The sequence below is a fragment of the Narcine bancroftii genome, unplaced genomic scaffold (genome assembly GCF_036971445.1).
Source record: "Narcine bancroftii isolate sNarBan1 unplaced genomic scaffold, sNarBan1.hap1 Scaffold_310, whole genome shotgun sequence".
Taxonomy (NCBI): domain Eukaryota; kingdom Metazoa; phylum Chordata; class Chondrichthyes; order Torpediniformes; family Narcinidae; genus Narcine; species Narcine bancroftii.
Window position 1 is genome coordinate 162,869 of NW_027212048.1, and position 72,089 is coordinate 234,957.

Genomic DNA, 72,089 nt, shown 5'->3' on the forward strand with positions numbered 1-72,089 from the left:
AGATGTTGATGGGGTTTGGTCTTCTTGTTTTCTGGTGCCCTGCGTTAGTCCTGCGCTTCCCTAGAGTTCGCGGTGCCGAGGAAATTTAACACATCTAAATTAAAATTTTACAACTTAGAGGAGAATCTCCCATGTCTAGAGGGATGGAAAGGGCATTATTACAAATTGAAGCCTAATATTGGAATTTTCATGTGCCAAATTTGGAAAAGCATAGAGTATATATTTCTCAAGCTATATGTAATTTTTTCCAAAAGAATACAACTTTGAATGTTTGCATGTCATCTTGGCATCCCTAAAAATATATCTGATTTCCAACTAATGAAATACATTTCCTCATCACCACTACGGCTAATTTAACAAATTTCAATTGATATATTAATAGTTTTAATTTGGGCCTTGTTCATTCAATATTTCCTAATAAAAATAAAGTTTGATTTTGCGGAAAAACATCTCCTGTAGCTTGTTCCAAAAAATTTATAATTCTCCCTAAAAAGATCTTACTTTAGGACAAAGATAAGTTGAATGCAAGAAAGTTGCTACATCTTCACCACACTTAAAACATTGATCTGATAATTCTGATTTTATTCTAATCAATTTCTCTAGTGTAAGAAGTAACTGTAGAAGAAAAACTAGTTGTGAATTCCTTCCTCACTGCTGTAGTGTGGAACTCTGGTCAATAGTTCCAGACTGCTGAGTTGAAGTGAATTAATACATCTCCCCTGGATCACGTGATCCCTATTGCCAAATCAGCTTCCTGCAGTGCTTTTCATATCCAACTGCGTGACTCACCTGATTCTTGGTGTAGCTTTCAGATAAAATCCTTGCTGACATCTGGTACATGACTAATGTAAAAACAATTATACTGAACTAATTTATATCATACATTACTACAACATTCAAATCCATTTCCCACATTTGTCTAGACTTATGAACTCCTCATTTAAAAATTCCTACTAGTAATAAAGAATACATTATCGAAGTAAACATTTTAACAATACCTCTTTATAAGGAATTTCTATTTCAGTACAACATGGTTGGTCCTAACATATCCTTCAAATATGTCCTTAGTTGGAAAGAGCAAAAAAGATTGCGATGAGTTATACAATATTTATTTCTCAGTTGCTCAAATGACATTATTTTACCCCTTTCATCACAATCTTCAAAATTTATAATCCCCTTACGAAACCAGCTATTCAGAAATTGATGATCCTTCGAAAAAGAGACGAGGATTTGTATATCCACTTACACCAATTTCATAATTTATTTTATTCCATATATTAATTAAATGTTTCAACAGTGGTTTATCTTTATCACCAACCATTAATTTCAATTCCCACTTGGATATAAATTCTTCTGCTTTTCCTCTCTCCTATTTTATTTGATTCAAATTTAACCCATGGCAATTTTTTCCCTTTCAAAAATAGAAGCAAGAAATCTCATTTGAGCTGCTCAATACTAATTTTCAAAATGAGGAAGCTGTAGTCCTGTCAATGTAGAATTTGCATTGAGAGAAACGCAGCTGTCTTTAGCTATCTTATTGAATTGGCTAAAATGGCATAACATGAGAGCAAATATCCTGGAGGAGTGTGGGTCACTTGTAGCATGCGATTCAATCGGAAATGTGTTCACATGACATAAACTCATGATGCAGACTGTTTTCTAAGAATGGAAAACAAGAGGAAGGTTGTCTAGGTCTCCAGCAGGATATAGATCACAAGATAAAGGAGTAGAAGTATGCCCTTTGAGTCTATTCCACTATTCTTGCACTCAGCCCCACTGCCCAGCTCTCTCCCCATTACCCTTGATTCCTTGACTAATCAAATACCTTCAATCTCTGCCTGAAATACGCCCAATGACCTCAATTCCACAGATTCACGATCCACTGACAAAATAATTTGTTCCACATTTGTTTTAAATTGACACCCTTTTATCCTGAAATTATGCTCTCCTGTCCTAGAATCCCCTACCATGGGAAACATCATTGCCATATGTACTCTGCCTAGGGCATCCAGCATTTGAAATCCTTCTGAGGTCCCCCGTATCCTTCTGTACTCCAACTAGTACAGTCAAAGAGTCGACAATTGTTCCTCATACACTAACCCTTTCATTCCTGATATCATTCCAGTAAATCATCTCTGACCTTCTCCAACACCAGCACATCTTTTCTCAAATACGGCACCCAAAACTCTAAACCTGATTGAATGGAAAGGGAATTCTCCAACAACACAGACACAACAGTTACATGATATTATGTCTTGTTGATATTTACAATAATTATTGAAAAGTCAATTAATAATTTGCAAAAGATGCCGGGTCTCTTTTTTGGACTATTATCATAACCGGAAGCTTGTTGCTGAGTTACGAGACCAGAGGATCCCAAAACACAGCAGCAATAGATATTCACCAAGACAAATGGTTGCTTAAATAAAAGTTGATTTTAATTATCTTTAAACATGAAAACAGAATTACTCTTTAACTTATCACCATTTTACTAACTTACTTTACCTAACTTACCCCCCTTCTAATTCTAAGTGCACGTGTGTGTAATGTGTGTGTAAGTTCAGAAAAGTTCCTTGATTCACAGTCCAATCTCACTTCTCATTCCTCCAAGTCCACTGTATGCAGGCCATTCTTATACTGTGCACAGAATTGAACATATCAAAAGTTCACCAGACTTTGGTGCTCAAAAGGTGAATGATTACCACTCGGGAAGGTTCTTGTTGGTTTTCAGAGAGAGGTGCGTTGTTCAGGGAAGCATTAGTGTTTATTTGTGCTCAACGAATCAGCATCTGAAAACCGTTTTATCATCAGAAAAGCTCTCATAGCTTTAGCATGGAGCAGAGCTGATCCAGGACTTTGCAGGTATTTAAGGGAGTGTGTGGGCAGGGTTTGTTCTGGACCAACAATCTCACCAAATGACACTGCTTGAAATCAAGATTCAAACCATTTTGAGGAATACAACAGGAATTGTTCAACAAGAGGCTGGTGTTCCCTGAGGAGTTTTCTTTCAATAGTGGAAATTATTTTTTTTTAAAAAAGCCCATTAATCTTCCTGATGCAAATCTTTGTATTTAACTTTCAGGTTGCTCTCTGTTGTTAACTTGGAGGCCTTTAATGTGGTGACAGGGTGGAATCTTTGCTTTAACCAAGCAGTTTTCTTGCAATTTTCCAGCTGTAGGATGCGGTGCAGTTGCTTGCAAATTTAGCAAGTGGGATTATGATGTGAAACTGCAAGTCACAGCGTGATTTTTGTTTTTGAAAATGCAGATGTGAAAATGTTAACTTTGGTCTCCTTGGTTTGATTAAGTTTACAGAGGAGACGTTGGGTCAAGCTGAGAAGACAGAGTTGGATGCCCATTAGGCGAATCTGCTGGGCAAAGCAGAAAGCACAAAACAAGGGACTGAAAAAATAATGAAGCAGACTGAAGTGACGTTGAACCAAACCCAGGTAAAGAATTTAATTTTGTGCAGTGTACTTAAGAGACCAAACAATTTGGGCTTTTAGTGGTGACCTATTAAAATGAACAAAATCTGATTAGAATAGAAGTTTATGGAATGTTTAGAAGTTGCCACAAAAAAATGGAGCATATAAATTAGATGTTGTAATTAAGATAAATGAACAATACAATGAGCCTGATGTCACAGCATCTGCCTCACTACCATACATCACCATTAAACCTTCTCCCCAATATGAACTTGATGACTGTAGAGCTTATTGAAAGAATCAAAGACTTGTTGATCCAAACCAAGGCTTTTATTAGCAAAAGACAGGAGCTCTTCACAGGTGGCCGACCAGTCCGGAATGATCTGACCTGGCTAGGGACACAACCCTTTAAGGCCCAGAGAGTAGGCGTGGCTAAGCTCTCAGCCAATCGCTGTAAGTGCAGTCTAGATACTGTAACTATATACACTATGTATATTGGTGATAGATCTGTACCATCACAATGTCAAAGTATATGCCAGAATTTATTGTACATCACTGTTAAACCTTCTCACTCCAGTGAATCTGGTGTCAGCATTATCTGTCTAAGCCTAAGTTAACCATTCAACATTCTTCCCACTCTGAACCTGGGGTTACAGTATCTAACAGAGTTTATCGTGCAACACTGATAAACCTTATTAACCCTGTGAACCTGGGGTCACAGTATATTGCACAATTTATCGTACATCACCGCTAAACCTGCTCCCCACTGTGAACCTGGGGTTACAGTATCTTTTACAGTTTAGCGTACATCACTGATAAACTTTCTCCCAATTGTGAATTCGGTGTCACAGTATCTGCCTCAGTTTTCCGTACATCACCATTAAACCTCTCCCCAATGTGAACCTGGTGTCACTTTATCTGCCACATTTTATTTTACATCACCGTTAAACCTTTTTCTTACTGTGAAACTTTCGTCACTTTATCTGCCACAGTTTATTTTTTTTTTATCACCGTTAAACCTTATTCCCGTAGTAAACCTGCTTTCACAGTATCTGCCACAGTTCATAGTATATCACTGTTAAACCTTCTCACAAATGTGAATCCTACTATAAAATAATACTCCCCTTCTAAGTCTCGCTGTATTTGAATCCCCACCTATTTTAAAAATTCCAAAAAAAGAGAAAAATCAATCCCAAAACAAACTAATCAAAAGTAGTAGCCCCCTAAAAATCTGGGTGTGGTAAAGTCCATAAGTGGGAGGTGACTAAAGGACTCAGTGTCACTCACCCCCAGTCAGACTTTCACAAAGTCCTGAAACAAAAACATTCAACCCAGTGATTCCAGTCCCAATGATTTTTCCGGATCTTCAATATCGAGAAGACTTTGCGTCAATTCAACTTTTTTTCCCATTCTTTCCATATTTTCCAATCTTCCCATTTCCATTCCCATTGACCCTTCCCTTCGATGACAATGGTGACGATCGCCCATTTCCTCGTACTTCTGGCAATGAATTAGCAAATATTAAAGCATCATGGTCATTTTCAAAAAACTGAGATTGAAAATTCCCATAAAAATCTTTCAATACTGCCGCATAACGAAAAGCAAATTTATATCCCTTTCACCACAATACTTCTTAGGCTGAATTAAATTCTCGGTCTCTTCTGATAATTTCTTGACTCAGATCTGCATTAAAAAAAACCCTATTATTTTGAACCATCAGTGGAGCTTGATCTTGCCGTGTTTTCTGCACCACCAATCGGAGGATCATCTCTCTGTCTTGATATTTAAAACAGCGAATCAAAACTGCTCGTGGTAATTGGCCTGGAAACAGTTTCTTCCTTAACGCTCTGTTTGCTCGATCTAATTCCAGTCCATCTGGAACGAATTACCTGCCCTACACTTCTGGGATCCATTTCTTCAAAACTTTTATCGGATCCGAACCTTCCATATCTTCCAGAAGACCCACTATCTTAACATTATTTCTACGACTTTGGTTTGCTAATAAGTCAAACTTCTTCAATAATTCCTTCTTCTGAATCCCCTAATCTACAAAAGGATCTTCCACTATTTCCATTTTTTCTCTATTACGCTCCACTTGACACTTGCATTCAAGAAAGCCTCCTCAATCTTTTTAACATGATCTTGCACAGTATCCACTGATCGTGTCCATCTCATAACATCACTCTTAACTACATTAATATCTTGCTTCATAAAAGTTATCTTTTCAAACACAGTGTTCATTTTAGTTTTCATTTCTGAAAATCCTTAACTCATCTGATGAGTCATCTGCATTGATATATTTGCCATATCTTCCATGAGCTGATCAATCCCTTCTAGAATTGGAAACACAGAATCCAGTCCAGGATCCATCACCTCCCTTTGAGGCCGAACATCTTTTGCCTTAGTCCCCAGTTCTTCAAACTCAAATGAAGTTGAGCAGTCTTCTTCCTCCAAAGCAGTAGGTCCTCTTCCAGTGCAGCTGCAGGTCTGGACACCCGACAACAGCATGCCTACCTCATCAGCTGGCATCACTCGGGCTCCCCCATAGCCCACACCTTCTCCAAAGTTTCGTGGACACTCGACGCATGGAGCATGCCTGGTAGGGCCACCCACCGTGCAGGTGCATCTTCCGACGCTATACTGTGCACCCCCGGACCACCAGGCAATGCTGCAAGCACGCAGGCCTGTCCTCACTCAGCTGGCCCGCCCTCACGCCCGAGTTAACGAGCGTATGAGTTGAAACCGGCCGAACTCATCGCTGAGCCTGCACCATCTTGCGATTCCACAAGATGGCGACGGTGTATTACTAAGTCGGGCAGGAGTCTTCTGAGGCTTGGGGACTCCAGTGAACAACTCCGTTGCTTCAACTTGAACTAGGCCTCGATTCTTCAACAATTTTGTAAGGTAATTTCTTCTGTAACTGTGTTTTCACTTTTTTTCACATTTGCAGCTATTTCGATCCTCCACTATTCCCAAGTCTATAAACAGTATTTTTAATCACTTTTACAACTTTTAAAATTGAGCATTTAATCGTCTAACTGGGGAAGGTTGGAACCACATGTCTACCCTCTGCGCCATCTTGTCACAGTATCTGACATAGTTTATAGTAAATCACTGTTAAACCTTCTCATTCCTCTGTTTCTGCCTCAGTCTACCTTTAATCAACATTAAATATTCTCCCCCTGTTAACTTGGTGTTAAAGTATCAGCCTAAGTTTACCACACATCACCATTAAACCTTCTTCCCAGTGTGAGACCGTTTTTACTGTATCTGCCATAGTTTATTGTAAATCACTGTTATACCTTCTCACTACTGTGAACTTGGTGTTACAGAGTCTGCCAAAGTCTACCTTACATCATCAGTAAACCTTCTCCCAAATGTGAGCCTGGTGTTATTGTATCTGCCACAATTTATTGTACATCACCGTTAAACATTCTCCACCATGTGAACCTGGTGTCACTGTGTTCACGAAAGGTTATCGTACAGCTCTGTTAAACATTTTCCCCACTATGAACCCAGTGTCACAGTAACTGCCTCAGTTTCCCATACATCACCAATAAAGCTTTTTTTTCCTACTCTGAGCCCAGTATCAACGTATCTACGTAGTCTCCCGTACATCACCATTAACCTCCTCCCCATTGTGCACCAGATTTCACAGTATCTGCCACAGTTTAAAACCTTCTCACTACTGTAATCCAGGAGTCATATAATCTGCCTTATTCTACCGCACATCTCTGTTAACCCTTCTCAATACTGTGAACACGGTGTCACAGTGTCTGCCAAAGTCGACTGTACATCACATTCACCCCATGTTGACCCATTTTTCACTGTTTTTCCCACCATTTATTGTACATCAGAGTTCAATCTTCTCCCCACTGTAAACTTGGAGTCACAGTATATTCCACAGTTTATTGTACATCACTGATATACCTTCTCCTCATTGTGAATGCAGTGTCATCGTATCTGCGTCAGTCTTCCGTACATCACCATAAACTTCTCCCCAATGTGAACTTGGTGTCACTTTATCTGCCACAGTTAATATTACATCACCATAAAACATTGTTCCAACTGTGTACCTGGTATCACGGTATCTACCACACCTTATCATGCATTACTGTTAAACCTTCTCACTACTGTGAAATTGATGTCACAGTATCTGCCAAACTCTACTGTATATCACTGTTAAATATTCTCCCCATTGTGAACCTCATGTCACAGTATCTGACACAGTTTATTGTACATTACTGTTAAACCTGCCGGATAAGCTCCAGATAGTGGAGCATCTGCAGCAACTGGGGCCTCGCCGCTCCACCTGGTCCAGAGCCTCTGGTGGCTGGCGCCCCTGCAGAGATTATCGATGGCTTAATGACATGACAGTATCTGACCGTTACCCCATCCCTCTCATTCAGGATTTTACGGCCAATCTGCATGGCGCGAGGTTATTCTCCAAGGTCGATCTGGTGCGCGTGTGTCATCAATCCCATTGTCGCCTGAGGACATCCCCAAAACAGCCATCATCACCCCCTTCGGCTTGTTCAAATTTCTACGCATGCCTTTGGAGCTCAAAATCATCACCCAGACATTCCAGCACCTCATAAATACGTGGCGCAGGGATTTGAATTTCATGTTCATTTATCTGGATGACATTCTTGTCGCCAGCAGAGACTGGGCACAAATCAAGTCTCACCTGCACACCCTCTTCTCCCTACTGGCCGAATCTGGCCTAACAATCAACCTGGCCAAATGCCAGTTCCGGAAAGAGTCCATGCAGTTTCTGGCCCACATCATCATGGCCGAAGGAGCTACACCAGCTGCTATGAAGGTCACTGCAATCAGAGATTTTCCATGCCCGGACAACCACAAGGGGCTACAAGAGTTTGCAGGTATGGTCACCTTCTATAACCGATTCATTCCAGGAGCTGCACACATCATGCAGCCACTCTTCACCAAGGACAAGATACTCGCCTGGACTCCAGAGGCCAACAGGGTATTCAAAGCCACGAAAGTTGCCTTCATGAAGGCTACCCTGCTCCTCCACCCACGCACCGACCTTCCTATGGTGCTCTCCATCGATGCCTCTGCCACTGCCATTGATGCAGGTTAATGGACAGTGGAAACCACTGGAATTCTTTAGCCAACTTCTTCATCCGCCAGACCGCAAGTATAGTGTTTTCAACCGTGAGTTGCTGGGCATGTACCTTGCTGTGCCTCATTTTCGCTATTTCTTGGAGGGGAGGCCTTTCACAATTTATACCGACCACAAACCCCTCACTCAAGCTCTCGCTATAGCTAGAGATCCCTGGTCGGCCCACTTACACCTTCACCTGTCCTTTGTATCGGAGTTCACCACCCACATTCAGCACAAGGCAGGGAAAGACAATGTGGTGACTGAAGCGCTCTCCCAACCGGCCATTTGCTCGCTGATACCCAGCCTAGACTATGACCAGCTTGTCCCAGATCAGAAGTCCGATGAGGAGATGCAGGCCTTCAGGACTGCCATCATGGGCCTGCGGTTCCAGATCCTCCTGAATCCTCTCAGTGTTGAGCACCCTGCGACCAATGGTTCCCTAGCAGTGGCGCAGGCAAGTCTTTACCATATCCACGAGCTTTTCCACCCTTCCATCAGGTCCAAGGTTCATATGGTGGCAGAACACTTCGTCTGGCACAGGCTTCGAAAGCAGATTGTGGACTGGGCCAGAACCTGCACCCATTGCCAGCTTTCCAAGGTACACAGGCACACCAGAATGCCCGTGCAGGATTTTGAACACGTCCGAGAACGTTTCAGCCACATACATGTGGACATTGCCAGCTCCTTACCCGTTTCCCGAAGTAACTGTTACCTTTTCACAGTGGTAGACTGCACCACTCGTTGGCCTGAGGTGATCCCGATGCCAGATGCCTCCACGGACTCATACTCCCAAGCACTTTTGACCGGTTAGGTTACCTGGTTTGGCGTCCTGGCCCTCCTCACCAGCGAATGTGGCACGCAGTTCACCTCTGCACTCTGGGCACAGCTCATCAACAGACTGGGAATTGAGCTGCATCACACAACGGTCTATCACCCACATACCAATGGACTGGTCGAACGATTGCATCGCCACCTTAAGTCGGCACTTGTGGCCTGCGTCACCGGCCCCAACTCAGTGGATAGGCTGCCTTGGGTAATCCTGGGAATCCGTTAGACACCCAAAGAAGACCTGCAGATGTCATCTGTTGATCTGGTCTACGGTAAACCACTAGCCCTACCTGGTGACTTTATCAATGCACCTCACAACCTGCAACAGTCACCGCACGATTTATTTCTCCGACTCCGGGCCCAGTTTGACTCATTCACACTCCCACCACCGCCCAGACATGGCACACAGGCCTCTTACATCCCCAGTGAGGCCCTTCCACAGCACTCCTTCAAAGACCATATGAAGAGCCGTACAGAGTCATCCATCATTCGGGATCAACCTTCACACCAGACATCAGTGGTAAGAGGGAACTGTTTACTGTGGACAGATTAAAGACAGCATACCTCGACCCCAACGAGCCAGTGGTCGCGGCTCAACCCAAGAAGTGAGGCTGCCCGGCAGAAAAGGCCATTGGTGCCGGTTCTGGGGGTCTGTGTGGCGGCAAGCCATGACGCAGGCAATCCAGCCCCTCATGTCACGCACGTGGCGGGGCAGCCAGCCAAAGTGGCGCTGTCGGGGGTTTCTCCCTGACCTCGGCACCAGACTCAGAAGCCCGCATCCTGCAGCCCACGTGACCACCCCAGCTACGTCCGGTCCCCCGGTGTGCTTCTCAGTCAGGTCCGGGCTGGGAGCATAAGACCAGCCAGGCAGACCTGAATAAAGGAGTTTTTGCTCACTGAACTCAACCCATCTGGTTGTGAGGTCATTCAGTAACAGAGTAGCCGCCGCTACAGTAGTATCTTAATTTCTTTTCCTTTCTTTTCTCTTTTATATGTTATCAACATATATTTGTAAACACTGTAACATTGTGATTTGATATTAATTGTTATAATATTTGATTTAAAGGAGGCTGGTCCAAAAAAGGCATGAAAAAGATTTTAATATGGGGACAGGAATAAAAGAAAAACAGAGGGTACTGGTGTGAGGGAGGGAAGGGTAATATTGTTATGGGGTAGGTTCAGATGGGTCAGCTGAAGGGACTCGACCGATCCATCCATGATTTGTCCAGCATCTTCCTGCCATATAGTGGTGAACCAGGGCTTTGCCTGATGGGGACACGGTCCTCTGAGCTCTGCACAGATAGATTGTGCTTTTCTCTAAAACACACTTCCTCAGGTAAAGCAGAGGAAGTGGAAAGGCCCTAGTGTGAAGGGGTAGGGAGGGGGGTGATGGGGAAGAGTTGGGACCCTCCAAAATCATTATGATCAGGCCTCGGAGACAGCATCTCTATCACTCGTATTTCTCTTCCCAGGAGAAGGAGCGATCTCAGAGACAAGACACGAGTCCAGAAGAACCTCGCATCCCAGCTGAACAGAGGTCGGACAACATCATGATGGCCTGAATCTCTCCCCTTCTTCTCCCTCTGGGCCTGCCAACCCCATTCCCTGCATCTTCCATGTCCCTTCACCAACGCCCCCTTTCTTCCCTACCCTTCCTCCACCCCAACACCCTCCTGCTTACCTTCCCCTTCCCTCACACCTATGCCCTAATCCCAGCCCTCCTCCCTTCACCTCCCCTTCCCCCTCCCCCTTTCCCCTTACTACCCTAACCTAGGGGAAGGAGTGGTAGGGGAAGGGGGTAGGAGAAAGGGGGTAATGGAAGTGGGGTGAGTAAGGGGTAGGCTTGGGGGTGTGGGTATGGGATAGGGGTAAGGGGTATGGTTTGGGGAAGGGATAGGTGAAGGGTATAGGGGTAGGGTTTAGGGTTGGGTTGGGTGAGAGTAAGGGTTAGGGCCGGGATAGAGGTAACATCATGGTTAGGGTTAGGAGACATGGGCTAGGATTAGGTCTAGGTTTAGGGTGAGGTTTAGAGTTTGGGGATGTGGGTTTGTGATGGGTTTAGGGGAAGGGTCAGAGCCAGCTCTTCAGCGCTTGACGTCCTGCTTTGCGGAAACTGCCAAAATGTTTGGCCTGGAAGTCAGCCTGAAGAAAACTGAGGTCCTCCATCAGCCAGCTCCCCACCATGACTACCAGCCCCCCCACATCTCCATCGGGCACACAAAACTCAAAACGGTCAACCAGTTTACCTATCTCGGCTGCACCATTTCATCAGATGCAAGGATCGACAATGAGATAGACAACAGACTCGCCAAGGCAAATAGCGCCTTTGGAAGACTACACAAAAGAGTCTGGAAAAACAACCAACTGAAAAACCTCACAAAGATAAGCGTATACAGAGCCGTTGTCATACCCACACTCCTGTTCGGCTCCGAATCATGGGTCCTCTACCGGCACCACCTACGGCTCCTAGAACGCTTCCACCAGCGTTGTCTCCGCTCCATCCTCAACATCCATTGGAGCGCTCACACCCCTAACGTCGAGGTACTCGAGATGGCAGAGGTCGACAGCATCGTGTCCACGCTGCTGAAGATCCAGCTGCGCTGGATGGGTCACGTCTCCAGAATGGAGGACCATCGCCTTCCCAAGATCGTATTATATGGCGAGCTCTCCACTGGCCACCGTGACAGAGGTGCACCAAAGAAAAGGTACAAGGACTGCCTAAAGAAATCTCTTGGTGCCTGCCACATTGACCACCGCCAGTGGGCTGATAACGCCTCAAACCGTGCATCTTGGCGCCTCACAGTTTGGCGGGCAGCAGCCTCCTTTGAAGAAGACCGCAGAGCCCACCTCACTGACAAAAGGCAAAGGAGGAAAAACCCAACACCCAACCCCAACCAACCAATTTTCCCTTGCAACCGCTGCAATCGTGTCTGCCTGTCCCGCTTCGGACTGGTCAGCCACAAACGAGCCTGCAGCTGACGTGGACTTTTTTACCCCCTCCATAAATCTTCGTCCGCGAAGCCAAGCCAAAGAGGGGAAGGGGGTAGGAGAAGGAGGTAGAGGTAGGGTGAGTGTTTGGGTTAGAGGAAGGTGGGTAGAATTAGGGTTGGGGTTAGGGGACAGCGTAGGGGTAGAGATAGAGTTAGGGGATGGGGTAGGGGTAGAGTTAGGGGACGTGGAATAGTGATGGGGGTATCGGTAGTGTTAAGGTTAGGGTTTGTTAGGGGTTAGAGTTAGGAGTAGGGGAATGGGAAGGGGGAGGGGAACTGGGAGGTGAAGGGGGAAGGAAATGGGGAGGGTAATGGGCAGGGGAATGGGGAGGGGAATGTAATGGAAGATTAAAACCGTTTTTTTTTACTTTTGCAACCTTTGCTTCTGCAAGGCTGAGAACCTGCTTGTTTTTTAGAATCTGCAGACTTAAGCTAAATTCCACCGAGGGGCCAGAGATGCAGTTATCTGACAAAAGGACATCTGTGTACCAAGAACATTTGATCTTCCTGCTTGTTTTGGTCACAGGCTGTCAGAGGCCTAGCCTTGATGCAAAATAACCATTGTATTCAAAGTGTTGGAAACAGAAGTACCTTCACAGAAATTGCTCGAGACAAAAATTGAGAACAAAGAACATTTATTATACAACAGTGCAAAGTTGGGTGTTTCCCCTTAGCCTGGGAATATACACACACACGGGGGCTCACCCAACTTTTATACAGTTGATTTCAGTATAGGAATACCCTCCCCCTTACATTCTTCTGCCTCCTGGATAGGTTTTGCATTAGGCAATCCTGCCTGCCTACATTCTGTTTCTGTGAACTTGAAGGACCAGGGGGTATCCTGTTGGTGTCTCATCATGTCATTATCCTCATTGCCCTTATTCACAAACCTGTCTTTGTTCTAATTTACACCTTCCCAACTCTCAGCGACAACCTCTTCATATGTAGAACTTGCTAATACTGTCTAGGCCTTACTAATTACATATGCAAAACCTGCTAATTCTATCTAGGGCTAGGAGACCCTTATCTTATTCAGACTAACTCTGCTTCCTACATTCTATTATCTATTGTCTATCCTTATCTCATTCATTCGGTGAACTTGCTGATTCTGTCTAAAGGCTAGAAGATTCTTATCTTATTCTGACTAACTCTGCTTCCTACATTCTAATATCCATTTCTTATCCTGTTCATACTGGCTTTATTCATTTACACATATATCTATATTAGTTTCCTCATCTTCATATATTTATATCAGTTTTACTCATCTCTCACAATCCTCACTTTTCTTTTAGCTACACTTCGTGAATTCTCAACTGAAATGTATTACTTGCAAACTTGGTCTTTTTCCCAGCTGGTCAGTAAACGAACTGCAGTCTCAGTATCATTAGACAGAATTAGAGAAACATACATCCTTTGGGTTATAGTGTTCTGATGAGGGGTTCGATTAATTAAATACTGCACACAAGTCTTTAGGCAGGGGAGCACCATAATGGCCAGAATAGCGAGTCCAGCTGCTATAAGGGCTGTGGGTATCAGACTCCAGTTACCAATAAAAAGTCTAGTCCATCCCACACCGGACCAATGTTGCCAAGTCTGAATCTGGGCATGGGAATATTTTCGAACTCCTGAAGAAGTGTCTTTAACCGCCTGACCGTTGTGAGCATCGTCATTAACCTGTCTTTCACAAACGTTGCCTTCAGCAGCCAACGAGTAATCGAGAGCCAGGCGGTTTTGTTGAACTGTGGCTCGTATCTGTCGTCTTTCTTCAGCCCATAAATGCAGGGCCATCGCTGTCTGTTCAGTGATGATCTCCAAGGCTGCCTGGAGTCTGATTAAACGATTTAAATGCCAAGCAGCTTTATTATTCTGGAGCAGCTTACGTCCTTTACAACTGGAACTCCCCTTACAGTGGTGGGTCTTAACATTCCGAATGTCTGTGTGACCCAAAAGATGATTTACAGGAGACCAAGTTGGGGAGGGGTGTTTCTTGTCACTTAACCTGTGAGTTGCAGCTTGTCTGTGAACATTAGCATATGTATTAACTCTATCTCTGCCACATGTACCATCCTGACTACCATTCTGCCTGTCTTTGTCCCACCATCTCCTTTGTGCTATCCCTTTAAAACTCCTCTCTTTAATACCTGTAGAGGCCAAAATACATATCAAATGTACTCCTCTAGAGCTGTTCTGTTCCCCTGGTCCATGTTGGGATCCTATATTAACCCATACCCCACTATGACTAGACTCTATACCTGCGCCCTGTCTACATTCTAAAGGTAAATAATTGTCACCTCTGCTGCCCCTGTTCCAGGAGGACTTAATACACTGTGAGCAATTTGGTGATTTCCCAAAAATTGGGAACCAACAAGTAAACAAAACAGCAAATGGTAAAAACAACATGACAGCACTTTTTCCCGGCGTAATGTAACTTTCAGATCAGAAGGATGAAGGTCAGCACGCCAGGTGGAGGGTAGATTATCAATGTCGTTAATCTGTGGTTCAGCAGCTCGTTTAATTTGTTGGATGTGGCTCCATCCCTTTTCTTTCGTTCGCTCGGCAGTGTCTGTAATCAAAAGTACACAATAGGGGCCATCCCAGACAGGTTTTAGTTGGTGATCTTGCCATGCTTTTACATATACCCAATCACCAGGTTTAATAGAATGAATAGGATACTCCAGGGGTGGGCAGTAACAGCTGCATGTCTATTTTCTCCGTGAGCGCAGCCTGTTTGGCAGCTGCATCTGCCTGTCTGTTCCCCTGTGCTTCAGGACTGTCACCACCTTGATGGCTCCGTACATGAACTACAGCTATTTCCTCAGGTAATGTAAGAGTATCTAGAGATTGGACAATTGAGTTTTCATGGATCAACTTTTGTCCTTTTCCAGTTATAATTCACCGCTCTTTTCAGTTCTTCCCAAAGGTGTGCACTACACCAAAAGCGTACTTTGAGTCTGTGTAGATCGTGCCCACCTTGTTCTCTAGACCCTGGAGATCTCTACAGAGGGTATACAATTCACAAGATTGTGCTGACCAATGGCCGGGAAGGTGACCGGCTTCAATCATCATTCCTTCTTTCCCATCCACTACACTATACCCGCTATAGCAAGTGCCATCAATGCAATGGGAAGATCCATCAATAAACCACCTTTCACCCTCCTGTAAAGGCTTGTGAGAGATGAGGAAACTTGACATAAAATATGAAAGATGGGGAAACTAGTGCAGACATGTGGAGTGATGGATTAAACCAGTATGAACAGGCTAAGCATGGAAATTAGAATGCAGGAAGCAGAGTCAGCCTATGTAAGATAAGAATCTTCTAGTCTTTTCGACAGGATCAGTGAGCCCACCGTATGAATAAGATAAGGAGAGGTAAGGAATAGAATGTAGGAAGTTGAGATAGTCTGGATGAGATAAGGGTCTCCTAGCCCTAGACAGAAGTACCAAGTTCTACATATATAATTAGTAAGCCTTACACAGATTTATCAAGTTATGCATATTAAATTAGTAAACCCTAGACAGGATTAGCGAACTCTGCATATGAAGAGACTGTAGCTCTGAGAGTTGGAAAGGTTTGAATGGGGACAAGGGCAAGGTTGTGATGATAATGACATGATGAGACACCGACAGGATACCCCCTGGTCCTCCAAGTTCACAGAAACTGCACGTAGGCAGGAAGGATTGCCTAATGCCACACCCATCCAGGAGGCAGAAGAATGTAAGGGGGAGGGTATTCCTATACTGAAATCAACTGTATAAAAGTTGGGTGAGCCCCAGTGTATGTGTGTATTCCCAGGGTAAGGGGAAGCACCCAACTTTGCATTGTTGTTTAATAAATGTTCTTTGTTCTCAATTTTTGTCTCGAGCAATTTCTGTGAAGGTACATCTATTTCTAACAAATGGGACCTCGTCCGGGATCACACTCCCTCCACTGACAGAGTGCCCAAAGACAGGGGTAGCTGCACCCCAGCTGATTCAGCTGGACTCATGGACAGAGGGTGACTGGTCAGTGGATGAAGCGATTGATATCTGAAAAGAGGCATTGAGAACAAACAACGGGAGGACGTTAAGGAAGCACGCTAGGATTAGCTACTGGATCCCGGTGTTAGGAATTAAAGTACCTTTAAAGAAATTGCTCGAGACAAAAATTGAGAACAAAGAACATTTATTACTACAACAATGCAAAGTTGGGTGCTTCCCCTTACCCTGGGAATACACACACACACTGGGGCTCACCCAACTTTTATACAGTTGATTTCAGTGTAGGAATACCCTCCCCCTTACATTCTTCTGCCTCCTGCTGGAGAGGTTTGGCATTAGGCAATCCTGCCTGCCTACGTGCAATTTCAGTATACTTGGAGAACCAGGGGGGGGGTATCCTGTCGGTGTCCCTTCATGTCATTGTCCTTATTCACACCTTCCTGATTCTCGGGGCTACAGTCTCTTGATATGCAGAGTTGACTCATTCTATCTAGGGTTGGCTAATTTCATATGTATAAATCTGTGTATGGTTAGCTAATTAGAAATGTATGACTTGGTACTTCTGTCCAGGGCTAGGAGACCCTTATCTGATCCAGACTACCTCAACTTCCTACATTCTATTGTACCTTACCATTCCTTATCTTAGTCCTATGGTCTTGTCACAAAGACTAGAAGATTCTTATGTTAATCGTGCTGACTCTGCTTTCCTGCATCCTAAGCCCCAAGCTTATCCTGTTTGAACTGGTTTCAGCCATTTTACTGATGAACTTTAGTTTCTTCCATGTTCATAATTTTAGGTCAATTTTCCCATCTCTCACAATCCTCACTTTTCTTTTAGATCAGTAATACTGATCTTTCACCATGATCAGTGTTACTGATCTTTGGTTACTAGTGTCAGTGTGACTGATCCCCCCCCCCTCTCCTCACTTTTCTTTTAGATCAGTAACACTGATCTTTCAAGTGTAAGGTGTAGTTTTACCCAGCTGGTCAATAACCGAATGGTAATGTCTGTGTAAAGTCTTTAGGTAGGGGAGCACCACGAAGGTCAGGGGAGTGAGTCCAGCTGCTTATTAGGGTTGCGAGTATCAGGCTCCAGCTCTCAGTAAAGAGTCTAGTCCATCCCACACGTTGAAACATTGAAGCAGTGTCTTTGAACCACCCGACTTTTGTAAGCGTTGTCCTGACGAAGTCTGTGAGAGACGCTGCCTTCAGCAGCGAACGAGTAGCAGTCTGTGAGAAGCGCTGCCTTCAGCAGCGAACGAGTAGCAGTAGTCAGGCGGTTCCGTTGAATTGTGGCTAGTATCTGATGTCCTCTTCAGCCCCGAACCCTAGGGCCACCGATCTCTGAAGGCTGTTTGGAGCCTGATATTAAAGTGTCAAGCAGCTCACGTTGTTGGAAACTGGTGCTCCCCTTCATGGGGTGATGAAAAGTGACCAAGCTGGGGGGGGTTGTTTCTTGTGATTTAACTGTGTGTTGCAGCTTGTCTGCTAACATTAGCATATGTATCATTGAACTTGTGAGTTGCAGCCTGTCTGTGTACATTAGCATATGTATTAACTCTCTCTCTCTCTGTTACATGTACAATGCTGACTACCATTCTGTCTGTCTTTGTCCCACCATGTCCTTTGTGCTATCGCTTCAAAACTCCTGTCTTTAATACCTGTGTAGGCTAAGATACAAATTAGATGTACTCCACTAAAGCTGTTCAGTTCCCCTGGTCCGTATTGGAATCCCTTGTTAACCCATATTCCACTATGACTATACATTAAATCTATGCCCTGTCTACATTCTAAAGGAGCACAATTGTAACCTCTGCTGCCCCTATTCCAGGGGGACTTAAAACATTAACGAACAATATTCCAAAAAATGAGTAAAACAACAATGAAAGTAAAACCCATTGAAAGCAGCAATAAAATATAACAATAACTGAATAAACAACAATAAATGTAAAGCTCATTGAAAACAGCAATAAAATACACAAAAACTGAATAAACCACGATAAATGTAAAGCTCATTGAAAACAGCAATAAAATACACAAAACTGAATAAACCACGATAAATGTAAAGCTCATTGAAAACAGCAATAAAATACACAAAACTGAATAAACCATTAAAAAAAACGAATAAAATTGTAACATTATGGCACTTTGTCATTAATTCTTTGAATGTGGGTCCAGCCTTTCTCTCTTGTTCTTACTGCGGTGTCTGTAATTAAAAGTACACAGAAGGGACCATCCCAGGCAGGTTTTAGTTGATCCTCTTGCCATGCTTTTACATATAACCAATCACTAGATTTTAATAAAATGAATAACAATCTGACTTTCCTTTGTGTTAGTGTAAAAATTGTAAAATGAAACACAAACCATATTTGCATGGGTTTTGAATATGTTAGACCTTATTAAAATGCAGTTGGAGCTGCTTGTCTGTATGGGGCACAACCCTCCAATTTGTTAGAGTGAGTACATAACAGACATTGCAGCACAAGAGCCCCTGCAAGAGAACTTGAAACATATTCAACCTTTAGTTCTGCCTTAAGTAAAATGCCTTGTGCCACAGCTCACAGGAGCTGGCCTTATTTAAAACAGTCTGTAAAACAGGCACCAAAAAAAAGTTAAAAGATGTTCTTATGAAGATTGCACACACAATAATTTAAGTACAGGCTAGTTTCTATTATATTCCACTTAAAAGTTCTGCTGCATGAATCCTGGAGCTTGTGGAGTCATTATTGAATCAAGAAATATTGGTACCATGCCAATCTCATTCTAACATGCCAATTTCTCCAGTCCTTAAGTCAAGATGTACTGAATAGCATCTGGTACAAGATCTGTGAGTTCTTAATGATATTATTATTCTTATGCACCCAATTGTTCTGAACAATGCCACCAATTTAAATCATATTCCACCTATTGCAGTACTCACACAGCACCATAGACCAGTTCGCAGGTTTATTTCTCCATTAAGCTGAATCCAGTTGCGCAGGATTTACCTCCGTGATTATTTACAATGTAACGTCCGCACTACCGGATTTAAATATAAACCTGATGAATGGGGGAAAGTTATCATGAATTAAATAACAGCGGCAATACAGAGAAATTGTGCTGAGGCATTAATTTCACTCCGGAGGAAAATGCACCAGAGAAATGAATGATTAAACTTATAGGAATCCCCATAGGAATCCCCAGAGGTATCTTTATTCTCCAGAGGTGGGTGATCTTTAAACTCACGGACCTTGACTGCTGAATGTGTAGAAGAAATGTATTAAATGTGTTGATAGGGCTCCATACCTCTAACTGCAAGACAAGAGCCTGAAGCCTCAATTTCAAGTGCCACAGTGCACTTAAAGGGACATGCACACTCCCCCTTCAACTGGCTGATCCAGCCACTTTACACATCAGATCCTTTCTTTATCTCACATACACTTAAAGTTAAGATGTATAGAACTCATCCTATTTGTGCAAACATTTCTCCCTGCAAATGTTATAACATCACTCAACTCTCAGGTACTCCCTGTGCAAAATCACATTTAAATACAATTTATTTCATAAATTGGAATTAACTGGTAGTTAAATTCGCTCATTCTATAGTATTGATAAACGATCCTTTATGACATTTAATTTTTAGCATGAATTTTAATCAATAATGGTCAGTGACTGAAGTGGGAAGTCGTGATTTATGAAATTATCTCTGGTCTCTGCTCTCCCACTCCCGACGCTTCTCCCAACATTCAGGAGCTGGCACACAGTCCCTGCCTTTTTCATGTTACTCATCTACTATTCCTTTAACTGCTTGCATCAAAATGTTAGCCTTTGCTTTCTGCTTATCCTCAGATGTCTGGACAAATGCTTTTTGTGTGATCTGTAGAAGCTGGGTTATTCCCTGCTCATGCCAATTTTCTGTCTTTTGTAATTTTCTCTTAATGTCTGGGGCTGAGTTGGTAACAAAACCTGTTAGTACCAATTGTTCCCCTGCTGGGGATTCTATGTCGAGACCCCCATATTGTATATATATTTGGTCCCAAAAATTGGTCTAACTGTTCGGCACATCCCTGGGGATCTTCTATCAGGGAGGTCAGTTCTTTCTTAAAGTTATACACTTCAGTACTGGTCAGGGGCACATTTACGAAACCGAGACCCTCTCCCATGGGAACTTCCCGCAGTGGTCTCATCCAATTGGTTTCTGGCTTATTAGGTCTGGGTTCCTGCTCCCTGGGAAATGAATCAAAGGGTTCTGCCCTTTCTTCCTGAAGAGTCTCACGCTGTTCTGAATTAAAGTTACCTCTCTCTCCTGCCAACAGAGGTGGTAATCGAGTGCTTTGTGAGCAAGTTATCATACCACTCCTGCTCTCTTCTCTCTTCTCTCGTGGTGGGGGATTTGGGGAAGGTGCAGAAGGGTAGGTCATAGGAGGGGAAGGAAAGATAGGAGCTGGCATAGGAGGAACATAAGGTGGAGGGAGGGAATGTAACACATCCCAACCCTGTGGTTCAGGGACAAGAGGTTCCTCCTCTCTCTTATTCCAGAATTCTTTCTCATTCAAAACCAGCTGTTCAATGGATCCCTTGAGCCAGCAGGCTGCACATTCCCTGCTCTCAACATTGTCTTTCTGGTTTTGATAGAGCCATAGGTTCAAAGCTTTACACATCCATTCATCCTCGGATCCGAATTTTGGCCAGTACACGGAGCTCCCTTTAACCGGGTATCCCACCCATTCATTACAACAATACCTGACCGTCGTCAGTTTGTCTTTACCGCGGGTCTTTCCTGTGCCCCACTCAGATAACATCATCCCAAGCGGGCTGTACGTAGCTATCTGGTGGTCACGTCCTGTGTCAGGACTCTCATCTCTACTGCCCGCTATTCCCATACTTAGGAACAAGTAAAATACTCTTACCGAGTTCTGGCAGTACTGCTCTAGCGCGCGTCCTTCCGCCGTTTGTTCTCAATGCCTCTTCTCGGATATCACTCGCTTCTTCCACTGACCAGCCACCCGTCACCCGTGAGTCCAGCTGAATCAGCCGGGGTGCACCTACTCTCGTCGTCGGGGTACTCTGTCAGTGGAGGGAGTGTGATCCCGGACGATCCCCCATTTGTTAGGAATTAAAGTACCTTTAAAGAAATTGCTCGAGACAAAAATTGAGAACAAAGAACATTTATTACTACAACAATGCAAAGTTGGGTGCTTCCCCTTACCCTGGGAATACACACACACACTGGGGCTCACCCAACTTTTATACAGTTGATTTCAGTGTAGGAATACCCTCCCCCTTACATTCTTCTGCCTCCTGCTGGAGAGGTTTGGCATTAGGCAATCCTGCCTGCCTACGTGCAATTTCAGTATACTTGGAGAACCAGGGGGGGGTATCCTGTCGGTGTCCCTTCATGTCATTGTCCTTATTCACACCTTCCTGATTCTCGGGGCTACAGTCTCTTGATATGCAGAGTTGACTCATTCTATCTAGGGTTGGCTAATTTCATATGTATAAATCTGTGTATGGTTAGCTAATTAGAAATGTATGACTTGGTACTTCTGTCCAGGGCTAGGAGACCCTTATCTGATCCAGACTACCTCAACTTCCTACATTCTATTGTACCTTACCATTCCTTATCTTAGTCCTATGGTCTTGTCACAAAGACTAGAAGATTCTTATGTTAATCGTGCTGACTCTGCTTTCCTGCATCCTAAGCCCCAAGCTTATCCTGTTTGAACTGGTTTCAGCCATTTTACTGATGAACTTTAGTTTCTTCCATGTTCATAATTTTAGGTCAATTTTCCCATCTCTCACACCGGTAAGAGGAATTTAAGGTACTTCTATTTCTAACAGGCTCATCACTTAAATCCTCTCTAATTTTAGTCTGTAAATCTATTACCTCTAAACATACATGCTCTAACTCATTTATGGTATTGTTAGAATTTGGAGAAACCAAGAAAGCTGCTGGATTGTGTTCTTTATTCGTAATCAGGGTCAAATCATCCCTATCCATTAGGATCGCTTCATATTTTAAAATTCTAGAGTCTGTGAGCCACCTTCCAGCATGTTGTAAGAGAATATTGCGGACTGTGTGAGGGGTGTGAACTATCATCGGGGCACCAAACATAATCTTTCGTCCTTCCTCAACTAAAATAGCAGTGGCTGCGATGGCTTGTACACACTCTGGCCAACCACGACAAATAGGGTCTAAAACTTTTGACAGAAAAGCAACTGGCTGTCTATAGCCTGCCCTCTCTTGTGTTAGTATTCCGGTGGCTACACCTCCTTTCGCATTGGTATATATGTCAAATGGCTTATTTAGGTTGGGTAAAGCCAACACTGGGGCACTAATAAGGCACTGTTTCACCAAGTTAAAATCTTTAATCTCTTCCTCTGTCCAGACAACAGCTTCGCCCCCTAGAATCGTGAGTTTATCATAGAGAAATCTGACCAGGCTAGAATAATTTTCAATCCAGATTCTACAGTATCCCACTAAACCAAGGAATTTCCTAAGTTCTTGGGCATTCTTGGGAGGGGGGATCTGTAGAATACCACGTATCCTCTCTGGACTTATTTTCCTAGTCCCCTGACTTACCAGATGACCTAAGTATTTAACTTCTGATTGAACAAATTGTAATTTGGATTCGCTCACTCTGAGACCCTTATTCTCCAGAAAATTCAAAAGTTCAACAGTATACTGTTTAACTAATTCGTAAGTTTTTCCCATAATTAACAAATCATCAACATATTGTATCAACTGACAATTCTCTCTCCGAGGAGCCTCATCTAGTATTTGTTCTAAGACCTGACCGAATAAATTTGGTGATTCTGTAAAGCCCTGGGGAAGGACTGTCCACCGGTATTGATTCTTGCGTCCAGTAAAAGATTTTCCCATTCAAAGGCAAACATGTCTCTGCTCTCTGTTGCTAACAGGCAGGTCCAGAAAGCATCTTTGAGGTCAATCACACTAAACCATTTACTATGGGGATTGATTTTACCCATTATTGTATAGGGATTAGGTACAACTGGGTGACGGGTGAGAATAATTTTGTTCAGCTCCCTCAAGTCCTGCACTAATCGATAGGTACCATCTGGTTTTTGGACAGGTAAAATTGGGGTATTAAAAGGTGACATACAAGGTTCGAGTATACCATCTTTCACCAACTGGTCAATTACTGGCTGCAGCCCCTTTCGGCCAGTTATAGGAATTGGATACTGTTTTCGTCTAATTACTTGTTCAGAATCTTTTAAAGTAACTTGCAGGGGAGGAATATCTAACACTCCTCTATTGCCTCTTTCTGCTCATACGCCAGGATTTATTACTTCTCAATCTTCCTCGCTTAATACATACAATTGAACCCCGATACCCTATTCCTGTGGTCTGGTGCCGATAGCCAATTGGTCCTGTAAATCTCGTCCTAATAAACAAACTCCAGCTTGGGGAACTAGTAAAATATCCTCTGTTATTACCTTTTCTCCCATTTGTATTCTTACATCTCTTAATACAGGGACTGTAAAGTCCCTTCCTCCAAATCCCGAAATCATCACGGTCCCCTCTATCTTAACACCCTCGGGTGGTTATAAAATACTAGACTGGGCTGCCCCAGAATCTACTAAAAAGGTCATCGTGTCACTGTGGGGTTCTATGCTTAAATTTACCAGTGGTTCTCTGTGCAGCCCCACGGTGTGTATTGACTGAGAACCGTGACCCCCCCCCCGCCCCCCCATTCATAATCTGCTTCCATCTGTCGGACTCTGGCTTTACCCTACCCTTAATTTAGTCTATGTGTCGTCTGAGTCCAGCATGCTCGTTAAATGAAGTGATAGGAGAATCAGTTTATTACACAGCATAAGAATAAAGCTTAACCGAGCTCTGGTTCAGTCGTTAGTTCATAGTAGGGAGAGGAGAGGAGAGGAGAGAAGAGAAAAGGAGAGAAAAGGAGAGAGGAGAAGGACAGAAAAGAAAAGAGTCTGCGGCAGGTAAGAAAACTTTTTTAAAAGTCTCTTACCAGGGTCTGCGGGGAGGAGTCGGCGTCGGAGGCGGCCATTGGTTGAGCGAGCGTACAGGAGAGTGTGACGGGAAGATAAGGTCTTTTTAAAGACTCGTACTGGGGACAGAGCCTAGCAGTAGGGAGGGGAGAGGAGAGGAGAGAAGAGAAAAGGAGAGAAAAGGAGAGAGGAGAAGGACAGAAAAGAAAAGAGTCCGGGGCAGGTAAGAAAACTTTTTTAAAAGTCTCTTACCAGGGTCTGCGGGGAGGAGTCGGCGTCGGAGGCGGCCATTGGTCGAGCGAGCGTACAGGAGAGTGTGTAGGGGTTAATTGGTAAAAGGCCAATAAATAAGAGGGACAGCGAGCGGCCCAGCGAGTGAGTGGCACAGTGAAGGAGTGGGACTTCCAGGCTTTGGCTCCTCAGGCTTCGGCGAAAGCAGGCGGAGAGAAAGCTAAGATAGTCTTTATTACTACTTCATTGGGGTAAGGGATGAGTGTTAAGGCTGTGTGTTGTCGGGAGTGCCGGATGTGGGAGGTCCTGGAGTCTTCCAGACTCCCGGATGTCCATATCTGCACTAGGTGTGTCGAGCTGCAGATTCTCAGGGACCGTGTTAGGGAACTAGAGCTACAGCTCGATGACCTCAGGCTGGTTAGGGAAACAGAGGAAGTCATAGACAGGAGTTACAGCCAGGTGGTCACGCCAGGGCCACGGGAGGATGAAAGGTGGGTAACTGTTAGGAGAGGGACAAAAGAACGTAAGGTGCCAGAGAGGAGCCCTGTGAATGTAACCCTCAGCAATAAGTATGCCTCTTTGAGCACTGTTGAGGGGGACATCAAGGTTGGGGGGAGTGACAGTGGCTGTGCCTCCGGCACGAGGTCAGCCCCTGTAGCTCAGAAAGGGAGGGAAAGGAAGAGGAGGGCAATTGTGGTAGGAGACTCCATAGTTAAGAGGACGGATAGGGGATTCTGCGGACGCAGCAAGGAGAACCAGATGGTGGTTTGCCTCCCTGGTGCCAGGGTCCGAGATGTTGCTGCTCGTGTCCCAGATATCCTAAAGTGGGAGGGACAGGAGCCAGAGGTCGTGGTACATGTAGGTACCAATGACATAGGGAGAATTAGAGAAGAGGTCCTAAAAAGTGAGTACAGGCAGTTAGGTAAGGAGTTAAAAAGAAGGACCGCAAAGGGGGTAATCTCTGGATTACTCCCTGTGCCACGTGACAGTGTGAATAGAAATAGAATGAGGTGGAGGATTAACACGTGGCTGAAGGGGTGGAGTAAGGGGCAGGGTTTTAAGTTTCTGGATAACTGGGACCTTTTTTGGGGGAGATGTGACCTGTACAGTAAGGACGGGTTACACTTAAATCCCAGGGGGACCAGAATCCTGGCAGAGGTATTTGCTAGGGCTACTCAGGATCCTTTAAACTAGAATGATTGGGGGGAGGGAGCAAAATAGTACAGAGCAGTAAGGAGAAGGTTAGAATGCAAACAAAGAAAGTTTGTAGTAAGTATTTGAATATGGATGGGCAGGTGATAGAGAAGGGAAATGCTCTGGAAGAAGATGAAGGGCAATTGGCAGGAAAAGTAAATAATGTTGTTCTTAAAGATGAGGGAAAACAGGGATTAAAAATTGGGAAATCCCTGAAATTCATATATTTTAATGCCAGGAGTATTGTAAAAAAGGTGGATGAGCTGAAGGTGTGGATTGATACTTGAAAGTATGATGTGGTAGCGATTAGTGAGACATGGTTGCAGGAGGGATGTGATTGGCAACTGAATATCCCTGGGTTTCGTTTTTTTAGGTGTGATAGAGTCGGAGGGGCAAGAGGAGGTGGGGTTGCATTGCTTGTCAGGGAAAATATTACAGCGGTGCCTAGGAAGGATAGATTAGAGGGCACATCCACGGAGGCTATTTGGGTGGAACTGAGGAGTAGGAAAGGAGAGGTTACACTTGTAGGGGTGTATTATAGACCACCCGGAGGGGACCGAGACCTAGAGGAGCAAATTTGTAGGGAGATAGTAGATATTTGTGATAAGCACAGGGTTGTAATTATGGGAGATTTTAATTTTCCACATATAGATTGGGAAACACATTCTGTGAAAGGAATGGATGGGTTAGAGTTTGTGAAATGTGTGCAAGATAGTTTTTTACAACAATATGTAGAGGTGCCGACCAGAGAAGGAGCAGTGTTAGATCTACTGTTGGCAAATGGGATGGGTCAAGTGACGGAGGTTAGTGTTGGCGAGCACTTCGGGTCCAGTGATCATAATGCCATCAGCTTCAATGTCATTATGGAAAGAGAGAAATCAGGGTCAAGGATTGAGGTTTTTGATTGGGGAAAAGCTAGATTTGAGGAGATGCGAAAGGACTTGCAGGGTGTGCATTGGGACAATTTGTTTTATGGGCAGGATGTAGTAGAGAGATGGAAGTCTTTTAAAGATCAGATTTTGAGAGTGCAAAAGCTTTATGTTCCTGTTAGGTTAAAAGGAGGGGCAAAAGGTTTGAGAGAGCCGTGGTTTTCAAGGAATATTGGAAACTTGGTTCGAAGAAAAAGGGAGGCGTACATTAGATATAAGAAGCATGGAGTTAAGGAGATGTTTGAAAGATACATTGAATGTAAGAGGAATCTTAAGAGAGGAATTAGGAAAGCTAAAAGAAGGTACGAGAAAACTATGGCAAGCAGGGTGAAAACTAATCCAAAAGAGTTCTACAAATATGTTAATGGTAAGAGGAAAGCTAGAGACAAAATTGGTCCCTTAGAAAATCAGAGTGGAAAACTGTGTGTGGAGCCTAGAGAAATGGGGGAGATATTGAACAGTTTCTTTTCTTCGGTATTCACTAAGGAGAAGGATATTGGGAGATGTGGGATAAAAAAAGCAAATTGGGTAAATATGGGGAATATAGAGATTACAAAAGGTGTAGTTTTAAGGCTTTTGAAGAATATAAAGGTGGATAAGTCTCCGGGACCAGACGGGATCTTCCCCAGGACATTGAGAGAAGTGAAGGAGGAAATAGCAGAGGCTCTGGCGGTAATTTTCCAAATGTCATTAGATATGGGGATAGTGCCGGAGGATTGGCGCATTGCGCATGTGGTTCCGTTATTTAAAAAGGGTTCAAGGAGGAAGCCTGGCAACTATCGGCCTGTAAGTTTGATGTCTGTGGTAGGTAAATTAATGGAGAAAATTCTTAGAGATAGTACTTATAAACATCTGGATAGACAGGGTCTGATCAGGAGCACTCAACATGGATTTGTGGGAGGAAGGTCATGTTTGACCAATCTGATTGAATTTTTTGAAGAGGTGACTAGGAATGTGGATGAGGGTAGCGTAGTGGATGTTGTCTATATGGACTTCAGTAAGGCCTTCGATAAGGTACCACATGGAAGGTTAGTTAGGAAGGTGCAGTCTTTAGGTATAAATTTTAAGATAGTCAAATGGATTGAACATTGGCTGAAAGGGAGAGGCCAGAGAGTGGTAGTGGATAATTGTCTGTCAGGTTGGAGGCCGGTGACCAGTGGTGTGCCTCAAGGATCTGTATTGGGCCCATTGTTGTTCGTTATATACATTAATGATCTAAATGATGGGGTGGTGAATTGGATTAGTAAATATGCAGACGATACTAAGATAGGTGGAATAGTGGATAATGAAGAAGGTTTTCAAGGATTGCAGAGGGATTTGGGCTGCTTAGAAAAGTGGGCTGAAAAATGGCAGATGGAATTTAATGCTGATAAGTGTGAGGTGCTTCATTTTGGTAAGAAGAATCAGAATAGGACATATGTGGTAAATGGGAGAGCATTGAGGAATACAGAAGAGCAGAAAGATTTAGGAGTAACGGTACATCGTTCCCTGAAGGTAGAAACTCACGTGAATAGGGTGGTGAAGAAGGCTTTTAGTATGCTGGCCTTTATCAATCATTGCATTGAATATAGGAGTTGGGAGGTGATGTTGAGATTGTATAAGACGTTGGTGCGGCCTAATTTGGAGTTCACTGTGCAGTTCTGGTCGCCTAATTATAGGAAGGATATAAACAGAGAGGAGAGAGTGCAGAGAAGTTTTACCAGAATGTTGCCTGGGTTTAAGCATCTGGAGTATGGGGAGAGATTGGACAGATTGGGTCTTTATTCTTTGGAGCATAGAAGGTTGAGAGGGGATTTGATAGAAGTATTTAAGATTATGAAAGGGATAGACTATTTCCGTTAAGAGGAGGAAAGATTAAAACAAGAGGACATGAGTTAAGAATTAAGGGGCAGAGGTTTAGAGGTAACATGAGGGGGAACTTCTTTACTCAGAGAGTGGTAGCTGTGTGGAATGATCTTCCGGGAGAAATAGTGGCGACGGAGTCAATTGTATTATTTAAGAAAAGGTTGGACAGGTATATGGATGAGAAGAAGATGGAGGGTTATGGGCATTGTGCAGGGAGGTGGGACTAGAAAGGGGTGTTTGGTTCGGTGCGGACTAGAAGGGCCTAATGGCCTGTTTCCGTGCTGTAATTGTTATGTTATGTTATGTTAACTGATAATTAACTAATAGTTTAATGAATAATTCTGAACATGAGGCCATTGTCGTCTCAAAGCATATTTCCCTGTCAATGTTTGCAATAATACTCTAGTCAATATACTTTTCTATAAAAATATTCTGATTGCTGCATAACTCTTTAAAAAAATATGTTTGGAAGTGAATATGGAATTGATTGAAAAAGATATTGAATACCAGGAAAAATATTCATTTTAACACACTTCACATGTGTCATTTATGTCAAAGGAAGACCTTTCCTTTTAATTAAATCAGCTTTAATTTTTGTCTTTAGTAAAACATAATTCAACGTACACAAATATTGATAAGCTGCATCAACCAATACCCATAAATATTTAATTTTCTTAGTCCATCTAAGCTGTGTAATCTGTTTACCAGCAGTATAATCTTCCTCTGTAATTGATAATATGTTCCTCTTATCCCAATTAACCTTATAAGCAGACATTTCTCCATATTGTACCAAACAGGTTTGCAGATGTCATAATGATTGCTGAGGATTTGTTAAATATATTAGTACGTCATCTGCAAACAAATGAATCTTACATTCCTCTTCATTTATTTTAATCCCACTAATTTTATCATTTTATCTTTTAGCCTGGGCTACCGGTTCTATCACCAATGGCGACAAAGGACAGCATTGCCTTGTGGAGCGTGTTAAATTAAACGTATCTGAAATTTGTCCATTCGTCACCATACTCGCCAAAGGATTTTTATACAAGGCTTTAGCCCAAAAAAGGTAAAAAAGGTCCAAACTTAAACCTTTCAAGTATTTTAAATAAAAAATACCTTTCAACTCGATCAAAGGCTTTTTCCGCATCTAATGCCACTATCACTGATTGATACAAACAATGTCTTGACACATTAATCAACGTCAAAAGTCAAACAATATTTTCAGAAGAAAATCTATTCTTAATGAAACCTGCTTGATCAACGTATTAAACGTGTCAAATACTTTGCAAGTCTATTAGCTACTATCTTATAATCTACATTTAAAAAAGAAATTGGTCGATATGAGACAACTTTCAATGGGGCTCTTTCTTTTTCCCGAACCAACACCAGCCTATTCCTGTTGGGCATCTCAGCTACTTCATTGCACATTTGCTCTTCTAGTTCCCTCTTCCCATTTGGCGGCCTATAATATACCCTTATAATAATAACCTCACCCTTCTTATTTTTTAGTTTTACCCACACTGCCTCCCTCGAAAAACATTTCTGTCAAAGAAGGATGAACACGCTGTCGGGCGGCAAGAATGGTGTTTTTACCATCGCCATTGGGGAGAAAATGCCCATAAATGTGTCCTGCCATGTACCTATTACAGAATAAAGGCAGGAAATGAAAAACCAGCTTCTATTATTGGCTTCGGCAGCTGGTACAAGAATGGGCCTATTTTATCTTCAAGATGACATTTTTCTTGTAGACACAAGTGCTGAGGTCCGTTTGCTCCCACCCAACCTATTTTGAAATATAAACCACATCAATAACAACACCTGGCTCTTCAAACAGCAAATGGGACGATAAGTCCCTGCTTTGGCACATGACGGGTCATGTTTGGGATAGGAGGTGTGACATTCCATTGGAAGTGCGTATTGGCTTCCATTGCACAACCCATTATGGGTGCAGATTTTTTAAGGTCCCATGACTTGCTAGTAGACGTGAAGTGGAGGAAATTAGTTCACGCTACCACTTTTCAAACATACCCACTGGTCTGCAGCAAAGGGAGAGTTTCCATCTCGGGGTCCAGACCCTGCACAAAGATGCCTACGCTGCCCTGCACAATGAATTTCCCGGTATTATCTCTCCGAATTTCAATACCTCCAAAACAGTACATCGAGGGCCATTGCCAACATCTCACATTCTTTAGCCGTCCTTTATGGCCATTGGAGATGAAATATCGTGCATTGTATCGAGCCACACGGCACTTCCAATTTGTTTTGGAGGGTCGGCATTTCACTGTGTTCACAGACCACCAGCCACTCATTTTTGCCTTCAGCAAAATAACGGATCCATGGTCAGCAAGACAGCGGGTGTTTTAGTTTCTGGTGACGGTTCTGTGGGGGGGATGTAGCAGTTGTCTTGTGGGCCGAGTGGGCAAGGTTCTTTGGCATGCGCGTGAAGTCATAAGACAGATAGCTTGGAACTAATTCATTTAATTCACTACCCTAACTGCCCACGCGTGGTGCTGTGTGCTGAGGAATGGCACATTGATCTGTGGATTCTCCTGCCGAAAGGCGTGGGACACTCTCAGGGCTTAATTTAAACCTGTGGTCCTGTGGATTGGCAGCAAACTCATAATGCCTTGAGCCCTATTTGAACAACACTCCCAGTAAATGTCATCTACAGAAGGAAGGGACACCCCAGTGATCCTCACAACTCTTTGCATCATTCCTGACTGATGCTTTACAGCTACTAGACCATCCAAAGGTTTAGCCAGACAGGAGACTCAACTGCGCTCCTGTAAAATCTCAGGATGAGAGGCGTTGGCCTTGACCTCCTCAGCCTCCTTGGGAAGTGTAGGCCCTTCCTGACCAATAAGGAGGAGTGATTGTTTGGTGTAGTAATACGTGTGCTGTGTGGATAAGAATTTTATGTGATTGTATTGACTATTCTTGCTCTTTAACAATCTTTAGTGGATAGAAGTAGTCATTGTACTTTAGGATGTACAATCATGTACAGATTGTCCTAAAACAGCCATTTGGCCCAGATGTCTATTCAGTCCAAGAATACTTTCGACCACAGGCAGATTTTGAACAATAACACCATTCATTCTGCAACAACTGCCACTTAATTTTGCCAGTTGTTCAATGGTAAACTATATGGGGAAAACACCACTTTCAACTCTTCTGCCTTAAAGGAGTAATTATATTCAAATGGGCAGTAGATCAAGAGGTGGAAACAGTGAAATCAGACAGAGGTGAGTGGCTGCTTAAATTAGAAACATTTGTGTTCATGCTATAGAGTTTAAGGCTGCCCAGGAGGAATATAATGTGTTTTCTTTAAGATTGTTTGCCCTCACCCTGGTGAGGGATGGGGCTAACGGACATGTTGCTGGAAGGGTTCGAGAATTGATATGGTAGGTCACAGGAAGCTCAAGTTTAGATCCACAGAGCGCATGTGTTTAGCAGAATGGCCACCCAGTCTGTATTTGGTCTTGCTGATATCGAGGTCAACTGAGTCATCCAAATGTAGGAGATTAGGATGGATGGGGTTCATGTGAAACTCTGCCTCAACTGGAAGGTCTGATTGTGGCCTTGGATGGAGGTGAGAGGAGATGTAGGGACAAGTTTGGCAATTTCTACAGTTCCAATGGGGAGTGCATGAGATGGTGGTGGTTGGAGAGGGTAGTGCCGTCGAGGGAGTCACAGAAAGATGTGCCCCTGTGAAAAGTTGATATGAGTGGAGCGGGTTAGATGTTGCAGGTTAGAGGATGGTGCTGAAGTTGGAAGTTTCCAAGGATAACGTGTCAGATGTGGCAGCTGATGGGTGGTAAGTGAGAAACCTGTGTGATTCTGTCCTTGTTGTGCCGGAGAGGAGGTGAGGTAAGGGCAGAAAGAGAATTGGAGATATAGGTGCAGGCTTTTTCAATGACAGTATGGGGGAATTTGCATTTATTGAAGAAATAAGACATTTTGTGTGTTCTGGAGTAGAAGACTTCATCTTGGGACTGTTACAGGCCCAGGGGACCCCAAAACCTAGCAGCAATAGAAAATCACCAAGACAAATGGATACTTAAGCAAACGTAATTTTTAATTTTCTTTAAACAAAAAAAACAATCAACCTTTAACTTATCACTATTAATGTAACTGCCTAACATTAACCCCTCCTAATTCTGAACGCAGGTGTATTTAAAGTGTATAAAGTTCTTTGACACTCCTACAAGTTCACCGGTATCTATTAATTCTTATACTGTGCACAGAATTCAACATTTATGACTTTTCACCAAGATCTGGTGCTTAAAAGTAAATGGTTACCCTCCAGGAAGGCTCTTGTTGGTTTCAGAAAGGGATTTCTTGCTCATTGGACACACAAAACTGATTCCCTCTGATCAGCCACTTTGGTGTCTTGCCAAAGAAACTTGCCCCATCAGGGTTTTCCAAATGATAACCTCTTCTGCAGGTCACCATTGAGTTCTTTTTGTTTCCCTTATTTCAAGTGAAACACCATTTCTAGCCAGCCATTTCCTCTTGTATGTAAAACAAGGTTTTTCAACAGGCTGAACTGAGAACTCACAACCCATCTTCAAAATGGGGTTTCAACAAGATGCCAGCTTGCCATCTCACTCTCTCTCTCTTTTAGAAAAAAAGCCTATTTGGTGTCTCCTCTCTGCTTGCAAAAGCACATGACCTTAGAACAGAAAACTTCTGAGTCCATGTATTTGTTGCTTTAAAAACAATAATCCATTTACACCTACTTTTGAAATTATTTAGCAAAACACACAGTCATGCTCTCCTGCCCCCCCCCCCCCCCCACCACCACTACCCCAAACCCTGGGCCAAGTCACTGAGGGTCTGTGGATTCTCTTTCAATGCTCACAGACCAATCCAAGTCATTGGCAATGTGAGCTCCAATTTTGATATTCTGACATGATTAGGAACCCATTAGGACCCACTCTTATCCCAGGTCTGATACCTGACACCCTTTTAGCCAATTTCCAACCAGTATTTAGCAATCCACAGTGTAGTGTAGGTTCTTTGTCCAGAAGCCCACAGCCTCAAGTTACCAACAGCCTGTCACCTATGTTGGTCCTTCAGTTGAAGAACCCCTCACTGGTCTGCTTCCATGGTCACTGACCCGTGTATTGAATCCTTTGCTTCTCAAATGTTGATGGGGTGTGGTCTTCATGTTTTCTTGTGCCCTGTGCTAGTCCTCTACTTCCCCAAAGTTCGCGGTGGCAAGGAAATCTAACACACCTAATTAAAAAATTTACATCTTAGAGGAGAATCTCACATGTGTGGAGGGATGGAAAGGGCATTATTACAAATTGAAGCCTAATATTTGAATATTCATGTGCCAAATTTGCAAAAGCATAGAGTATATATTTCTTAAGCTCTATGTAATTTTTTCTAAAGGAAGACAATTTTGAAATTTTGCATGTCATCTTGGCATCCCTAAAAATTTATCTGATTTCCGAGTAAGTTCAATACATTTCCACATCCCTGCTAATGCTAATTTAACAAATTTCAATTGATATATTACTAGTTTTAATTTGGGCCTTATTCCCTCAATATTACTAATAAAAATAATGTTGGATTTTGCAGATAAATAACTGTAACTTTTTCCAAAAAATTTGTAATTCTCACCAAAAAGATCTTGCATTAGGACAAAGCTAAGTTGAATGCAAGAAAGTTGCTACATCTTCACCACACTTCAAACATCGATCTGATAATTCTGATTTTATTCTATTCAATTTCTCTGGTGTAAGAAGTAACTGTAGAAGAAAAACGAGTTGTGAATTCCTTCCTCACTGCTGCAGTGTGGAACTCTGGTCAATAGTTCCAGACTGCTGAGTTGAAGTGAATTAATACAACTCCCCTGGATCAAGTGATCTCTGTTGCCAAATCAGCTTCCTGTCGAGCTTTTCAAATCCAACTGCCTGAGTCAACTGACTCCAGATGCAGCTTTCAGATAAATCCTTGCTGACATTTGCTACATTACTAATATAAAAACAATTATGCTGAACTAATTTGTGTCAAACATTGAGAAACTTATATGGATCTGCCCATATTTGCCAATCAACTACAATATTCAGATCCATTTCCCACATTTGTCTATACTTATGAACTCCTCATTTAAAAGTTCCTACTTGTAATCAAGAGGACATCATAGAAGTAAACTTTTTAACAATTCCTCTTTATAAGGAATTTCTATTTCAATACAACATGGTTGGTCCCAACTTATCCTTCAAATATGCTCTAAGTTGGAAATAGCAAAAATGATTGCAATGAGTTATACGATATTTATTTCTCAGTTGCTCAAATAACATTAATTGACTCCTTTCATAACAATCTTCAACATTTATAATCCTCTTACGAAACCAGCTGTCCAGAAATTGATGATCCTTTGAAAAAGATACGAGGATTTTGAATCAAAGCCATTCTGGGTGATGTACATCCACTTACACCAATTTCATCATTTATTTTAATCCATATATTAATCAAATGTTTCAACAATGGTGTATCTTTTTCAATTCCCACTTGTATATAAATTCTTCTGCCTTTCTCTCTCCTATTTTATACATTTTAAAGGCAATTTTTCCCTTTCACAAAAAGAAGCAAGAAATCTCATTTGAGCTGCTCGATAACAATGTTTAAAATGAGGAAGCTGCAATCCTCTGAATGCAGAATTTGGTTTGGGTCACATGTAACATGGAATTCAATCAGAAATGGGTTCACGTGACGTAAACTCATGATGCAGACTTTTTTCTGAAAATGGAATACAAGAGGAGGGTTGTCTAGGTCTTTCACAGGATATAGATCACAAGATAAAGGGGAAAAGTAGGCATATTGAGTCTGCTCCACCATTCTTCCACTCACCCCCACTCCCCAGCTCTCTCCCCATTACCTTTGGTTCCTTGACTAATCAACTACCTGTCAATCTCTGCTTTAAATACACCCAATGACCTCAGTTCCACAGATTCACAACCAAATGACAAAATCAATTTTGCCATATCTGTTTTAAATTGACACCCTTTTATCCTGAAATTATTCTCTCCTGTCCTAGAATCTCCTACCATGGGAAACATCTTTGTCATATGTACTCTGTCCAGGCCTTCCAGCATTTGAAATGCCTCTGAGGTCCCCCTTATCCTTCTGTATTCCAACTAGTACAGTCGAAGAGTCGACAATTTTTCCTCATGCACTAACCCTTTCATTCCTGATATCGTTCCAGTAAATCATCTCTGACCTTCTCCAACACCAGCACATCTTTTCTCAAATACGGCACCCAAAACTCTAAACCTGATTGAATGGGAAGGCAATTCTCTAACGACACAAACACAACAGTGAAATGATATTATGTCTTGTTGATATTTACAAAAATTATTGAAGAGTCAATTCACAGTGATGTACAATAAATTCTGGCCTATAATTCTAGCCCATTAATGGACTATTATCATAACCTAAAGAATGAGGGTTGTTCTGAAGCTTGGTTCTGTGTTACGAGACCAGAGGATCCCAAAACCCAGCAGCAATAGATATTCACCAAGACAAATGGTTACTTAAACAAAAGCTGATTTTAATTATCTTTAAACATGAAAACAGATAACACTTTAACTTATCACTATTTTACTATTTTAACTTACTTTATCTAACTTACCCCCCTTCTAATTCTAAGTGGACGTGTGTGTAATGTGTGTGTAAGTTCAGAAAAGTTCTTTGGTTCACAGTCCAATCTCACTTCTCATTCCTCCAAGTCCACTGTTTGCAGGCCATTCTTATACTGTGCACAGAATTTAACATTTATCAAGTTCACCAGATTTTGGTGCTCAAAATGTGAATGATTACCACTGGGAAGTTTTTTGTTGGTTTTCAGAGAGAGGTGTGTTGTTCAGGGAAGCATTAGTGTTTTTGTGACTCAATGTACCAGCATCTGAAGTCCGCTATCTCTTCAGAAAAGCTCTGATAGCTTTAGCATGGAACAGAGCTGAACCAGGACTTTGCAGGTATTTAAGGGAGTGTGTGTGCAGGGTTTGTTCTAGACCAAAAATCTCACCAAATGACTCTGCTTGAAATCAAGATTCAAAGCATTTTGAGGAATACAACAGGAATTGTTCAACAAGAGCCTGGTTTTCCCTGAGGAGTTTTCTTTCAATAGTGGAAATGATTTTTTTTTTTAAAGCCCATTAATCTTCCTGATACAAATCTTTGCATTTAACTTTCAGGTTGCTATCTGTTGTTAACTTGGAGGCCTTTAATGGGGTGTCTGGGTGGAATCTTTGCTTTAACCAAGCAGTTCGCTTGCAATTTTCCAGCTGTAGGATGCGGTGCAGTTGCTTGCAAGTTTAGCAAGTGGGATTATGATGTGAAACTGCAAATCACAGCGTCATTTTTGTTTTTGAAAATGCAAGTGTGAAAATGTTAACTTTGGTCTCCTTGGTTTCCTTAAGTTTACAGAGGAGACGTTGGGTCAAGCTGAGAAGACAGAGTTGGATGCCCATTTGGCGTATCGGCTGGGCAAAGCAGAAAGCACAAAACAAGGGACTGAAAAAATAATGAAGCAGACTGAAGTGCCGTTGAACCAAACCCAGGTAAAGAATTTAATTTTGTGCAGTGTACTTAAGAGACCAAACGATTTGGGCTTTTAGTGGTGACCTATTTAAATGAACAAAATCTGATTAGAATAGAAGTTTATGGAATGTTTGGGAGTTGCCACAACAAAATGGAGCATATAAATTAGATGTTGTAATTAAGATAAATGAACAATGCAATGAGCCTGGTGTCACAGTATCTGCCTCCCTCTACCGTATATCACCATTAATCCTTCTCCCCAGTATGAACCTGATATCACAGTATAGACGAGAATTTATTGTACATCACTGTTAAACCTTCTCACGACAGTGAATCCGGTGTCAGAAGTATCTGTCAAAGTTAACTGTACACCACCTTCAGCATTCTTCCCACTCTGAACCCCGTTTCACAGTATCTGCCACAGTTTATCGTACATCACTTTTAAACCTTCTCAGTACTGTAAACCTGGTGTCACAGTACCTGCCACAGTTCATTGAACCTGACTGTTAAACCTTCTCATGAATCTAAATCCTGTCTCATAGATTCTGTCTCTGTCTATCGGACATCAACGTTAAACTTTCTCCCCCCTGTGAACCTGGTGTAATAGTATTTGTCTCAGTCTACCGTCCATCACCGTTTAACATTCTCCCCACTGTAAACCTGGTGTCACAGCATCTACCTCAGTCTCCCATACATCACCCTTAAATCTCCTCCCTACTGTGAACCTGGTGTAAATGTATCTGCAATAGTGTTATATGCATCACTTTTAAACCTTCTTCCCACTGTGAGCCTGGTTTCACAATATCTGCCACAGTTTATCGTATATCACTTTAAAACCTTCTCAGTACTGTAAACCGGGTGTCACAGTACCTGCCACAGTTCATTGAACCTGACTGTTAAACCTTCTCACTAATGTAAAATGGTGTCACATTATCCTTGTCACACCTCCATACATCACCGTTAAAGCTTCAACCCACTGTGAACCCGGTGTCCACAGTATCTACCACAGTTTATCGTACATCACTGACACAACTCCCTACTGTGAACACAGTGTCACAGTATATGCCTCAGTCTACCGAACATCACCATAAAACCTTCTCTCAACTGAGAAACTGGTGTCACCCGATCTGCCACAATTTATCCTCCATCAATGTTAAACATTCTCCCCACTTTGAACGCAGTGTCACAGTATCTGCCTCAGTCTCCCATACAGGACACTTAAACCTTCTCCCCACTGTGAACCTGGAGTCACAATATCCGCCTCAATATACCTTACATCACCCATAGACTTTCTCTCCACTGTGAACCTGATGTAACAGTATCTGCCTCAGTCTCCCATCTATCACCATTAAACATTCTCCCCACTGTGATCCTGTATATGCCAGAGTTTATTTATACATCACTGTTAAACCTTTTCACTGCTCTGAAACCGGTGTCACAGTTTCTGTCCCAGTCTACTGGACATCAGCATTAAACGTTCTCCACACTGTGAACTCAGTGTCACATTATATGCCACAGTTTATTGTACATCTCGTTAAACATTCTCCTCACTGTGAACCTGGTGTCACAGTATCTGACACAGTTTATCGTACATTAATGTTAAACATTTTCACTCCCGTGAACCCATTGTCTCAGTATCTATCTCAGTCCACCGTACATCACCGATAAAATTCTCCCCCCAGTGAAGCTGGTGTCAGAGTATCTGCGTACGTCTATCGTACATCACCATTAAACATTCTCCCAACAGTGAAAACAGTGTCACTTTCTCTGCCACAGTTTATCATACATAACTGTTAAACGTTCTCCCCAACGTCAACCCCGTCAGTGTCATAGCATCTGCCTCAGTTTCTCGTAAATCACCAGTAAACCTTTTCCCCACTGTGAGGCTGGTTTTACTGTACCTACCACAGTTTATCGTACATCACCATTAAACCTTCTCCGCACTGTGCACCTAGAGTCATGGTATCTACCTCAATTCACCATATATCATCATTAAATCTTCTCCCCACTGTGAACACAGTGTCACAGTATCTGTCTCAGTCTACCGTACATCACTGTTAAACCTTATTCCCCACTGTGCACCTGGTGTCACAGTATCTATCTCAATTTACCATACATCACCATTAAACCTTATCCCCAATGTGAACCATTTGTCAAAGTTTCTGCCAGTGTTTATCGTACATCACCGTTAAACCTTCTCCTCACTGTGAACACGGTGTCACAGTATCTGCCTCAGTCTACCATATATCTCCCGTATATCTCAATTAACCCTTTTCCCATTGTGAACCTGGTTTCACAGTATCTGACACAATTTATCGTACACTGTTAAACATTCTCAAAACTGTTAACCTGGCATCAAAGAATCTGCCTTACTCTATCGAACATCACTGACAAAACTTCTGCCCACTACAAACCCAGTGTCACCGTATCTGCATCAGTCTACAGTATATCACCATTAGAACTTCTTTCCACTGTTAACCTAGTGCCACAGCATCTGCTATATTGTTCATCAATGTTAAACTTTCTCACTACTGCTGGAAACCAGGTGTCACAGTATCTGCCTCAGTCTGCTGTACCTCACCGTTAAACCATCTCATTACTGTGATCTCGGTGTCTGATTACCTGCCTCAATCTACTGTACATCACTGTTAAACATTCTCCCCACTGTGAACCTGGTGTCACATTATCCACCACAGTTTATTGTACATCATTGATAAACTTTCTCATTGCTGTGAACCTGGTGTTACAGTATCTGCCACAGTTTATCGTACATCTCTGATGAACCTCCTCTCCAGTGTGAACCTAGTGTCACAGTATCTGTCTCAGTCTACCGTACATCACTGTTGATCTATCTCTCAACTGTTAATCCAGTGTCACAGTATTTACCACATTATATTGTACATCACCGTTAAACCTTTTCCCCACTGATGACCTGATGCCACAGCATCTGCTGTAGTTTATTGTACATCACTGTTAAACCTACTAATTACTGCTGTGAAACCAGTCACACAGTATCTTCCTCATTCTTCTGTATAGCACCGTTCGCACATCTGTTTTAAACCTTCTCTCTTCTGTGAACTAATTTTCATGGTATCTGGCAAAGTTTACCATACATCACTGTTAATCCTTCTCACTACTGTGAATGTGGTGTCACTTTATCTGACCCAGTTTAATGTACATCACTTTTAAACCTTCTCCACACTGTGAACCCAGTGTCACAGTATCTGCCTTAGTCTCCCGTGTATCACCATTAAACCTTCTCACCTCTGTGAACCTGTGTCACATTTTGTGCCAGAGTTCGTTGTACATCACTGTTAAACCTTCTCCCCACTGTGAACCTGGTGTCACAGTATCTACCTCAGTCAACCATACATCACCATTAAACCTCCCTTCTGTGAACCCAGTGAAATAATATCTGCCTCAGTCTCGAGAAAACACCATTAAAATTTCTCCCCACTGTTTACTCTATGTCTCTGTATCTGCAACATTGTATAGCGTGTCACCTTTACACCTCTTCCGCACTGTGAACCTGGTGTCACAGTACCAGCCACAGTTAATTGAACCTGACTGTTAAACCTTCTCACTAATGTGAACCCGGTTTCACAGCATCCGTCTCAGTCTCCCATACATCACACTTAAACCTTCTCCCCTCTGTGAATTCATTAAAACAGTATATGCCCGAGTTTATTATACATCACTGATAAACCTCCCCACTGTGATCTGGTTGTCATAAATCTGTCTCCATGCACTGTACATCAGCATTAAAGCTTCCCCCCACTGTGAACCTCATGAAACATTATCTGACACATTTTATCATACAACACTGTTAAACCTCTCATTGCTATATAACCATATAAAGCACACAAAAGGCCAGTGTGGCCCTACTAATCCATGCCGGAACAAAATCTCCACCCTCCTAGTTCCACTGACCAGCAACTGGTCCATACCCTCCAAGTCATCATCCAGTCTTTCCTTAAATGTAAATAATGTCCCTGCTTCAACCACCTCCGCCGAAAGCTTATTCCACATCCCAACCACCCTTTGCATGAAGAAATTTCCCTCTCATATTCCCCATATAATTTTCCCCATTCAACTCAAACCATGGCCTCTGGTTTGAATATCTCCCACTCTTAATTGAAAAAGCCTATCCATGTTGACTCTGTCCCTTTTAAAATCTTGAACACCTCCATCAATCCCCCCTTCAATCTTCTATGCTCCAGAGAAAAAAGCCTCAGGCTGCTCAACCTTTCTCTGTAACTCAAACCCTGACATCCTGTCAACATTCTCGTGAACCTTCTCTGCACTCTCTCTATTTTGTTTATATCCTTCCTATAATTTGGTGACCAAAACTGCACACAGTATTCCAAACTTGGCCTCACCAATGCTTTGTACAATTTCATCATAACTTCCTAACTCTTGAATTCAATACTCCAATTTATGAAGGCCAACATTCCAAATGCCTTCTTCACCACTCTATCTACCCGAGTATCAACTTTGAGGGTACTATTTACCATAACTCCTAAATCCCTTTGTTGCTCTGCTCTCCTCAATTGTCTACCATTCAATGTATATGACCTATTTAGATTTGCCTTTCCAAAATGCAACACTTCACACTTATCTGTATTAAATTTCATCAGCCATTTCTCAGCTCATTCCTCTAGCTTTCCTACATCTCTTTTTAAGCTATGGTAATCTTCCTCACTGTCCACAATACCACTAATCTTTATATCATCTGCAAACTTACTTATCCAATTCACCACCCCTTCTTCCAGATCTTTAATATATATAACAAACAATAGTGGACCCAGGACCGATGCCTGAGGAACTCCACTAGTCACCGGCCTCCAATTTGACAAACAATTTTCTACCACTACTCTATGACACTTCCCATCCAACCATTGCTGAATCCATTTCACTACCTCCTTATTTATACCTAATGCCTCTACCTTTTTTCCTAACCTCCCGTGGGGAACTTTGTCAAAAGCATTACTAAAGTCTAAGTAGACAACATCCACAGCTTTCCCTTCATCAACCTTTTTTGTAAGCCCCTAGAAAAACTCTATAAGGTTTGTTAAGCATGATCTACCCCTGTCAAAACCATGCTGACTACTACCTATCAATCCCTGTTTTTCCAAATATTTGTAAATGCCATCCCTCAGAACACTTACCATTAACTTACCCACCACAGACGTCAGAACTAAGTGGGAAGGAGGATGCAGGGCATTCGATAGCAGGACATTGTGAGAGAATGGATTCCTCGAACTCTTGAGGGGAGAAGGTGCGGATCGATCCATCGGTTTAGGTGGGGCAGGGTATAGACATGGCAGCTGACTGGAATTGTCAGCGGGTTACTGAGACCTGGGAGAGGAGGGGAAGGAGGGTGCAGTAGTATTCTGACGAGAAAGTGCTGAGGGAGAGGCAACATGGGTGGAACCTCAAGGCAAGGGACCCTTGATTGTTTGCAAGGATGGGATTTGTAAATAGATATCCAGCACAGAGCCTCTTTGTCCCCCTGCCATCAGGAAGGAGATATGGAGGAATAAAATCGGGACAGCCAGGCAGCTTCCTCCCACAGGCCATGAGATTGACAAGGCAACATGAGCTGGCTGGGAGCAAAGAATGAAAAGGGGGAGAGGAATATGGACTGATTACAACAGCTCAGCCAGCAGGAGAGAGGGGCTGAAGGGCCTGTTTCTGTGTTGTCTATCTGGACCAGCATTTTGAGTTCAAGCTTAAAAAACCCAACCATTTTTTTAATTTAATAATAATGGTACAGAATGAATCAAGAGACAAGATGTCTGTCCAGCAGCAAGCATCGAAGGCACTTTCTGAAACGGAGGCTCTGAAACCACAGGGAGATTCTGGCTGGAATGAGGCCCGACTTCTGCTAGAAGGAGGAGAGGAGAAACAGGGATAATGTAGGGGAAGGGGTGGGGAAGGGAGGGGGTAGAGATACCTTCCTCCATTCACCTCCCCTTTCCTCCACCCTGTTCCCTGTCCTGGGTAAACTTGTACCTCTCACTTTGTTCGTTTGAGATTGGTCACAGTGTTTGAGCTACCATAAGAAAATAGACACCCACACTGAGAGCAGTTCAGTTTAAACAAATGTTTATTACAAATTCAAAAGCTGATTTCAAACTAAATTATGCAAGCCCTTCCCAATTATACTTATCAACGCCTGGACTGGTCCCAACTGCCGAAGCAAGGCAATGACTGCACACGTGTCATAGGTTGTCGGGGAACCGATAGCAGCTTCTCCACCTCCCTCGACCGGGACGTTAGCTGGACTCTAGAAGTTCTTCTTGCTGAAAGATGTTGCCACCTCTCGGAGAGTCTCTCTCTTCAGCAGCGGGACCATGGCTTATATTACCCAAAAACTGCTTACCCAAGCACCTATTCCCAGCACAGTAAGAAAGATAAGCGAGCAAGCTAGCATGCTAGGCTTCTAGCAAATAACATAATTTTCAGTTTATCACTTTGAATACAATGGTTATTTTGCATCAAGGCTAGGCCTCTGACAGTCTGTGACCAAAACAAGCAGGAAGATTAAATGTTCTTGGTCTACAGATGTCCTTTTGTCAGATAACTGCATCTCTGGCCCCTCGGTGGAATTTAGCTTAAGTCTGCTGATTCTAAAAAACAAGCAGGTTCTCAGTCTTGCAGAAGCAAAGGTTGCAAAAGTAATAAAAAAAACACGGTTTAAATCTTCCATTACATTCCCCTCCCAATTCCCCTCCCCATTTCCTTCCCCCGCTCACCTCCCGGTTCCTCTCCCTCTTCCCATTCTCCTACTCCTAACTCTAACCCCTAACAAACCCTAACCTTAACACTACCGATACCCCCTATCACTACTCCACGTCCCTTAACTCTACCCCTACCCCGTCCCCTAACTCTATCTCTACCCCTACTCCGTCCCCTAACCCCAACCCTAATACTACCCACCTTCCTCTACCCCAAACACTCACCCCACCTCTACCTCCTACTCCTACCCCCTTCCCCTAAACCTAATACAAACCCACTTCCCTGAACTCTAAACCTAACCCTAAACCTAGACCTAATCCTAGCCCATGTCTCCTAACCCTAACCATGATGTTGTTAGAAATAGAAGTACCTTAACAGAAATTGCTCGAGACAAAAATTGAGAACAAAGAACATTTATTATAACAACAATGCAAAGTTGTGTGCTTCCCCTTATCCTGGGAATACACACACACACTGGGGCTCACCCAACTTTTATACAGTGAATTTCAGTATAGGAATACCCTCCCCCTTACATTCTTCTGCTCCCTGGATGGGTTTGGCATAAGGCAATCCTGCCTGCCTACGTGCTGTTTCTGTGCACTTGGAGTATCCTGTCAGTGTCTCATCATGTTATTGTCCTTATTCACACCTTCCTGATTCTCGGAGCTACAGTCCCTTCATATGCAGAGTTCGCTAATCCTGTCTAGGGTTGACTAATATAATATGTATAACTTTGTAAATCTATGTAAGGTTAACTAATTATATATGTAGAACTTGGTACTTTGTCTAGGGCTAGGAGACCCTTATCTCATCCAGACGACCTCTACTTCCTACATTCTATTATTCCTTACCTCTCCTTATCTTATTCATACGGTGGGCTCACTGATCCTGTCGAAAAGACTAGAAGATTCTTATCTGACAGAGGCTGACTCTGCTTCCTGCATTCTAATTTCCATGCTTAGCCTGTTCATACTGGTTTAATCCATCACTCCACATGTCTGCACTAGTTTCCCCATCTTTCATATTTTATGTCAAGTTTCCTCATCTCTCACAATGTTACCTCTATCCCGGTCCTTGCCCTTACTCTCATCCAACCCAAGCCTAAACCCTACCCCTATCCCCTACACCTAACTCCTTCCTCAAAACATACCCCTTACCCCTATCCCATACCCACACCCCCAAGCCTACCCCTTACTCACCCCACTTCCATTACCCCCTTTCTCCTACCCCCATTCCCCTACCACTCCTTCCCCTAGGTTAGGGTAGTGTGAGAGATGGGAAAATTGATCTAAAATTATGAACATGGAAGAAACTAAAATTCATCAGTTAATGGCTGTAACCAGTACAAACAGGATAAGCTTGGGGGTTAGGATGCAGGAAAGCAGAGTCAGCACGATTAACATAAGAATCTTCTAGTCTTTGTGACAAGAGCCACCATAAGACTAAGAAAAGGAGTGGTAAGGAACAATAGAATGTAGGAAGTTGAGGTAGTCTGGATCAGATAAAGGTCTCCTAGCCCTGGACAGAAGTACCAAGTCCTACATATCTAATTAGCTAACCATACACAGATTTATACATATGAAATTAGCCAACCCTAGATAGAATGAGTCAACTCCGCATACCAAGAGATTGTAGCCCCGAGAATCAGGAAGGTGTGAATAAGGACAATGACATGATGGGGCACCCACAGGATACCCCCTGGTCCTCCAAGTGTACTGAAACTGCACGTAGGCAGGAAGGATTACCTATGCCAAATCCATCCAGGGGGCAGAAGAATGTAAGGGGGAGGGCACTCTGATACTGAAATTGACTGTATAAAAGTTGGGTGAGCACCAGTATGTGTGTGTATTCCCAGGGTAAGGGGAAGCACCCAACTTTGCATTGTTGTTGTAATAAATGTTCTTTGTTCTCAATTTTTGTCTCGAGCAATTTCTTTAAAGGTACTTTAATTTCTAACAAATGGGGGCTCGTCCGGGATCACACTCCCTCCACTGACAGAGTACCCCGACGACGAGAGTAGGTGCACCCCGGCTGATTCAGCTGGACTCACGGGCAACGGGTGGCTGGTCAGTGGAAGAAGCGAGTGATATCCGAGAAGAGGCATTGAGAACAAACGACGGAAGGAAGCGCGCTAGAGCATTGCTACTGGAACACGGTAAGAGTAATTTTACTTGTTTATAAGTATGGGAATAATGAGTAGCAAGGAAGAGAGTCCTGGTTCAGGATGTGAACACCAGATAGCTACGTATAGCCCGCTTGGGTTGATGTTATCTGAGTGGGGCACGGGAAAGACCCGTGGGAAAGACAAACTGACAATGGTCGGGTATTGTTGTATTGAATGGGTTAAATACCCGGTTAAAGGGAGCTCCGTGTACTGGCCAACGTTCGGATCCGAGGATGAATGGATGTGTCAAGCTTTGAACATCTGGCTCTATCAAAACCAGAAAGACAATGTTGAGAGCAGGGAATATGCAGCCTGCTGGCTCAAGGGACCCATTGAACAACTGGTTTTGAATGAGAAAGAATTCATGGATAAGAGAGAGGAGGAACCTTTTGTCCCTGAATCACAGGGTTGGGATGTGTTACATTCCCTCCCTCCACCTTATGTTCCTCCTATGCCGGCTCCTATCTTTCCTTCCCCTCCTATGACCTACCCTTCTGCACCTCCCCCTCCTCCCCCACCACTAGAGAAGAAAGAGGAGAACCGGAGTGGTATGGTGACTCGCTCACAAAGCGCTCGATTACCACCTCCGTTGACAGTAGAGGTAGAACATTGTAATTCAGAACAGCGTGAGATCCCTCAGGAAGAAGTGGCAGAACCCTGCGATTCACTTCTCAGGGAACAGGAACACAAATCTAAGAAACCAGAAATTAGCTGGATGCGACCCCTGCGGGAGGTTCCCGTGGGAGAAGGTCTGGGGTTCGTAAATGTGCCCCTGACCAGCACTGAAGTACGTAATTTCAAGAAAGAATTAATCTCCCTGATAGAAGATCCCCAGGGATGTGCCGAACAGTTAGACCAATTTTTGGGACCAAATATATATATAATATGGGGGTCTCGACATAGAATCCCCAGCAGGGGAACAATTGGTACTAACAGGTTTTGTTACCAACTCAGCCCCAGACATTAGGAGAAAATTACAAAAGACAGAAAATTGGCATGAGCAGGGAATAACCCAGCTTCTACAGATCACACAAAAAGCATTTGTCCAGACATCTGAGGATAAGCAGAAAGCAAAGGCTAACATTTTGATGCAAGCAGTTAAAGGAATAGTAGATGAGTAACATGAAAAAGGCAGGGACTGTGTGCCAGCTCCTCAATGTTGGGAGAAGCGTCGGGAGTGGGAGAGTAGAGACCAGAGATAATTTCATAAATCACGACTTCCCACTTCAGTCACTGACCAATATTGATTAAAATTCATGCTAAAAATTAAATGTCATAAATGATCGTTTTTCAATAGTGTAGAATTAGCGAATTTAACTACCAGTTAATTCCAATTTATGAAATAAATTGTATTCAAATGTGATTTTGCACAGGGAGTACCTGAGAGTTGAGTGATGTTATAACATTTGCAGGGAGAAATGTTTGCACAAATAGGATGAGTTCTATACATCTTAACTTTAAGTGTATGTGAGATAAAGAAAGGATCTGATGTGTAAAGTGGCTGGATCAGCCAGTTGAAGGGGGAGTGTGCATGTCCCTTTAAGTGCACTGTGGCACTTGAAACTGAGGCTCCAGGCTCTTGTCTTGCAGTTAGAGGTATTTCTTCTACACATTCAGCAGTCAAGGTCCGTGAGTTTAAAGATCACCCACCTCTGGAGAATAAAGATACCTCTGGGGATTCCTATGGGGATTCCTATAAGTTTAATCATTCATTTCTCTGGTGCATTTTCCTCCGGAGTGAAATTAATGCCTCAGCACAATTTCTCTGTATTGCCGCTGTTATTTAATTCATGATAACTTTCCCCATTCATCAGGTTTATATTTAAATCCGGTAGTGCGGAAGTTACATTGTAAATAATCACGGAGGTAAACCCTGCGCGACTGGATTCAGCTTAATGGAGAAATAAACCTGCGAACTGGTCTATGGTGGTGTGTGAGTACTGCCATAGGTGGAATATGATTTACATTGGTGGCATCGTTCAGAACAATTGGGCGCATAGGAATAATAATAGCATTAATTACTCACAGATCTTGTACCTGATACTATTCACTACGTCCCGGCTTCAGGACTGGGAAATTGGCATGGTACAGAGAAATTGGCATGGCACCAATATTTCTTGATTCACTAATGACTCCACAAGCTCCAGGATTCATGCAGCTAAACTTTAAGTGCAATATTATAGAAACTAGCCGGTACTTAAATGATTGTGTGTGCAATCAACATTGGAAAAATATGAAAGGTAATACAGGTGCTCCCCTACTTATGATTTTACGATGACACAATAGCATGACTGTCATTTACTTTCATATAATGTGTTAAAGGTCATCACAAGCATCATTGATTTTTCCAATAAACTTTGATAATTTCTCTAAGGTGAATTTTTTGTAGCCTCGTTGGTTAATCACATTTTCGGAAAGCTTACAGGGACTGTTGGGAGAGAGCAGGGTAGTGAGATCAGTATGAGGACTGATACAGTGCTGTTAATGTTAGACAAGGTACCTCTCCAATTAAGATTTTTTTTCAACTTAAGCTGGGTCTGCTGGAACGCAACCCTATCGTAAATTGAGGAGCACCTGTGATGTTCTTCTATCTACAGCCAGCTTTAGATAAACTCTTATCATTCTGACAAATCCAGGTCTAAGTCTAATTTTCCTCCAGCCTTTGAGCAAGCGCTTCCACTGCTGCATCTTACTGATCACCTCCTCACCAATGAATCAGGAGACCATGGTGTATGGCACTCACTGCACAAGCAGTCTGAAAATGTGTACAAGCCTGTTCAACTTCATTTTACAAAATCAACAATCGGTTCCAGGCTCCCCAATGCTCTCTGTGGAGAGAAAATTGCCAGATTTTTACCCTTTTAATGCCCTTGGTTATGTTTGCCTCTTCTCAAAGATTACATGGCTGCACAGAGGAGCAAGGCTGAAAATGCCTTGAAGTAATCTGTTGGCTGCACTTGTGACCTTTAGTCAGAAAATGCATGGGCTCTTGTCTCACTTTGGGTAGTGCAGCGGTTAGTTCAACTATATTACAGTGGCAGTGATGAGTAGATGGATGTGAGGGGGTTGGAGGGTTATGGTCAGGGAGTAGGTAGGTGGAACTAGTTGGAGTTTCATGTAAATCGGTGCGGACTAGAAGGGCCAATATGGCCTGTTTCCGTACTGTTATTGCTATATGGTTATTATATGGAATATGGTTGTGAGCTGTGGCACAAGGCATTTTACTTAAGGCAGAACTGAAGGTTGAATATGTTTCAAGTTCTCTTGCAGAGGCTCTTGTGCTACAATGTCTGTTATGTACTCTAACAAATTGGAGGGTTGTGCCCCATACAGACAAGCAGCTCCAACTGCATTTTAATAAGGTCTAACATATTCAAAACCCATGCAAATATGGTTTGTGTTTCATTTTACAATTTTTACACTAACACAAAGGAAAGTCAGATTGTTATTCATTTTATTAAAATCTAGTGATTGGTTATATGTAAAAGCATGGCAAGAGGATCAACTAAAACCTGCCTGGGATGGTCCCTTCTGTGTACTTTTAATTACAGACACCGCAGTACGAACAAGAGAAAAAGGCTGGACCCACATTCAAAGAATTAAACCAGCTTCTGAACCACAACATCACGACACACAGATTCAACCCTCAACCTGGCGTGCAGTTCCTCATCCTTCAGACCTGAAACTTACACTGCGCCGTGACAACGTGCCGTAATGTTACATTTATTGTTGTATTTTTTAACTGTTTATACATTTATTGTTGTATTTTTAACTGTTTATTTTTTTAACTGTTTATTCATTTATTGGGGTATTGTTTGTTAACTGTTTATGTCACTTCATTACTCGCTATGTTTTAAGTCCTCCTGGAATAGGGGCAGCAGAGGTTACAATTGTGCTCCTTTAGAATGTAGACAGGGCATAGATTTAATGTATAGTCATAGTGGGATATGGGTTAACAAGGGATTCCAATACGGACCAGGGGAACTGAACAGCTTTAGTGGAGTACATCTAATTTGTTTCTTAGCCTACACAGGTATTAAAGACAGAAGTTTTGAGGCGATAGCACAAAGGACATGGTGGGACAAAGACAGACAGAATGGTAGTCAGGATTGTACATGTAGCAGAGAGAGAGAGTTAATACATATGCTAATGTACACAGACAGGCTGCAACTCACAAGTTCAATGATACCCATGCTAATGTTAGCAGACAAGCTGCAACACACAGTTAAATCACAAGAAACAATCCCCCCCCAGCTTGGTCTCTTTTCATCACCCTGTGAAGGGGAGCACCAGTTACCAACAACGTGAGCTGCTTGACACTTTAATATCAGGCTCCAGACAGCCTTCGGAGATCGGTGGCCCTAGGGTTCGGGGCTGAAGAGGACATCAGATACTAGCCACAATTCAACGGAACCGCCTGACTACTGCTACTCGTTCGCTGCTGAAGGCAGCGTCTCTCACAGACTTCGTCAGGACAACGCTTACAAAAGTCGGGTGGTTCAAAGACACTGCTTCAATGTTTCAACGTGAATCTGCCCATGCCCATGTCCAGACGTGGCAACTTCGGACTGATGTGGGATGGACTAGACTCTTTACTGAGAACTGGAGCCTGATACTCACAACCCTAATAAGCAGCTGGACTCGCTACTCTGGCTTTCATGGTGCTCCCCTACCTAAAGACTTTACACAGGTGTTACATTTCGGTTATTGACCAGCTGGGTAAAACTACACCTTACACTTGAAAGATCAGTATTACTGATCTAAAAGAAAAGTGAGGAAGGGGGGGGGGGGGGATCAGTCACACTGACACTAGTAACCAAAGATCAGTAACACTGATCATGGTGAAAGATCAGTATTACTGATCTAAAAGAAAAGTGAGGAAGGGGGGGGGGGGGGGATCAGTCACACTGACACTAGTAACCAAAGATCAGTAACACTGATCATGGTGAAAGATCAGTATTACTGATCTAAAAGAAAAGTGAGGATTGTGAGAGATGGGAAAATTGATCTAAAATTATGAACATGGAAGAAACTAAAGTTCATCAGTAAATGGCTGTAACCAGTACAAACAGGATGAACTTGGGGATTAGGATGCAGGAAAGCAGAGTCAGCACGATTAACATAAGAATCTTCTAGTCTTTGTGACAAGACCATAAGACTAAGATAAGGAGTGGTAAGGAACAATAGAATGTAGGAAGTTGAGGTAGTCTGGATCAGATAAGGGTCTCCTAGCCCTGGACAGAAGTACCAAGTCATACATTTCTAATTAGCTAACCATACACAGATTTATACATATGAAATTAGCCAACCCTAGATAGAATGAGTCAACTCTGCATACCAAGAGATTGTAGCCCCGAGAATCAGGAAGGTGTGAATAAGGACAATAACATGAAGGGACACCGACAGGATACCCCCTGGTCCTCCAAGTGTACTGAAACTGCACGTAGGCAGGAAGGATTACCTATGCCCAACCCATCCAGGGGGCAGAAGAATGTAAGGGGGGAGGGCACTCTGATACTGAAATTGACTGTATAAAAGTTGGGTGAGCCCCAGTGTGTGTGTGTATTCCCAGGGTAAGGGGAAGCACCCAACTTTGCATTGTTGTAGTAATAAATGTTCTTTGTTCTCAATTTTTGTCTCGAGCAATTTCTTTAAAGGTACTTTAATTTCTAACACCATCATCTTATACAACCTCACCATAACTTCCCAACTCCTATTTTCTTTTTGTTAATTAATGAAGGCCAAGATGACAAAAGCTGTCTTTAGAACCCTGTCTTCCTGTGACACCACTTTCATGGAATTATGTAACTGTGTTTTATCTCTTGCTGCCGATTTCTATAACTTGGCTGTTCAATTTCATAATGTTGGCTTCTGGACTATTTTATTGTGCCCCTTGATCTAGAGAGTTCTGGCAGAACAAAGCAATTTTGTTTTCTTTTGTCAGGTCAAATTTTGTCACATTGATCCAAAAACAAATATTTTCACCATTCCTTCATTTCAGATTCTCTGCAGCTGTCGTATTGAACCTCATCATGACGGCATCATGTTTGTCTTGTTTATCCTTTACCCCTCCATCCAGATATATGTGCTGATCAACGAGTCGACTCCACTCATCCAGCACCACTGCCATTTCTGCTGCTCGGGCTTTTCATCCCACGTATTCAGTTTGTTATTTCTCCTCTTCTTTTTCTCAGCAAAGAGAATCAGGTTTGTTTGAATATCTTTCAGAATCCCAGTGAAAGGTTATCGACCTGAATGTTTTAACTCCGATTATTTTTCCAGTAGATGACCTGCTGAGTATTTCCAGCATTGAGATTTTATTTTACTTTCTTGGTGTATTACTGAGTGCTTTGAATGGGAGAAGAAATGTGGGTTGGGTTAAGTTGAGATGTCTCGATCATGGAGTGAATTTAGAAAAATAGACGTAAAAGTGGAGGGTGCATGGAAATTGTTCATTAATCTTTTCAAATTGATTTTGGAGCTATGATTGTTTTCTGATGTATGCACAGTGTTCAGAATTAAATTTTTTTGTGATGAACATGTCTCAAAATTTGTCATATTGTGGCAACAAAACAGGTGCAAATATTGTTCTAAATTACATTTTAAAAAAAGAAATTCATTTGTGCAAAATGAAGAGTAAGTGAGAGTGACTGTGTTTCCTTGTCCATTCGGAAATCTGATGGCAGTGGGGGAGAAGCTATGTTTGTACCTTTGGGTGTTCATCTTCAGGCTCCTGGACCTGTTTTCCTGGTGATCACAGTGTGAAGAAGGCCTGGTCTGGGTGGTGAGGGTCCCTGAGGATAGAGGTTGTTTTCTTGAGACTCCGCCTCTCGGAGAAGTCCTTGATACATGGGCCAGAAAGCGCGGGATACTCACATGGCTTAATTTAAACCTGCTGGCAGCAAACTCTTAATGATGTCCCACCTTGTCCCGTGGAGCCCGGCACACTATACCCATATGACAGTTTACAGCACGGTAGCAGGCCATATCGGCCCTTCGAGTCCGTGCCAGTTCACATGAACAACTCCACTAGTTTCCCCCTCCCACACTCTGCCCATATCCCTCCAACCCCTTCATATACATGTACACATCCAACCTTCTCTTAAGTCACAGAATGGACACTGCTGCAATTATCTCTTCTGGAAGATCATTCCATTCTGCCACCACTCTCTGAGTGAAGAAGCATCCTCCAACATTTCTCCTAAAGCTTTACTCCTTACCCTTAACTCATGCCCTCTTGTTCCAACCTCCCCTGCCCTCAGGGGAAAGACTCTACTCATATCTAGTCTATCTATTCCCTTCAAAATTTTAAATACCTCTATCATAACCCCCTTCAACCATCTACATTCTAATGAATAAAGTCGCAATCTCCTTAATCCTTCTCTGTGCTCTTGATGTTGTTAGTCAGGCAACATTTTTGTAAATCTTCTCTGCACCCTTTCCACCTTATCTATATCCTTCCAATAAATGGAGATCAGAACTGAACACAATTCTCCAAACTTGGCCTCACCAATGCCTTAAACAGCTATACTCTAGACTATGCTAGGATTTATGAAGGCCAGCATGCCCTGTCTACATGGGAATCCAACCTCAGTGAACCATGTACCATAACTCCAAGATCCCCCTGTTCCTCTTCATTCCCCTTAACTGTATTTGTCAACATTAAAATCCATCTGGCATCTTTCAGTCTACTATTCCAAACAAACCAAGAAAACCTTCCTCACTATTTTCGTATCTTCGGCATATTTTCTCACCCAATTAACCACCCCCGCATCCAAATCATGAATATAAATGATAAACAACAGGGGACTCAGCACCGATCCCTGAGGCACACTGCTCGTCACAGGCTTCCATCCTGACAGACAGTTGTCCACCATGACTTTCTGCTGTCTGTTTCACAGCCACCTCTGAACCCATCTCACTATCTATTAATCCCTAGTGACTGAACCTTCCTAACTAACTTTACATGCGGAACATTATCAAAAGCCTTACTAAAATTCAAATAGATCTCATCACCTGATCTACTTTTCTCATCAAAAAATTCAACAAGATTCGTCGAACATGATTTTCCCTTCACAAACCCATGCTGGGTGCCCCTGATCCCTCCCTGCCTATCCAGATATTTGTACATACTATCTCGAAGAATACCCTCCATAACTTTTGCCACCACCAAACTCAAACTTATTGGCCGATAATTATTTGGCCTACACCTTGAGCTCTTTTTAAAACAGCGGAACTACATTTGCAACCCTCCAATCCCGCAACACCACACCCACTTCCAGTGATCTTTGTAAAATCACCATCAGAGCCCCGGCTATTTGCTCCCTGACCTCCTTTAACGTCCTGAGAAAAGTACCATTAGGACCAGGAGACTTATCCACCTCCATTGACCCTGGAAGATCCAAAACCCTCTCTTTAATAATCCTTATCCTTTCCATAACTAAAGCATTCATCTCATTTATCTCACATAGTCCAGTGTCCCTTTCCCTCGTGAATAGAGAAGAGAAAAAAAAATGTTCAATATCTTCCCCATCTCATACAGCTCTTGACATACACATCGCCCACCGTTACCATTTTCCAGTGGACCTACTCTATCCTTCAACCTCCTTTTACTGTTCATGTATCTTTAAAAACCCTCATGATTCACGTTCACCTTATTAGCTATTGACACCTTATACCATCTTTTTGCCTTTCTAATTTCCCTTTTGAGGTTCTTTCTGCAATCTAAGTAAGGATCAATCTTTTGTTTCTTATATTTAGCATGGGCCTCCATCTTATCCTGAACCGTTCCTAATTTTTCTAGAAAACCACGGCTTCCTTGGAGTCTTGCCTTTCGGCCGATCTGGAACATGAAGATCCCTTACTCTCAAAATCTCACTTTTAAATACCCTCCAATTTTCTTCTAGATCATTTTCGACTAAAAGATCAGCCCACACAACTCTCTGCAAATCTCTTCTCATTTCTTCAAATCTGGCCTACCCCCACTCGACGATCTTCAACTTTGAACCCAACCTATCCCCTTCCATAATTAAGCTAAATCTAAAGGACCCATGATCACTGGATCTGAAGTTCTCCCTAACGCTCACCTCCGCCACCTGCCCCATTTCATTCTCTTCCCACAGATCGAACACTGACCCCATCTCGTGGACATCTCCACATGCTGCTGCAAAATGCAGTCCTGAACACGTTATCTAAACTCTAAGCCATCCTGACCTCTCACTGACTCTGTTTCCCAATCGATGTTAGGACTTCACTTGCCTCCTTTCTGGACCCATCAACCTTGCGTATAACTTAATCAGGCTGAAACCTAGTTTTGTGTTGTGGCATAATGGCAGAGGACATGACATTCTGGTACATAGTAGGTGCATTGGACGCTGCTACAGGATCTCAAGTAAGAGAATTTGTTGCCAATCCCCTGGTGGAAAACCAGTACACCAGGTTTAGCCAATTTCTCCTGGACACACTGGAATTGATTAGACATGAGCGCAGCTTGCGGCTTTTAAATATGGAGGGCTCGGGTGAGAGGAATCTATCTGATCTAATGGATGAGATGGTTGCATTAGCAGATGGTCATTCTCATTGTATACTTTTTGAGATTCAATTCCTGTCCAAACTCCCAGGTCGTGTCGCAATACCAATCAGTAACATGGATTTCCATGTAGCGCGGGAGGCTGATAGGCTCCATCATACTCCCATGCAAGAGTCTGCTCACGTCCAGACTGTTTTTGCAGCAGATCTATATCCCATTTCCTATGAGCCTCCTGTATCTACAGTTCAGTCAAAGAAGGATGAACACATTGATGGGCAGCGAGAATGCAGTTTTTACCATCGCCAATGGGGATAAAAGCCCATAAATGTGTCCTGCATGTACCTATTACAGAAAAATGGTAGGAAATGAAAAACCCGGCTACCATTAATGGCCTCGGCATCTGGCACAAGTACGGGCCCATTGTGTCTTCAAGACGACACTGGTAAGCACAAGTTTCTTGTAGACACGAGTGCTGAGGTCCGTTTGCTCCCACCCAACCGATTTTGAAATAAAAACCACGTAAATAACAACACCTGGCTCTTCAAACAGCAAATGGGATGAAAATTCCCTGCTTTGGCACACGACGAGTCACGATTTGGATAGATGTGACATTCCATTGGAATTGTGTATTGGCTTCCATTACACAGCCCATTATGGGTGCAGATTTTTTAAGGTCCCGTGACTTTCTAGTAGACGTGAGGTGGAGGAAATTGGCTCATGTTACCACTTTTCAAACATACCCACTGGTCTGCAGCAAAGGGAGTGTTTCCCATCTCGGGGTCCAGACCCTGCACAAAGATGCACATGCTGCTCTCCTCAATGAATTTCCCTGTACTCTCTCCCCAAATTCCAATCCCTCCTAAATGGCCCAGGGTGTGTCCCATTACAGAGACACTTCAGGCCTGCCGAGTTACACCAGGACTCGCCCTCTTCCACCTGATAAACTGCGCAGGCTTTTTGAATTTCATAGGATGCCACTTGGGTTGAAGAATGCCGTTCAAACCTGCCAGCAGCTTATTGGCACTTTGGGCAGAGATTTAGAGTTCCCTGACATCTACTTGGATAATGTCCTCATAGCCAGTCAGGATATCACCAACTGCATTTACTCTGCCTGTTCCAAGGGCTGGGGGAATTTGGTCTTCCCATCAACCCTAGCAAATGTCAATTTGGCAAATCCACCATCAGCTTCCTGGGACACAAGATCACAGCCAACGGTGTCTTTCCCTTATCCAGCAAGGTAAAGGCAGTCCCTGCTTTTCCAACACCTACCACGGATCAGGGCCTGCAGAAATTCTTGGGCAGGAGAAACTTCCATCACCGGTTCATTCCAGCAGCTGCTGACATTCTTTGTCCACAGTTTCCGATCCTCACCACAAAGCACAGGGACGTTCCCTGGACAACAGAGGTTGAATTTGTGATGCTCAAGACGCTTTAGCCAATGCAGCAACGCTCCCCCATCCTAACCCCGACACTTCCTTGACATTTAGTTCTGATGCCTCGAGTACGGCCCTGGGTGTGGTTGTTGAGCAGTACGTCGATGGCCATTGCCAACCCCTCGCTTTCTTTAGCCGACATCTATAGCCATTGGAGATGAAATACAGTGCATTGTATCAAGCGACACGGCACTTCCGATTTGTTTTGGAGGGTCAGTATTTCACTGTGTTCACAGACCACCAGCCACTCGTTTTTGCCTTCATCAAAATAACGGATCCATGGTCGGCAAGACAGCAGGGTCACTGTCATACAATTCAGAATTTACCATGGATGTGCACTATATTTCTGGTAAAAACAATGGCGTCACGAATATGCTGATCAGACTGACTGTAAATCATATTCAGGGTGACGTTGATATTCCGGAATTAGCCAGTGTCCAGGCAATGGACCCCGATGTTCAGGCATACAGTACGGCCATGACTAACCTGGACATACAGCAGGTGGCAGCACAACTGGGCTGCCAACCTTACTTTGTGACATGTCTTTGGGCTACACTAGACCAGTGATTCCGCCATCTTGGAGGCAATGCCTTTTTGACCAGATACACAGCTTGTCTCATCCGTCCATCAGAACATCTGTCAAGCTCACATCAAATAAATATGTATGGCATGGTCTGAAAAAAGGCATTGCGCAATGTGTCTGCACATGTTCCTCCTGCCAGACTGCCAAAATTCAGTGCCACACTAAGGCACCTCTTCAACCTTTCCTGGCGGTATACAGGTTGTTGTAACACGTGCAAGTGAACCTGCTCGTACCATTGCCAGTATCTCAAAACATGAGATAGATTCTAACAGTCATAGAACGTTTCACGTGCTGGCCAGAGGCCATCCCATTGCCATCCAGTGACACTGAGACAAGGGCCAAAAAATTCATCATCTTCACACCCAAAACTGATCTAATTTTTTTTTTATGATATATTTTTATTCTGTAATATTATTGTTTAATATCTCTGTATTAATTCATTACTTACTATGTATTTTTTATATCTCTTTGAACTGTATGTGTTTATAAATTATAATAATAATAAAAAGATTGAAAAAGAAAAGAAAGAACATTCATCATCAATTGGATGGCTAGATTTGGTTTCCCGACCCACAATTACTTCAGTCCGCAGAACACAATTCACCCACAGTCCAACGGCCTTGTGGAACGTTTCCACCGGCAACTGAAGGCCCGATTCACCGGTCTAAATTAGGTCGATGAGTTGCCATGGGTTCTATTGGAGTGCGCCCGGCTCCAAAGGAAGACATGTCTGCATTGTCCGAAGAGTTGGTTTATGGTACGGTCCTTACAGTTTCTTGGGACATTTATTTCACAACGAACTCTGATCTGAACGTTCTTCAGCAGCTTCGACGTGGTGTTGCGATCACCTTTTCCTACCCACTGGCATGGAACCTCTAAACAGAATGTACCCCCATCACTCCTGGACACTGATTTTGTTTTTGTGTTCAGACTGGTCCCACGAATGCCGTTACGACCATATGAGGGCCATTGTCGTGTGGTGAAGAAGGATGGGGTTGTGTATACTATGGACATTGGGGGACATTGTAGCTGTTTCATGTGGACAGACTCAAGCCTGCCCATGTAGATCCCACTTCACCCATTCAGTGCCCCCTGCACAGACGGCGAGGGCGTCCACCTAAGGTGCATGCAGCAGGTGCTTTAGTTTCTGGTAATGGTTCTTGGGGGGCGGGTAGCAGCTGTGTAATGGGCTGAGTGGGCACGGTTCTTTGGCGGGCGTGTGAAATCATAAGACAAACAGGCATCCATTTAATTGACCATCCTCGCGTGGTGCTGCATGCCGAGGAACGACACGTTGATCTGTGGATTCTCCTGACAGAAGGTGCGGGACACTCACAGGGCTTAATATAAACCTGCGGTCCCGTGGATCGGCAGCAAATACATAATGATGTCCCATGGAGCCCAGGACACGCTGTAAATAAAATAAGCCTGTAAAGTCTGAATAAAGCAATCTTGTGTTGACTAACCTGGTGTGTGTGTGTGTGTGTGCGTGTGTGTGTGTATTGCTTTAGTAGCTCTATCGAAGTAGCTGCTACGTATATAAATATTTTGGATGATTATTGTACTTACAGGATACTTTTCATCCATCTCACAGCCTGTGGGAAGAAACTATTACCCAGCCTGGCGGTCCTGATTTTGATGAAGGACCTGGTTAAATATGCTGTGCATTGGATGGAAATGGTCTTTTTACAATTCCTTGAGCCCTATTTGAACAAGACTCCCAGTAAATGTCACCTACAGGAGAAAGGGAGACCCCAGTGATACTCACAACTCTTTGCATCATTCCTGTCTGATGCTTGCCAGCTACTAGACCATCGAATGATGCAGCCAGACAGGAGACTCAACTGCACTCCTGTAAAATCTCAGGAATAGAGCTGTTGGCCTTGACCTCCTCGGTCTCCTTTGGAAGTGTAGGCACTTCCTGACCAATAAGGAGTTGTGATTGTTTTGTGTATTAATACGTGTGCTGTATGGATGGGAATTTTATGTGATTGCATTGTCTATTCTTGCTCTTTAACAATCTTTAGTGGATAGAAGTAGTCATTGTACTTTAGGATGTACAATCATGTACAGATTGTCCTTAAATAGCCATTTGGCCCAGATGTCTATTCAGTCCAAGAAATACTTTCCATCACAGGCAGATTTTGAACAATAACCCCATTCATTCTGCAACAACTGCCACTTAATTTTGCCAGTTGTTCAAAGGTAAACTATATGGAGAAAACACCACTGTCAACTCTTCTACCTTAAAGGAGTAAATATATTGAAATGGGCAGTAGATCAAGAGATGGAAACAGTGAAATCAGACAGAGGTAAATGGCTGCTTAAAATTAGAAACATTCGTGTTCATGCTATAGAGTTTAAGGCTGCTCAGGAGGAATATAATGTGTTTTCTATAAGTTTGTTTGCCCTCACCCTGGCGAAGGATGGGGCCAACAGACATGTTGCTGGAAGGGTTCGAGAATTGATATGTTAGGCCACAGGAAGCTCAAGTTTCGATCCACAGAGCACAGGTGTTTAGCAAAATGGCCACCCAGTCTGTATTTGGTCTTGTTGATATCGAGGTCAACTGAGTCTACCAAATATAGTAGATTAGGTAGGATGGGATGATTGTGAAACATTGCCTCACCTCGAAGGTCTGATTGTGGCCTTGGATGGAGGTGAGAGGAGATGTAGGGACAAGTTTGGCAATTTCTGCAGTTCCAATGGGTTCTACATGAGGTGGTGATGGGTGGAGAGGGAAGTGCCATCAAGGGAGTCACAGAAAGACGTGCCCCTGTGAAAAGAGGATATGAGTGGAGCAGGTTAGATGTAACAGGTTAGAGGATGGTGCTGAAGTTGGAAGTATTCAAGGATAACGTGTCAGATGTGGCAGCTGATGGGTGGTAAGTGAGAAACCTGAGGGATTCTGTCCTTGTTCTGCCAGAGAACAGGTGGGGGAAGGGCAGAAAAAGAATTGGAGATAAGGGTGTAGGCTTTATCAAAGACAGTATGGGGGAATCTGCATTTATTGAAGAAATAAGACATTTTGGGTGTCCTGGAGTAGAAGACCTCATCCTGGGACTGTTACCGGCCCAGAGGACCACAAAACATAGCAGCAATAGTAAATCATCAAGACAAATGGTTATTTAAACAAACATTTTTAAATTTCTTTAAACAAAAAAACAGATTCAAACTTTAACTTATCACTATTAACTTAACAGCCTTACATTGCTCTCTTCCAATTCTAAGTGCAGGTGTATTTAATATGTATAAAGTTCTTTGACACAACTCCAAGTTCACCGGTGTCTATCAATTCTTATACTGTGCACAGATTCAACATTTATGAATTTTCACCAAGCTCTGGTGCGTAAAAGTAAACGTTTACGCTCCAGGAAGGCACCTATTGGTTTCAGAGAGGGATTTCTTGCTCATTGGACACACAAAATCTGATTCCCTGTGATCATTCACTTTGGGGTCTTGCCAAAGAAACTAGCCCCATCAGAGTTTTCCAAATGATAATCTCTTCTGCAGGTCACCATTGAGTTCCTTTTTCTCCCTTATTTCAGGTGAAACACCATTTCTAGCCAGCCATTTCCTCTTGTATGGACAACAAAGTTTTTCAACAGGCTGAACTGAGAACTCACAACCCGTCTTCAAAATGGGGTTTCAACAAGATGTCAGCTTGCCATCTCACTCTCTCTTTTAGAAAAAAAGCCTATTTGGCCTCTCCTCTCTGCTTGCAAAACCACATGACATTAGAACAGCAAACTGGAACCAGCCAGATGACTGCACCTGACCCAAACTTCTGAGTCCATTCATCTGTTGCTTTAAAAACAATAATCCATTTATACCTAATTTTGAAATTATAGCAAAGCAGTCTCCTTGTTTTGCCTTTGCAAAGGCTCTCGGCGCCTGCATGACTCACTCTCAGCAAAGCTCTTGCAATTTATATAAGCTGTTTTGTGAAGTGTTTGTGTTTGTTTGTAACCTCCACGACTCCTACAATCCATCTCTTTCAAAAACATATCTATATGCAATGTAAAATATATAATCTGTCACAGGAGAGATGCAGCAGAAGAGTTGTGATAAAATCAATGGTGTCCTTGCAAAAAAAAAAATGGGAAGAGGTATTATCCAGGTAGCTCTGGTGAGTGGAGTTTGTAATAGTTTGAAACTTGAACCTCTATCTCTATTTCAGGAGACAATTTACTGTCATGTAATTTAAAAGTGTCATATCACACAAAATTGTTTTTTTCCTGCTTTAAGGCAGACATTCACCATTGGTAGAAATTGCCTGACATGCCTTTTGCAGTGAGAGAAAGAAGCAAAAGATAGTCGTGCTCTCTCTCTCCCCACCCCCCCACCCCACTATCCCAAGCCCTGGGCCAAGTCACTGAGGGTCTGTGGATTCTCTTTCAATGGTCACAGACCATCCAAGTCATTGGCAATGCGAGCTCCAGTTTTGAACCTCTGACACAATTAGGAACCATTTAGCACCAACTCGTATCCCAAGTCTGATACCTGATACCCTTTTAGCCAGTTTTGAACCCGTCTCTAGCAATCCACAGCCTAGTGTGAGTTCCTTGACTGCTTTCTCCAGAAGCCCATAGCCTGCGTGGGTTTCTCTCCTCAAATTACCAACAGCCTGACAGATATGTTGGTCCTACAGATGCAGGACCCCTCACTGTTCTGCTTCCATGGTCACTGACCCGTGGAATGAATCCTCTGCTTCTCAGATGTTGATGGTGTGTGGTCTTCCTGTTTTCTGGTCCCCTGTGTTGGTCCTCCGCTTCTCCAGAGTTCGTGGTGGCGAGGAAATCTAACACATCTAAATAAAAATTTTACAACTTAGAGGAGAATCTCGCATGTCTAGAGGGATTGAAAGGGCATTTTTACAAATTGAAGGCTAATATTTGAATATTCAGTGCCAAATTTGCAAAAGCATAGAGTATATATTTCTCAAGCTTTAAGTAATTTTTTCTAAAGGAATACAACTTTGAATTTTTGCATGTCATCTTGGCATCCCTAAAATTATATCTGATATCCAATAAATGCAATACATTTCCTCATCACCGCTAACATTAATTAAACAAATTTCAATTGATACTTTAATAGTATTAATTTGGGCCTTGTTCCTTCAATATTTCCTAATAAAAATAAGGTTGGATTTTGTCGAAAAACAGCTCCTATAACTTGTTCCAAAAAATTTGTAATTCTCCCCAAAAAGATCTTGCATTAAGACAAAGCTAAGTTGTATGCAAGAAAGTTGCTACATCTTCACCACACCTCAAACATTGATCTGATAATTCTGATTTCATTCTATTCAATTTCTCTGGTGTAAGAAGTAACTGCAGAAGAAAAACTAGTTGTGAATTCCTTCCTCACTGCTGCTGCAGTGTGGAACTCTGGTCAATCGATCCAAAATGCTGAGTTGAAGTGAATTAATACAACTCCCCTGGATCACGTGATCTCTATTCCCAAATCAGCTTCCTGTTGAGCTTTTTAAATCCAACTGCCTGAGTCACCTGACTCCAGGTGCAGCTTTCAGATAAAATCCTTTCTGACATATGCTATGTTACGGGTGTAAAAAGAATTATACTGAACTAATTTATATCTTACATTGAGATCCTTATATGGACCTGCCCTTATTTGCCAATCAATTAAAATATTCAGATCCACTTCCCACCTTTGTCTCGACTTATGAACACCTCGTTTAAAAGTTCCTACTTGTAATAAAGAGGATATCATCGAAGTAAATTCCTTTATAAGGAATTTCTATCTCAGTACCACATGGTTGATCCTATCTTATCCTTCAAATATGCTCTTAGTTGGAAATAGCAAAAAAGATTGCGATGAGTTATACGATATTTATTTCTCAGTTGTTCAAATGACATTAATTGACCCCTTTCATAACAATCTTCAAGATTTATAATTCCCTTTCGAAACCAGCTGTCCAGAAATTGATGATACTTGGAAAAAGATAGGAGGATTTTGAATCAAAGCCATTCTGGGTGATGTACATCCACTTACACCAATTTCATCATTTATTTTATTCCATATATTAATCATATGTTTCAACAATAGTGTATTTTTATCACAAACCTTTAATTTTGAATCCCACGTATAGAAATTCATCTGCTTTCTCTCTCCTATTTTATTTGATGGCAATTTTTCCCTTTCAAAAAAAGAAGCAAGAAATCTCATTTGAGCTACTTGAAAACAATTTTTAAAATGAGGAAGCTGTAGTCCTCTCAATGCAGAGTTTGCATTGGGTCACTTGTATCATGGGATTCAATAATAAATGGGTTCACATGACATAAGCTCATGATGCAGACTGTTTTCTGATAATGGAATACAAGAGGAGGGTTGTCTTGGTCTTCCGCAGGATATAGATCACAAGATACAGGGGCAGGTAGGCCCATTGAGTCTGTTCAACCATTCTTCCACTCAGCCCCCACTGCCCAGCTCTCTCCCCTTAACCCTTGATTCCTTGACTAATCAAATACCTGTCAATCTCTGCCTGAAATACACCCAATGACCTCAGTTCCACAGATTCACGACCCACTGACAAAATAAATGTTTCCACACCTGTTTTAAATTGACACCCTTTTATCCTGAAATTATGTCCCTTGTTCTAGAATCTCCTACCATGGGAAATATCTTTGCCATATGTACCGTGTCGAGGCCTTCCAGCATTTGAAATGCCGCTGAGGTCCCCCTTATCCTTCTGTACTCCAACTAGTACAATCGAAGAGTCGACAATTGTTCCTCATACACTAACCCTTTCATTCCTGATATCATTCCAGTAAATCATCGCTGACCTTCTCCAACACCAGCACATCTTTTCTCAAATACGGCACCCAAAACTCTAATTTTGATTGAATGGAAAGGGAATTCTCCAACAACACAAACACAACAGTGAAATGATATTATGTCTTGTTAATATTTAAAATAATTATTGAAAAGTCAATTAATAATTTTCAAAAGATGACCAAAGGATCCCAAAACACAGCAGCAATAGATATTCACCAAGAATGGTGACTTAAACAAAAGCTGATTTTAATTAAACATGAACACGATTTACACTTTAACTTATCACTATTTTAATACTTTAACTTAATTTACTTAACTTACACCCCTTCTAATTCTCAGTGCACGTGTGTGTAATGTGTGTGTAAGTTCAGAAAAGTTCTTTGGTTCACAGTCCAATCTCACTTCTCATTCCTCCAAGTTCACTGGTTGCAGGCCATTCTTATACTGTGTACAGAATTTAACACATATATATATATATATATATATATATATTATATATATATAAAATATATGTATAAAGTTCAACAGGTTTTGGTGCTTGAAAGGTAAATGAGCACTGCTCAGGAAGGTTCTTGTTGTTTTTCAGAGAGAGGTGTGTTGTTCAGGGAAACATTAGGGTGTTTTTGACTCAATGTACCAGGATCTGAAGTCCGTTATCTCTTCAGAAAAGCTCGGATAGCTTTAGCATGGAGCAGAGCTGAACCAGGACTTTGCAGATATTTAAGGGATTGTGTGGGCAGGGTTTGTTTTGGACCAACAATCTCACCAAATGACTCTGCTTGAAATCAAGATTCAAACCATTTTGAGGAATACCACAGGAATTGTTCAACAAGAGCCTGGTGTTCCCTGAGGAGTTTTCTTTCCATAGTGGAAATGATTTTTTTAAACCCTGTTAATATTCCTGATACAGATCTTTGTATTTAACTTTCAGGTTGCTATCTGTTGTTCACTTGGAGGCCTTTAATGGGGTGACTAGGTGGAATCTTTGCTTTAACCAAGCAATTCTCTTGCAATTTTCCAGCTGTAAGATGTGGTGTAGTTGCTTGCAAGTTTAGCAAGTGGGATGATGATGTGAAACTGCAAGTCACAGCGTCATTTTTGTTTTTGAAAATGCAGATGTGAAAATTTTAACTTTGGTCTTCTTGGTTTGCTTAAGTTTACAGAGGAGATGTTGGGTCAAGCTGAGAAGACAGAGTTGGATGCTCATTTGGCGAATCGGCTGGGCAAAGCAGAAAGCACAAAACGAGGGACTGAAAAAATAATGAAACAGACTGAATTGCCGTTGAACCAAACCCAGGTAAAGAATTTAATTTTGTGCAGTGTACTTAAGAGACCAAACGATTTGGGCTTTTCGTGGTGACCTATTTAAATGAACAAAATCTGATTAGAATAGAAGTTTATGGAATGTTTGGAAGTTGCCACAAAAAAAAATGGAGATATAAATTAAATGTTATAATTAAGATAAATGAACAAAACAATGAGCCTTGTGTCACAGTATCTGCCTCCCTCTACCATATATCATCGTTAAACCTTCTCCCCAATATGAACCTGATGTCAAATTATCTGACACAGTTAATCGTACATTCACGAATGTGAATCCTGTCTCATGGTTTCTGTCTCAGTCTATAGTACATCAGCGTTAAACCTTCTCCCCACTGTGAACCTGGTGTAATAGTATTTGCTTCAGTCTACCGTCCAGCACCGTTTAACATTCTCCCCACTGTAAACCTAGTGTCACAGTATCTACCTCAGTCTCCCATACATCACCCTTAAATCTCCTCCCTACTCTGAACCCGGGGTAAATGTATCTGCAATAGTGTAATGTGGATCACTTTTAAACATTCTTCCCCCTGTGAACCTGGTTTCACAATATCTGCCACATTTTATTGTACATCACTTTTAAACATTCCCTGTACTGTAAACCCAGGGTCACAGTATCTGCCTGAGTCTACTGTACATCAGCATTAAACTTTCTATGCACTGTGAACCTGGTGTAACAGTACCTGCCACAGTTTATTGTACATCACTGTTAAACCTTCTCACTAATGTGAACTCGGTATCACAGTATCTTCCACAGTTTAGCGTACACCACTGATAAACTTTCTCCCCCTTGTGAATCAAGTGTCACAGTATCTGCCTCAGTCTTCGTACATCACTGTTAAATATTCTCCCCACAGTGATCCTGGTGTTACAGTACCTGCCACAGTTTATTGTAACTGACAAGTCCGAAGCGGGACAGGCAGACACGATTGCAGCGGTTGCAATGAAAAATTGGTTGGTTGGGGTTGGGTGTTGGGTTTTTCCTCCTTTTTCTTTTGACAGTGAGGTGGGCTCTGCGGTCTTCTTCAATGGAGATTGCTGCCCACCAAACTGTGAGGCACCAAGATGCACAGTTTGAGGCGATATCAGCCCACTGGCGGTGGTCAATGTGGCAGGCACCAAGAGATTTCTTTAGGCAGTCCTTGTACCTCTTCTTTGGTGCACCTCTGTCTCGGTGGCCAGTGGAGAGCTCACCATATAGCACGATCTTGGGAAGGCGATGGTCCTCCATTCTGGAGACGTGACCCACCCAGCACAGCTGGATCTTCAGCATCGTGGATTCGATGCTTTCGGACTCTGCTAGCTCGAGTACTTCGACGTTGGTGATGAAGTCACTCCAATGAATGTTGAGGATGGTGCGGAGATAACGCTGGTGGAAACGTTCTAGGAGCCGTAGGTGATGCCGGTAGAAGACCCATGATTCGGAGCCGAACAGGAGTGTGGGTATGACAACGGCTCTGTATACGCTAATCTTTGTGAGGTTTTTCAGGTGGTTGTTTTTCCAGACTCTTTTGTGTAGTCTTCTAAAGGCGCTATTTGCCTTGGCGAGTCTGTTGTCTATCTCGTTGTCAATCCTTGCATCAGATGAAATGGTGCAGCCGAGATAGGTAAACTGGTTGATCGTTTTGAGTTCTGTGTACCCGATGGAGATGTGGGGTGGGGTGCTGGTAGTCATGGTGTGGAGCTGGGTGATGGAGGACCTCAGTTTTCTTCAGGCTGACTTCCAGGCCAAACATTTTGGCAGTTTCCGCAAAACAGGATGTCATGCGCTGGAGAGCTGGCTCTGAATGGGCAACTAAAGCAGCATCGTCTGCAAACAGTAGTTCACGGAGAAGTTGCTCTTGTATCTTGGTGTGAGCTTGCAGGCGCCTTAGATTGAAGGGACTGCCATCTGTGCGGTACCGGATGTAATCACCGTCTTCGTTGTTGAGTTCTTTCATGGCTTGTTTCAGCATCATGTTGAAGAAGATAGTAAAGAGGGTTGGTGCAAGGACGCAGCCTTGCTTCAAGCCGATGTCAATGGAGAAGGGTTCGGAGAGCTCATTGCTGTATCTGACCCGACCTTGTTGGTTTTCGTGTAGTTGGATAACCATGTTGATGAACTTAGGGGGGCATCCGAGGCGCTCTAGTATTTGCCAAAGACCTTTCCTACTCATGGTGTCGAATGCTTTGGTGAGGTCAATGAAGGTGATGTAGATTCCTTTGTTTTGTTCTCTGCACTTTTCTTGGAGCTGTCTGAGGGCAAAGACCATGTCAGTGGTTCCTCTGTTTGCGCGAAAGCCGCACTGTGATTCTGGGAGAATATTCTCGGCGACACTAGGTATTATTCTATTTAGTAGAATCCTAGCGAAGATTTTGCCTGCAATGGAGAGCAACGTGATTCCCCTGTAGTTTGAGCAGTCTGATTTCTCGCCTTTGTTTTTGTACAGGGTGATGATGATGGCATCACAAAGGTCCTGGGGAAGCTTTCCTTGATCCCAGCAGAGCTTGAAAAACTCATGCAGTTTGGTATGCAGGGTTTTGCCGCCAGCCTTCAAGACCTCTGGGGGGATTCCATCCATACCTGCTCCTTTGCCATTTTTCAGTTGTTCAATTGTCTTACATGTCTCTTCCTGGGTAGGGAATTCATCTAGCTCCAGCCTTAAGGGCAGTTGAGGGAGCTGGAGCAGGGCAGATTCTTGGACTGAGCGGTTGGCACTGAAAAGTGATTGGAAATGTTCTGACCATCGGTTGAGGATGGAGATCTTGTCGCTGAGGAGGACTTTGCTGTCTGAACTGCACAGTGGGCTTTGGACTTGGGGTGAGGGGCCGTACACAGCCTTTAGAGCCTCATAAAAACCCCTGATGTCACCAATGTCAGCGCAAAGCTGGGTTTGTTTGGCGAGGCTAGTCCACCACTCAATTTGGATCTCCCGGACTTTGAGCTGAAGATGGCTGCATGTGAGACAGAAGGCTCATTCTTTTCCTGGCCAGGATGGCTTTGCAAGGTGAGCCTGGTGGGCAGCTCGCTTCTTTGCCAGCAGCTCCAGGATTTCCTGCTTGTTTTCATCAAACCAGTCCTTGTTTTTTTTTCCTGGAGGAGAAGCCCAGTACCTCTTCAGTGGATTGCAGTATGGCCGTTTTCAGCTGATCCCAGAGGGTTTCAGGGGACGTGTCCATTAGCCAGTTTGCACCCTCGAGCTTTGCTTGGAGGTTTGCCTGGAAGTTTCCTCTCACCTCGTCTGACTGCAGGTTTCCAACATTGAACCTCTTTCTGGGAGCTCTACTCTTCCTGAACTTTGGCTTGAAGCGAAGGTTGAACTTGCAGCGGACAAGCCGGTGGTCAGTGTGGCATTCCGTGCTGGGCATGACCCTGGTGTGGAGCACATCTTGTTTGTCTCTTTCTCGCACCAAGACGTAGTCCAGGAGGTGCCAGTGTTTGGATCCGGGATCTATCCAGGTAGACTTGAGGCTGTCCCTCTGCTGGAAAAGGGTGTTCGTAATGACAAGCCACTGTTCTGCGCAGAGTTCCAACAGGAGGTGCTCATTGTCATGGCACTTGCCGACACCATGCTTGCCCAGGATTCCTGGCCAGGTTTCTGACTCTTTGCCGATGCGAGCGTTGAAGTCGCCAAGGATGACAACCTTGTCGGCTGTAGGGGTGTGTTGGATGAGGTTGCGCAGATCAGTGTCGAACTTGTCCTTTTCTGCTGGCTCCGCCTGGAGGGTTGGGGCATAGACCCCGATGAGGGTGATGCGTCGCTTGTTTTGAAGGGGGAGTCGCATGGACCTGATCCAGTCAGAGTGGCCTGTTAGGAGGTTTTTGAGTTTGGTGGCAATGGAGTTCTTGACCATGAAGCCTACACCAGATAGGCGTCGTTCAGCCATAGGCTTGCCTGACCAGTAGAGTGTGTAGCCTGCGCCGCATTCTTGGAGACTGCTTGCATCTGCAAGGCGGACTTCGCTGAGAGTGGCTATGTCAATGCCAAGTCTGAGGAGTTCTTGAGCGATGAGGGCAGACCGACATTCAGGTCGGTGGCTGTCAGCCTTGTCTAGCATGGTTCTGATGTTCCAGCATGCTAGCTTGAGCTTGTGTGCATCTATTGAGGGGGAGGACGTGGACATGTCCTCAGGCCTGCGCAAAGGAGCTTTTAGGTGGAGTGCAGTGTGTGCAGTACTGGCCCCACCCTTTACACCCATGGTTCGATGGCGGCGCCCGTGCAGCCGTCCGTGCAGGTAAAGCAGTTTGTTTGGCCTTAAAACCTTCCCTGTGCCGGGAAGGAGGTAACGGCCCCGGTTCGGGCACAGGGAAGGCGGCGGCCCCAGTCTGGGAAGAGGGGAGGAGGAGGCGGCGGCCCTGGCCTTGGCAGAGGGAAAGCTGGCAGAGGCCCCAGTTCAGGCAGAGGTAAAGAGGCGGCAGCCTCGGTCAGGGCAGAGGAAAGGCGGCGGCCCCAGTCCGGGCTGAGGGAAGGCGGCGGCCCCAGTCCGGGAAGAGGGGAGGAGGAGGCGACAGCCCCGGTCTCGGCAGAGAGGAAACAGGCGGAGGCCCCGGTCCGGGTGTAATGAAAGGCGGCGGCCCCGGTCCGGGCAGAGGGAAGGTGGCGGCCCCTGTCCAGGCAGAGGGGAGGTGAAGGTGGTGGCCCCGGCCTCGGCAGAGAGAAGCAGGCAGAGGCCCCGGTCCGGGCAGAGAGAAGAAGGTGGCCCCGGTCCGGGTAGAGGGGAGGAGGAGGCAACGGCCCTGGCCTCGGCAGAGAGGAAACAGGCAGAGGCCCTGGTCCGGGTGCAGTGCAAAGCGGCGGCCCTGGTCCGGGCACAGGGAAAGGCGGCGGCCCCGGTCTGGACAGAGGGAAGGTGGCGGCCCCGGTCCAGGCAGAATGGAGGTGGAGGCGGTGGCCCCGGCCTTGGCAGAGAGAAGCAGGCGGAGGCCCCGGTCCGGGCAGAGAGAAGGAGGCAGCGGCCCCGGCCCTGCCATCTTGCTCATTTAATGCCTGGAACACGAAGCAGAGCCAATATAGATTGGAAGCATAGAGCAATCAGGCTGAGCCCAGGGTGCTCCACCCCATGACTGAGGACAGCGGCCGTGGATCTCCAGGTATCGTTCGGCCTAAGAGGGGAGGCAGGCCTCTCCAGCCCGGTTAAGCAACCTGCATAGGAGAAGGATACTCTGATATAAAACCTACGACCCAAGGATTGTACATTACTGTTAAACCTTCTCAGTGCTGTGTACCCAGTGTCACAGTATCTTCCACAGTTTATTGTACATTACTGTTAAAACTTCTCACTGTTGTGAAGCCATAATCTTAGTATCTGCCTCAGTCTACCATACATCATTGTTAAACCTTCTCCCCCTTTAAACCACTAAACCTGGTGTCACAGTATCAAACAGTTTATCGTATATGACTGTTCAAATGTCACAATATCTGACACAGTTTATCGTTCATCACAGTTAAACCTGATCCCCACTGTGAAATTGGGGTCACAGTATCTGCCTCATTCTTCCATACATCACTTTTAAACCTCTCCCCACTGTGAACCTGGTGTCACTTTATCGACCACAGTTCATTTCACATCATCGTTAACCTTCTTCCTATGGTAGTGAACATGGTGTCACAGTATCTGTCACAGCTTATCGTAAATCACTGTTAAACCTTCTCACTAGTGTTAATTCAATGTCACATTATCTGCCAAAGTCTAACATACATTACTGTTAAACATTCTCCCCACTGTGACATTATCTGCCTCAGTCAACTGTACATCACCGTTAATCCTTCTCCTCACTGTGAACCTGGTGTCACAGTATCTGACACAGTTCATCACTGTTAAACCTTCTCCCCACTGTGAACCTGGTGTCACAGTATCTGACACAGTTCATCACTGTTAAACCTTCTCCCCACTGTGAACCTGGTGTCACAGTATCTGACACAGTTCATCACCGTTAAACCTTCTCCCCACTGTGAACCTGGTGTCACAGTATCTGACACAGTTCATCACTGTTAAACCTTCTCCCCACTGTGAACCTGGTGTCACAGTATCTGACACTGTTCATCACTGTTAAACCTTCTCCTCACTGTGAACCTGGTGTCACAGTATCTGACACAGTTCATCACCGTTAAACCTTCTCCTCACTGTGAACCTGGTGTCACAGTATCTGACACAGTTCATCACTGTTAAACCTTCTCCCCACTGTGAACCTGGTGTCACAGTATCTGACACAGTTCATCACCGTTAAACCTTCTCCTCACTGTGAACCTGGTGTCACAGTATCTGACACAGTTCATCACTGTTAAACCTTCTCCCCACTGTGAACCTGGTGTCACAGTATCTGACACAGTTCATCACTGTTAAACCTTCTCCCCACTGTGAACCTGGTGTAACAGTATCTGACACAGTTCATCACTGTTAAACCTTCTCCCCACTGTGAACCTGGTGTCACAGTATCTGACACAGTTCATCACTGTTAAACCTTCTCCCCACTGTGAACCTGGTGTC

At 43.3% G+C, this 72,089-nt stretch overlaps 1 long non-coding RNA gene across 1 annotated transcript; it reads left to right on the plus strand.

Moving 5' to 3' along the window:
• Nucleotides 1-24,049: 24,049 nt before the first annotated feature.
• On the plus strand, nt 24,050-50,740 carry LOC138750955 (uncharacterized). The gene is made up of 4 exons (XR_011349636.1): nt 24,050-24,295; nt 29,428-29,569; nt 36,936-37,076; nt 49,513-50,740. It is a non-coding gene; the product is annotated as an uncharacterized lncRNA (long non-coding RNA).
• Nucleotides 50,741-72,089: the final 21,349 nt, after the last annotated feature.